This window comes from Hyperolius riggenbachi, chromosome 2, assembly GCF_040937935.1.
Source record: "Hyperolius riggenbachi isolate aHypRig1 chromosome 2, aHypRig1.pri, whole genome shotgun sequence".
Lineage (NCBI taxonomy): Eukaryota > Metazoa > Chordata > Amphibia > Anura > Hyperoliidae > Hyperolius > Hyperolius riggenbachi.
Genome location: NC_090647.1, coordinates 111,546,306 through 111,607,253, shown reverse-complemented (window position 1 = coordinate 111,607,253; position 60,948 = coordinate 111,546,306). Strand labels below are relative to the sequence as shown.

The 60,948-nt window shown below is 45.6% G+C and overlaps 1 protein-coding gene across 2 annotated transcripts; it reads left to right on the top strand.

Annotated features, from left to right (window-relative positions):
- Positions 1-2,752: 2,752 nt before the first annotated feature.
- LOC137545699 (doublesex- and mab-3-related transcription factor 1-like) lies at positions 2,753-37,966 on the top strand. Of its 2 annotated transcripts, none has more exons than XM_068267228.1 (5): positions 2,753-3,016; positions 17,284-17,467; positions 26,299-26,585; positions 29,720-29,878; positions 34,652-37,966. In XM_068267228.1, exons 1-5 carry the CDS (start codon positions 2,795-2,797, stop codon positions 34,775-34,777), a joined length of 978 nt encoding a protein of 325 aa, XP_068123329.1. In that variant the 5' UTR covers positions 2,753-2,794; the 3' UTR covers positions 34,778-37,966. The 2 variants fall into 2 exon arrangements, with proteins under 2 accessions (XP_068123329.1, XP_068123328.1); XM_068267227.1 differs by having other exon boundaries at positions 29,720-29,885.
- Positions 37,967-60,948: the final 22,982 nt, after the last annotated feature.

The window sequence follows — 60,948 nt, the reverse complement described above, 5'->3', positions numbered from 1 at the left end:
AATCTTCAGTGGCATTATTTATCATCAATTATTATCATGCAATGTTATCCTCTTTATTGCATCGTGTATGGATTTGATTGCAGACAGAGAGTTTTATGGGTTGCTTTCAATTGATTTTAATGATGAATAATCATGAAGTGTATTTACATAAATATATTGTTCCAATAAAGTTGTATTTTGATACTTACCTTTAATTACACTCCTGAGTGGTGCTGTTTTTGCTGGGTTTCTTTTCTCTAAGTACTATGTTGTATGCTTTCCTGTACCTGGTAATGTCTGCGTCTAGAGGTACCGCACTGCAGCAGTGAGTTACCATAAACCAACATTTACAGTGCAGTGCTAATTTACTTCGTACTGTGAATGTCGCATAGCTATAACATTGCATTGCAGTAAACAGCATTATATTATTTTATAATGCGGGACCATAACATCTCACTGTGAACCTAGCTTTACTTTAATAAGGGATGGATAAATTATCCTAGTTTTATGCAGCAGAAAGCATGAGTAGTCACATACATGCAAAAAGGGCGCTTGGATATTTGGGCGCAGGGTGAAGCCAAAAAATGTCTCACTTGGCTATTACAAATGTACCAGCTGCATTAATTACCCCTCCAGGCCGCCACAGACTATTGGGTAAGATGCAATTTGTCTGCCAGCCATTGCTATCAGCCGAATTGCACAGTTTTTTCTGAAATTTAGGCTCAGTCTTTTGTCGGCACCCAAATTACCCTCTGAGCGTCACTATAGCCGCAATTCACATTATAGCGTATGGCTGCACCCAGCACCAGGTCGCCCATGAGGCGGCGTGAGGCAGGTTCCTCAGGCGGCAAAAGTGGGTGGGCGGCGCCCGTTTGGCCATGGGTGGAGGGGGCCCACGGAGCTGGAGGGGGTAGCAGGGCACAGCGGTGGGGAGGGGGGTCAGACCCCCTCCCTCACTTGGGTCCCCCGGTCTGTGCTCCCCTTCCAGCTGTTAGCACAGTGTACAATAAGACAGCGGGCGGGGTAGCGATGACTCACCTCCTTCAGTGTGCGTTCCACCGTACAGTGGACGGCATTGCAGGAAGTGACGAGCGGTGGAACGTCAAGGAGGTGAGTCATCGCTCCCCCCCCTGCTGCATGACACTGCGCTAATAGCTGGAGGGGGAGCTCAGACCCAGGAGACCCAGGTGAGGGAGGGGGGGCCCGATTCCCCCCAAGGTGCCCGCTGCCCCCCTTTCTGCCTGTTACCCCCTCCAGGCTAATTGCTAGGGCAATTATACTACCCATGGGGGGGGGGGGCGGCAGGGATGAGCAGAAACTACGCCAGTGCCAATTTACACATCGTAGTTCGCATCTACGCATCGTACTTCGTAGGTGAAGTTTCAAAACTATGCTTATGAATTTATGCGTAGCGAAGTACTGTTACGCGTAGCTTACGCCCACTATGTGTATTGCGTAGTGAACTACGAATGCGTTACTCGTGGCTAATTTTCCGCGTGCGATTGTATGCTTACATATTTACGCATTGGAAAAGGGAATGTATGCATAGAAGAGTTCCCCATATAAGCATTTAAAAAGGATTTAATGTGTAAAATTTTCTGCATACAGGCATAAGCATCCGCATACACTACGCTTCGCTCTACGCGTAATTGCGTATTTTAACGTGTATTCTACGGAATGCATACGAAGCGAATATTTGATTTAAAGACAAACATAGACAAAGACAAACACTTATATAGCGCTTTTCTCCTGGCGGACTCAAAGCGCCAGATCAGCAGCCACTAGGACACGCTCTATAGGCAGTAGCAGTGTTAGGGAGACTTGCCTAAGGTCTCCTGCTGAATAGGTGCTGGCTTACTGAACAGGCAGAGCTAAGATTCGAACCCGGGTCTCCCATGTCAGAGGCAGAGCCCTTAACCATTACACCATCCAGCCACTAGAAGTCGTAGTAGTGTGGCGAAGCGTAATTGCGTAAAACTACGCGTAGTTCCAGCATAGCGAAGTTGGCTGACTACGACCATTCCTGGGGGGCGGCATCTTGACAAGTTTGCCTCAGGCGGCAAAAAGTCTATAACCGGCCCTGGCTGCCCCCAAATGTCCAGCGCCCTTTTTGCCTGTCTTGTGAGTAGTCTGCTATGTTGCACTCCTAAGGAACCATTATGTTGTATGTCAGCCGTGACCATTATTATGCATTTATATAGTGCTGACACCATCCATAGTACTTTATACACTATGTAGACATTTTACTGACTGTCCCTCAGAGAAGCTTACAATCAAATCCCTACCACAGCCAAAATCTAATGTCCATACTTAGGGGGTAGCAGTTACTGTACCAGCATGTGTTCGGGATGTGTGAGGAAACCACAGTCATGGTGAAAAGGCCTCACACTAACACGAGAAATACACATTCTTCTAAACTTCTAAGCCCAAGGGGGTGTGTGGCTAGAAATATATAGGATGCACTAGAGCTAGACTGTGGACACAGGCGGATGAATACTTTGGAAAGATTTTTAAAGGTATTAATATTTTTTAAAACACACAATGAAGTGAAAAAAGCAGTAATTACCGGTAATAGTCATTATTGCTTTTAGCACTGCCTTACAGTATAAGCCTTGTTTGTTTCTAATAATGCATTATGCATGCGTGTGCCTAGATGCATTCCAGCAAGTATCTGATTGTAGGATGGACATTATCTGCAGATGTGTCCTCCTCTGACTCCCCCATAAACACAGAGTCTAATAAGTTGCAAATTGTCTGAACTGGGGTACGTGTCACCTCAGCCTGCAAATCTGAAAGGAGCTTCACTCATTGTAAGATGCCAAACAGTGAAGAGGCATTCTGCAAGTCTCGCAGCTCAGCGCTTGTGTCCTCCGGGGCTCAAACCAAAAGGACCCCACGGCTCCCCAAGTGTGCTCGCTGTAGGAACCATGGCAAATCATCTCCTCTGAAGGGCCACAAACGTTTCTGTATATGGAAGGACTGCTTTTGCCAGAAGTGTAAGCTTATTGCCGAAAGACAGCGAGTCATGGCAGCCCAGGTAAACACAGCATTATATTGCCAGATATAGGTGACCATACACTAAACAATGTGTTTAAGGCATTCTCTCGTATTTTAGTAATATGGCTTATTATTGAGGCAATCACTTTTATTCACTATGGATGAGATAAGATTGGACAAGGCTTTACAATCAGTACTGTATGGTATGTGGCCAGCTTAACTAGTTCGCGTTCCACGCTTTTACCCCTGAAGGTTCCTGAGATTTTTGAAGGTTCCTGAGATTTTTTACACTTTAGCTGTGTTGTTTTGATACAGCAGTAACTTTTTAATTACTTATACCATCTTATTGATGTACCTTTAGTTTTTTTTCCAGTACAATGTAGGCTTTCTTTGGGTAACATTTTATTTTATAGTCATTTTATTGGGAAAAATTAGGTGTAAATGCAGAAAATGCATTCATTTTTCACCCGTTCTCATTTTCACATGACACGCCCCACAGGTATAATGAATTCTTTGGCCCTTCTGGTTAAAATGATACCCCATATACCATATTGTATTACTAGCTGAGCATGTGGCGGACCGTTATACCCAGCCTTCTCTTCTGTAGCAATTGGATGCGTTCGCTAGAGCGGCAGTTCGGGGGCCATGGGGCCTCAGACTTTCGCCTTATCAATAGCATCTGTTCGCTACAGGTGGCAGGTATAGGTATTGCAGGGGTTAACAAAGGGTTAATAGGCTAGGCTGGGTTTAAAACTTAACTGGGAATTAAAAAAAGAAAAAAATATATTTTATTGGGACAATGTCACTTTTTTTTACTTTTAAAACCTTTATTTTGCCTAACTGTGTTGAATAATTGGTATTATTATTGATTTATATTGTTGCTATTTGCTAGCAACAATCATTCACAGGTGCGCGGGAGCAATGGACAATCCGGTGATCTTATTTGTTTTTATACTATAGTCTTGCTTTATCTGTAGCTAGGCTTTGTTTGCTATAGGCTGGAATGTTAAACTCAGTGACATCTTTATCTTAAGGGCTGGTTCAGACGGACGTCTGCGTAGCGTCGCGTCTGGGGGCGTTGCGGCGGCTGCGCGGTCAAGCTTTCAGTAGCCTTCGGTCGCGTCATGATGCGGTTGCGGTTTTTTTTTCCCGTAGGGGAACATTAGCCGTCGCGGTTGGCCGCTCCCTGGAAGCTACATGTTGCTTCCAGGGGCAGCCCGAACGCTCTCGAAAATCGGGACCCGAACGCCGCGTTCGGGTAAAAGCGCGCAAAAGCTTGGTGTAAACGCTCCCATTCACTTGAATAGGAGCGTTTACCGCCACGGTCCGAACGCTTGCGGTAAACGCTCCGCAAGCGTCCGTCTGAACCAGCCCTAAAGGGGAACTGAAGTAAGAGATATATGGAGGCTGCCATATTTATTTCCTTTTAAACAATACCAGTTGCCTGGCAGCTCTGCTGGTCTATTTCTCTGCAGTAGTATCTGAATAACACCAGAAACATGCATGCAGCTAGTCTCGTCAGATCTGACTTTAAAGTCTGAAACACCTGATCTGCTGCATGCTTGTTCAGGGGCTATGGCTAATAGCATTAGAGGCAGAGGATCAGCAGGGCTGCCAGGCAACTGGTATTGCTTAAAAGGAAATAAACATGGCAGCCTCCATATACCTCTTACTTCAGTTCCCCTTTAAGGTGGCCACATACCAATACCATACAATAAAATGATCTAATTTTACGGCAATTCGATAAAAACGATCGTTTGTACAGAAAAATTTAAAATGTTTTTCTTATCATCCGTTCGAGAATTCGAATCAAATTTCCAATCTGACCGAATTTCCCATTTTTAATCGATAAAAGATCAGGAGTGTTGGATTCTTCTGATCAATTTACATGAAGATTGAATGGTGTAGGGTAGATTGACCATTTCTTCATCTACAGAGCCAAGCAATTTTTTCTGAGTTTTTAATCATTTTTTTTAAGAATTAGGGGAACAATTAAACATATGTGGGTGATACATTGGTCAGATTTGTGAAATGTTACAATCAGTCAGAAAAAAATGAATGCAATTCTTAAACTGAAAAGACATTTAAGATGTATGGTGTGTGTCCACCTTAACGTTGACTGGTTGATGCATATAGCTATGTAATATTAATTTGTGCACAGACAATACAATACAATAACATCTGTAAAGCACCACTCTCCCATAGGACAGTGGCAATGCTACACAAGCTACATACCTAGGTAACAGTGTAATAGGTCACCAAACCTAGTAAAAAATAAATAAAGTGTAAAATGTGCTGAATCCTAGCTACATCCAGAATAGATGAGGGATGGTTTCAGTGGTGTAGCGTAGGAGCATTGGCCCCCTTAAGCTCTCTATACATAACAACTGATATGGAGCACCAAAACCTGCCAGGGACAGCTGCAGTGTCAGAGAGGTGTAGGCTGGGGAGGAGAACAGTCTATTAATGGCTACAAATAATCAAAGCAGAAATAGAGATGCTCATTAGCATGTTAGCACCAATAAAGATCTAACAAACCAGTTGAAGGAGGGCCCCTACTGGGCCCCTCTGTCCTGGGGCAGTCGTTCCCTCAGCATCCCCTATTGCTATGTCAGTGGATGGTTTGAAGTGCACTTAAGGACCAGGCACATTTCTAATGATCGGTGCTGCGTGGGCTCTACAGCCCGCAGCACCGATCAGGATTACACCGGGGTGATCAGACTTCCCCCCTTTTTTCCCCACTAGGGGGATGTCCTGCTGCAGGGGTCTGATCGCCGCCGGCCATTAGTGAGTAGCGGGGGGGGGGGGGGGGCTCCTCAAAGCCCCCCTTCGCAGCGATTTCCGCCCTCTCCCCGCTTACCTCCCTCTCCCTCTTGGTGTGTAATGTGCAGGACGGCAGTCCGTCCTGCGCATCCTAGGATAGGCTTTGGCCTATCATATGCCGGTGATCCCCGGCCAATCAGAGGCCGGGGATCGGCGATCTACGTCACGGCACTGCTGCGCAGCAGCGCCGTATGATGTAAACAGCGGGGATTTCTTCCCCGCGTGTTTACATTTTGCCAGCGAGCCGCGATCGGCGGCTCTCCGGCTGTTCACGGAGACACCCTCCGTGAACTGACATGGAAAGGCCGAGCGGCCGTTTCCATGGTAACCCACTTAAGACCTGCTGACGCCTATGGGCGTTAGCTGGTCCTTAAGTGGTTAATTCTAGCTTCATGCAGATAAGGGTTGGTTTGAAGTATTGAATTCTCGCTACATCTGGATAAGGGATAGTAGTCGCAGGTGCCTTATTTCACTGCAGTGGCGGCTCCAGGAATTTTTTTTAGGGGGTGCTATGCAGGTGCTGGACCAATTTCCGGGGGAGCTGACGACCTGCGGCGCGCTAAGCGCGCCGCGGCAAAAAATGGGTGTGGCTACAACCTGCGGCGCGCGAAGCGCGCCGCGGCGAAAAGATGGGCGTGGTCATGACCGGATGAGGGCGGGGCTAACTGTAATTTAAAGTGAACCCAGGGTGAGAGTTATATGGTGGCTGCCATATTTATTTCCTTTTAAACAATACTAGTTGCCTGGCAGCCCTGCTGATCTATTTGGCTGTAGTAGTGAACTGAATTACACCAGAAACAAGCCATGCAGCTAATCTTGTCAGTTCTGACAATATTGTCAGAAACCCCTGACCTGCTGCATGCTTGTTCAGGGTCTATGGTTGAAAGAATAAGAGGCAGAGGACCAGCACGGCAGCCAGGCAACTGGTATTGCTTAAAGGGAGATAAATATGGCAGCCTCAATATTATTCTCACCTCGGGTTCCCTTTAAAAGTGCAACGCAAAGACAGAGGGCCCAAGTTTTGGTGACCCTTTTCCCAGAAAATTCACATAATTGTGCAGGTTTTCTCAAGAAAATACACGTAATGTGAGCAGATTTTAACAAAAAACACGTTCAATGACCCCAATATGCACAATCGTTATCAGATATGGCTCCAAAATGCACAATCGGTAGCAGATATGACCCCAATATGCACAATCGGTAGCAGATATGACCCCAATATGCACAATCGGTAGCAGATATGACCCCAATATGCACAATCGGTAGCAGATATGACCCCAATATGCACAATCGGTAGCAGATATGACCCCAATATGCACAATCGGTAGCAGATATGACCCCAATATGCACAATCGGTAGCAGATATGACCCCAATATGCACAATCGGTAGCAGATATGACCCCAATATGCACAATCCGTAGCAGATATGACCCCAATATGCACAATCGGTAGCAGATATGACCCCAATATGCACAATCGGTAGCAGAAATGACCCCAATATGCACAATCGGTAGCAGAAATGACCCCAATATGCACAATCGGTAGCAGAAATGACCCCAATATGCACAATCGGTAGCAGAAATGACCCCAATATGCACAATCGGTAGCAGAAATGACCCCAATATGCACAATCGGTAGCAGAAATGACCCCAATATGCACAATCGGTAGCAGATATGACCCCAATATGCACAATCAGCATCAACTGAAAAAAAAAAAGAAAAACCCATTTACTCACCTACAGCCAGAAGACCTTCTTTCCCGACCTCCTGTCCCGAGTCCCGACCTCATTGTGGCGCGCAGCGCCCGCGCGCCCACGATCCTCTTCCTTCCCGACGTCACGACGAGACTTCCTGCCTGCATGCAGAGAGCAGGGCTACGGGAAAATGGCCGCCCGAAGCCATGCACTGCAGACTCGAAGTCTGCAGAACAGGGCTCCGGGCGGCCATCTTACCGTAGCCCTGCCTGCTGCTCCGTGCTGCCGCTGTGTGAACTGACTTGGCGTCTTTTAGACGCCTGAAGTCAGTTCACTCCAGGGGGTGCTTTGGGGGTGCTTGGACAATTCTAGGGGGTGCTCGAGCACCCCCTTGCACCCCCCTGGCGCCGCCCCTGTTTCACTGGTCCTTTTCCAAGTAGCATATATATTATTATTTAGTATTTACCAGTAGCGTAGCTAAGGAGCTGTGGGCCCCGATGCAAGTTTTACATTGGGGCCCCCCCAAGCACTCTATACATAACAATTGATATGATGCACCAAAACCTGCCAATGGCAATTACAGTGTCAGAGGTGCAAGAAGGGGATGGGGAACAGCTTGTTAATTATTGCCACTATTGAGGCTACTTACACACCAGGACGTTGCATTTAGGGGACGTTATAGGGCACATAACGTGCCCCTAACACAACGCCTGGTGGTGTTGGAGCAGGACGCTACCAAGAGCCGCATTACAAGCAGCTCTTGGTGCGCCTGCTCTGTCGGAGGCACTGCAGAGACCACGTGAGCGGAGCTCTCCGCATCACATGGTCCCGCCAGCCAATCCGCGGCCGCTCCAGGATGTAAACACTGCAAGTGCAGTGAATAATAAGTAGCCATGTGCCTGGCTACGTAGTGGCCTCTCCCCGTCTCCTCTCCGCCCATAAAATAAAATAAAAAAAACTTTACTGAGCATGTGCAAACCGTCTATGCATGCAGTACGTTACGTAGACGTGCTGCGTTACAATGTAATGCAATGTGGGCACTGTGAACAGCCCATTGATTTTTCATTGCTGTGTGTTGGGGTGTGTTACAAGTTGCTCTAACGTGCGCCTGTAACGTCTCACTGTGAAAGCAGCCTTAAAGTATCTATAGAAGTGATTATTATGAGTACAGGACAAATAGAAAGCTAATACTGCAGTTGAGGGAAGGCTCCTCGGGGCCCTCGGGCCCAAGGGCCCCGATGCCGTTGCAACCTCTGCACCCCCTATTGCTACGCCCCTGGTATTTACTGTATACAGCACCAACATCTTCAGCAGCGCTGTACAGAGTATATTGTCTGTTCCTCATAGGGGCTCACAATCTCATCCAGAAAAGGATTAAGATGAAATGGTGCCCTAGGCAAGATAGCAGTTTTTGCCCACCGCTGATGGTCACCTGGCTTTTTTAGTAATATTTGGTGGGGTTAGCATTCACCAGTTAAACTCTCTCCAGGCCCTAGGCAACTGTCTAGGTTTGACAGGTGGATGATAAAGCTCTGATCTAATCCCTACCATAGTCATATGTCTATGTACAGTATCGGGTAGTGTATGTATCGTAGTCTAGGGCCAATTTAGGGGAAACTCAATTACAGTAACTTATCTGTATGTTTTTGGGATGAGGAAGGCAATCGGAATGTCAGGAGGAAACCCACGCAGAGACAGGGATAACATACAAACACAATACCGATAGTGCCCTGGCTGGGATTCGGAGACCCAGTGCTATAAGACGAGAGTGCAAACATATGCACAAAATCAGCTTCAATTTTCCAACAACTCAGAATGATTAGCATCTCACTGACCATCCTGAATTTTGATGAAGCCAGGTGCTGCACGTGATTGGTCCATTTCTAAGTTCCATAAAATTGCAAACCTTTGTGCGGCTTGAATACTTGAACCTATATTGCACAATGGAGCTCACCACCACTGGCAGCCCATCAGTTATAATACAGCCTATGCAAGTATCTCAAGCTTAGTACCCACAATACGATTTTTGTGTCGGCTATTTCCGTGCCAAACTATCGTTTTCCTGATTTCGCAACCGTAGGTACATTTTTTAGCAGTAACACGATCGTGCTTAGCGGTGCGCAAAGATTGTGAGCAGCATGTGGGATCACTGAACGGGCAATCGTTCAGATCATCATAGACTTATGCAGTAATTAGCATGATCGCGGAAACAATCGTTTCATTTTTCGGCTGCAAACTATCTACAAGATTAGGCCAGATGGATCCAGAAATGATCCTTCATCTGCAAAGATCCCCCAATCCATCTGGCTGCAGGTACTTATCTTCAGTAAAGATGAGTTGCCTAGATCAGTAATCCTACTGCTAGGTACAGACTATACAATTTTCTGGCAGATTGAGGGCTGGTGCACACCAAGGGCGCTTCTGAGCGCTGTTGAAAACGCTAGAGCTTTGAAAAGCGCTTGGCTAATGTATTTGAATGGCATGGATCACATCAGAGCGATGTGATTTTCTCCCAAACGCAAGTCCTGCAGCATTTCTGTGCTTTTCTGAGGCAATTCTGCCTCAATGTTAAGTATAGGAAAGTGGAAAATTCAGAGCAATTTTCCAAGCATTTTTTAGAAAAGCTGTACACTTCCAGCTCTACTGTACAAAAAATAAAAAATTGCTACACCAAAATGCTCCAAAAAAGGAAAAACTAGAAAATCGCTAGGCATATGCCTAAAATCGCATTGAAAAATAGCTTTAAAAAACGCTTAGCGTTTGCGATTACGCCAGCGGTTTTAGGTGTGCACTGGCCCTTACTGTCAGATCGATTATTTCCAACACATCCGATCTGATTTTCAATTAATTTTCCGCTCACTTCTATGGAAAATCAATCGGACATCAGATTGGAAATCAGATCGGACATGTTGGAAATAATCGATCTGACAGTAATGTCAGAACATTTTATGGTGTGTACCCAGGATAAGAACAATGTCAGGGATGCGGTGCCATGCATTTTCTGCAATGTGGCCTCAAGGCCTTTTTAGCAATACCAGTTGCCTGGTTGTCCTGTTGATCCTCTGCCTCTAATACTTCTAACCATAGACCCTGAACAAGCATACAGCAGATCAGGTGTTTCTGACATTATTGTCAGATCTGACTAGATTAGCCGCATGCTTGTTTCTGGTGTTATTCAGACACTACTGCAGCCAAATAGATCAGCAGGGCAGCCAGGCAACTGGTATTGTTTAAAAGGAAATAAATATGGCAGCCTCCATATTCTTCACACTTTAGCTGTCCTTTAAAATGTATTTTACAGGAACAGAGCAAACAGGGAGGAAATGATTTACCAGGTTTGGTGAACAGTGGTGAACACTGTAGAAAAAAACAGAAAATCCAGTTAGCTAATTGTGACCAAGAACCACTAGGAAAGTATAAGGGGCCAAAAGAGACTGAAAAGCCCTCTTAGTAGAATATATAATACATAATTTTGCCTTCTTAAAACAGAATGTATTTCATCATTAAGTGAGCAAGAAAAATCTCCCATGATGCATCAATGCTGCTTATGTAAATCATCTCTTTATGCCCCAGAAAGCCAGGCACACATCCAGAACCGCTGGTGTATAGTGAGCCTTTAGTGTATATACTTTGCAGCACCATACCAATCCATCATGCATACAGCTGTTTCTTGGAATTGAATGTTCCTCATCAGTGAATGGCATGGATTAATGTGGCTCTATAAGAAAGGGCTTGGTCCAGTACTACAGAATACCCAGATACAGTGGGATGCGAAAGTTTGGGCAACCTTGTTAATCATCATGATTTTCCTGTATAAATTGTTGGTTGTTACAATAAAAAATGTCAGTTATATATATCATATAGGAGACACCTTTTGAACTAATTATTGGAACTCAAATTGGCTTGGTAAGCTCAGTGACTCCTGACCTACATACAAAAGTGAATCCAATTATGAGAAAAAGTATTTAAGGGGGATTAATTGTAAGATTCCCTCCTCTTTCAATTTTCTCTGAAGAGAAGCAACATGGGGGTCTCAAAACAACTCTTAAATGACCTGAAGACAAAGATTGTTCACCATCATGTTTTAGGGGAAAGATGCAGAACGCTGTCTCAAAAATTTCAGTTGTCTGTTCCCACAGTTAGGAACATATTGAGGAAGACCACAGGCTCCGTTCCAGTTAAGGCTCGAAGTGGCAGACCAAGAAAAATCTCAGATAAACAGAAGTGACGAATGGTGAGAACAATCAGAGTCAACCCACAGACCAGCACCAAAGACCTACAACATCATCTTGCTGCAGATGGAGTCATTGTGCATCGTTCAACCATTTGCTGCTGTATGTGAGAGTGGTGCAGAGGAAGCCTTTTCTCTTCCCACAGAACAAACAGAGCCGCTTGAGGTATGCTAAAGCACATATGGACAAGCCAGCTTCATTTTGGAATAAGGTGCTGTGGACTGATGAAACTAAAATTTAGTTATTTGGGCATAACAAGGGGCGTTATGCATGGAGGAAAAACAACACAGCATTCCAAGAAATACACCTGCTATGGTGCTACCTACAGTAAAATGTGGCGGTGGTTCCATCATGCTGTGGGCTGTGTGGCCAGTGCAGGGACTGGGAATCTTGTCAAAGTTGAGGGACACATGGATTCTACTCAGTATCAGCAGATTCTGGAGACCGATGTCCAGGAATCCGTGACAAAGCTGAAGCTGCGCTGGGACTGGATCTTTCAACAAGACAACGACCCTAAACACTGCTCAAAATCCACTAAGGCATTCATGTAGAGGAACAAGTACAACATTCTGGAATGGCCATCTCAGTCTCCAGACCTGAATACAGTTGAAAATCTGTGGTGTGAGTTAAAGAGAGCTGTCTATGCTCGGAAACCATAAAACCTGAATAAACTACAGATGTTTTGTAAATAGGAATGGTCCAAAATACCTTCAACCAGAATCCAGACTCTCATTGAAACCTACAGGAAGCATTTAGAGGCTGTAATTTCTGCAAAAGGAGGATCTGCTAAATATTGATTTCATTTCCTTTTTGTGGTGCCCAAATGTTAGCACCTTCCTAATTTTATTTAAACAATTGTTGCACACTTTCTGTAAATCCAATAAACTTAATTTCACTTCTCAAATATCACTGTGTGTGTCTCCTATATGATATATTTAACTGACATTTTTCATCGTAACAACCAACGATTTATACAGGAAAATCATGACGATTAACAAGGTTGCCTAAACTTTCACATCCCACTGTAGCTCATAGTGACCCAGAATCACTAGGTAAGTACAAGGGGCTTAAAAAGGGACTTCATTGAATATAATGTAATGAGTAAAATTGCTTATTATTTAAAAAGTTATATTATACATTATTTAGTCAGTGCTTGAACATGGTAAAATCTCTCCTCAACCTAATTTACGTTCTGAAATTTGTCACAGATGGTGACAACTTTACTGCTGGCAGGTGCATCACTACGAAATGTTTATTTATTATTCCGAACTGGATAGAAACAACACCTGGGGCCATACGCAATTCTCTTTTTCACCTAGGAGATAATTTTTCATCTTCAATTTTAAATAGCTTTCCAGCACTTTCAACTAAAAAAAGTACCAAAAAGTAGGTGAAAAAGGTACTATCAAAATTATTTTGAGCATTTTCTTGCTTTCTGGTGGCTTAAAAGGCATTTTATTGACACATTTTACCTAGGAGAAAAATCAGGAGAAAACGTGAATTGCATATGGGCCCTGGTCTCCCAGAATGTGGCGGAGAAGAAGTTCTACATTATTCTGCCTAGGCTAAACATCACTGGGAGGGAGGGGTTACATCACTGGGAGGGAGGGGTTACATCACTTGGAGGGAGGGGTTAGATCACTGGGAGGGAGGGGTTACATCACTGGGAGGGAGGGGTTACAAATCTGAATTTTTAGTTTTAGGCCTAGGACCCACTAGCAGCGCTTTTGTAAGTGTTTGTGATTTGAAAAGCTCTTACTAATGTAATGCTATGGGTGACTTTTAAAAAAATCACATAGCTCAAGTAGGATCTAACCCACACCCACATTCAAATCTCAAGAGCTTATAAAAGCGCTCCTAGTGGGTTCCAGGCCTTACACAAATTTGAGAGGAAAATATTCAGTAAGTTTGGTGGTGAAATACTAAGGCACAGTTCACAATTATTGCTTAAAACTGAGAATTTTCTGCAAGCATTTTTTTTATGTATTTAAATCCTTGTTCAAATGCAAATATTTCTCTTTTTTTGGGGGGGGAGGGGATATATTTTCATGAACATGCTTCCTGCCATGTACAAGTGTGGCCATACTGTGCCTGCGTGAGTACAGCTGGCAGTACGGCTGTGCTTGCGCACAGCGAGGTGCAGGGCCACAAACTTTCATAGAGTAGTGGTGGTGATCAGGGCAGCCATCAGGGGGGGGGGGGGGGAGGACAACTGATACTAGAGTGAGGGGCCCAGGGCCTCCAGGGGGCCCAGACCACTCCCCTCCAACACGCTGGCATTAAAAAGGACCCACAAGGCGAGAAGGTCATAAAGAAATAAATACCTTTTAATGTTAATGATGCTGCTGGGAGGTGGTCTGTGCTTTAATTTAGGCTGTAGCTGCCTCTGAATGGCCGTTAAACACTCTGTTCCAGGCCCCAACCCCTTCCAGGTCAGGATGGCTGACTTGGATACAGTATTTCCCCATCGCACCCCGCTGCTGCGCAGTTTGCTATACACACGACCAGGAGCGCTCTGCACAGGCGCATTATGTAGTTGTGACATCATAACTACGTAGTGCACCTGGACAGAGTGCTCCCTCCCAGCTGCGTGAATGCATACAGAGATATGCTTCGCCAAGCAGTGGCTGCGCAGGAAAGCCGCTACCACCCCAACCTGGAAGTAAGTTTGGGAGTCGCTACTGAGTAACGGAGGGGGACAGAGGAGAAGGGGGGAGCAGAGGGCATGAGGAGAGCCCACTAGACATGCCTGCTCCTGCCGTTATCATTTTATTTTCCACTAAGGTATCCTTAATCCTATGAAAGCTCTTACGGACAGGCACAGGGGTGGGGTGGCTAGTGGACAAACACAGCAGTCAGTGGGTGGGCCTGGGAAGGGGGGGGGGAGGGGGGCAGGCCTGATGATGTGTGAGGAGCCCCAAAATTTCTGATGGCGGCCCTGGTGGTGATCTTGACGAGAACGTGGGAAACCTCTGGATGTTTTTTAAAGAAAACCTGAACTGAAAATTAAACGTCAAAATAAGCATTATGCAGGAGAACAGAGGCGCCAAAAGGATAAAAGGAAGCTAAATGAGCTTAAAAACCAAATTCTTGGTAAATAGAGGAGGTAGTGGTTGACTTACCTCCTCCAAGTAGACACACAACGACTGTAGTAAACACAGTCAATATATTTTATTTATGAACTCCAAATATGCAACGCGTTTCACAGGTTTGATCCCGCTTCATCAGGCAATAACAACGGAGCAATAGCATATGTGGTCAGTAGAAGAGCCAGGCACCTCTACTGGAGTTCATAAATAAAATCACTGATTTTATTTATGAACTCCAAATATGCAACGCGTTTCGCAGGTTTGATCCCGCTTCATCAGGCAATAACAACGGAGCAATAGCATATGTGGTCAGTAGAAGAGCCAGGCACCTCTACTAGGTGCCTGGCTCTTCTACTGACCACATATGCTATTGCTCCGTTGTTATTGCCTGATGAAGCGGGATCAAACCTGCGAAACGCGTTGCATATTTGGAGTTCATAAATAAAATATATTGACTGTGTTTACTACAGTCGTTGTGTGTCTACTTGGAGGAGGTAAGTCCACCACTACCTCCTCTACTTACCAAGAATTTGGTTTTTAAGCTCATTTAGCTTCCTTTTATCCTTTTGGCGCCTCTGTTCTCCTGCATAATATTGAGTCCACCCTGGGTGGAGGGTTGAACCCCTTTTTCTCATCTACAGTGAGCGACTTCTTATTCCTGAGTGGGGTTAGGAAAATCTCCCCACCTGCCTTTACAGTGGTTGCCTAATGGTAACCCTGGTTTGTGAGTATTAATATTTACTCTATCTAGTAACCATTTACCAGTACATATTACACTATTGGGGCTCTTGGTGTTCCTTGTTTTTGTCAAAATAAGCATACACAATTCATACTTACCTTCCATGTAGTATACTCCTCAGTGTCTTTCTCCTGTCCTGCGCCCTGTTTGTTCACTGTGATCAAGGGAATTTTCCGTCCTCCATTTTGAAAATGGCCATTACCCACAACAGCTTTCTGGTCAGCACACAGTTAAACTGTAACATCGCCCACTTGAGCCATACGGAAACATGGACATTACCTGGTACATCAGTTTTCCTCTCAGCTATAACTGACAGCAACTGATATTTTACTGACAGCAACTGATATATTTCAGATCTGACAAAATATTGTCAGAACTGGAAGGGATTATTGTCAGAAGAAAATGGTGAGCTTCTGAGAGTAACTGATGGCAAGGTAACTATGTAATGTTCATTTGAAGTTACCTCATGTGTTTATTTTAAATATTTTTACTCAGTACAGGTTCTCTTTAAAAACTGGCTATCTACAGTGAAACCTGTATGCCAAATCTCTGAAAAGACTAATTTTGTGCACTTGCTATCTTCATAGACGATTCCTAAAACTGTTGATTTTTATCACAATCACTGATTTTCCAAAGGTACCACTTTGACCACTAAAGTACCGAATGCAAGGTGACTGCAGCAGCCACTAGAGCTGCATTGGTTTGCACTGGTTTTCCCATATGCTTACTGCTGCTCCAGTCCCCTTTCTGCTGACCACAGTCCCAAAGCAGGCAGTGGGGCATGTGCTCACCTCTTTCTCCAGATTTAGGGCACTTTCACAATGGGGCATTGCGGTGTGTCAAATTGAATGGGGAAAAACACATTGGCTATCATTCATAAAGCATTTCTGCATGCGGAAATGCTTAAAACAGCTGACTTTACCGACCACTCGGCAAAGTCAGCATTCATAAAGCCTTTTTCCGCATGGAAAAATGACACTACCGAGCAGAGTGATAAATCACCGCCTTGCGCGGTGATTATCGGTACAAATGTAGCAAAACGTTCATTCATGAAGATCACCGCAAAGCGGTGTGAGGTCGGGAAGTACCGCTCACTCTGATGTGGCGATACCAATGTAAGGGAATGGAGACACACAGACCTCCCGGGCAGCTGCAGCAGAGCGGAACACGGAGAAATGTATCAACTCGGCAGCTTCCGTGTCTCCGCAAGCCTACCGCCCGCCTAGTTCGGGGAATCTCCGCACTGCTTCCGCACATGGATACATCTTTATGAATGCCCACCCAGAAGTCTAAAAATCAGCCAGCGGTGTTTTCCCGCACTGATTCTGTTTACCGACAGCCTGTTCATGAATGATAGCCATTACCTGCGTCTCAATGCGGTCCGCCGGAAGTCCTCGATCTGACGCGGCTCCAAAACTATGTTTGTATTTCTCTACTGATTACCTCATTTTTTTCTTCCTTTGGACGTGTAATTTTCAGGTAATGCGGGGTGCACCACTATAGCCGTAATTAAAATGCCGCCCAAATCATGGTGCTGAGATAGCCTGATTCAGGAAATGGGGGTATGTTGTGTGAGCAATCGCCACCCTACTACGGCCACTACATTCAGGCATATCTTTGTTGAACTGCACCCCACTGATTCATGAATAGAACCACTTTGTTAACTGGACTGCTATACTGTATGTGCAGACAATCTTATACATTGTTCTTTTACATTGTTGTGGTTCTAGGTGGCTTTACGCAGGCAGCAGGCTCAAGAAGAGGAGCTGGGATTAAGCCACGTTACTCCTCCTCTCAGTACAGCGGACCTGATAGTAAAGAGAGAACACAGCAATAACTCCTGCCTGCTGCTGGAGAACAACGGTGCCCAGACCACGAGTGCCACCACTGCTGTCACCACGCTCAGCTTTACAGGTAAGCACACATTTTCAGCATTGAAGTGATTTATGATGTTTTCTGCCAAACCACAGTTTATGCAAAGACTAAAAAATTGCTCTGCTGAATTCATCCTAGTTGGTATGGGGACAGAAACAGCAGCCATTGAAAATACTAGCCAGTGCCACTTGCCTGCAGCGGTGTACCTAATCGTGGGGCCAACCAGTTAAACTGTCATGGGGCTTCCTTCTTGCATTACTTACTATGCCCCCATGATTACAAATGTAGCCACCTCAACCACCCTCTCCCACTGTAGAAATACTAACTCAATACAACTGAAGGAGGCACACCACAGGCTTGATCTTTCGTTCAGTTTAATGCTATGTCAGCACACACTACATGTTTTGGGCTCCGACCCTTCACACACTCCTGAGCCCAAAACATGTAGTGTGTGCTGACATAGCATTAAACTGAACGAACATTCAAGCCAGTGGTGTGCCTCCTTCAGTTGTATTGCCTTAGGCCCGGTTCACATTAGCCCCCAAAACCGGTCCATTCCCGGATCGAACGGGGGAACAGATCGAAACGGATGCAAATGGATCCAATGTTCACCTATAGATTTGTTCACATCCGTCCGTTCGAACAATCCGCTGAATGGACCGTAAGTTTCCTCCTGTAGCAATTTTCCAGACCGCTGAGCCCAGCGGAACAGAAACGGAAGTTGAAGCGCTGCATTGGAGGCAATGAGAAAACGGAATGTTTCTTCACACTAGTGAAGAAACGGATCGTTCCACACAGCAATATCCACTTTGGTGATGGTGGTCGGGGGGGGGGGGATGTGAGGAAACGGAATGGAAGCAGCTGAACGGCAACGGAGTGAAACCGGATCAGATCGACCGGTAATCAGATCCATTTTCACGTATCCATTTGCCACTTAATTACAAGTGTGAACCGGCCTTATAACTCTCTGTGGTGCAGAAGTGGTGTACCTGCTTGGAGGAGTGCACCGGCAAAAGCTCTCCTAAGAGGGATAGAACAAGCAGGAGCTCTCAACCGTTGTTGGACAGTATGGAAATATTAAGAGAATGCACAATTTTCCACCCCTTCACAACAAGTGTAGCCATTATTCCCCATACTCCCCATAACAAATGTGGACACAGTTACTTTACCCCATCAGTCCCTACATAAATATTGGGGATCAGCACAACTTTCCTCTTTTTTTCTATTAAGATGTGTGACTACCCCCCCCCCCCCCCCGAAAAAAAAATGAAGTCAGCTCCTCCCTCTCCCCTTTAAAGGACAACTGTAGTGGAAGTTAAATGGAGACTGACATATTTATTTCCTTTTAAAGCGGATCCGAATTGAAAAACTAACTATAACAAGTAACATGTCTATATATCTTATCTAACGTTTAAATAGTTTACATAGCTAATCTAGCTGCAAACAGCTTCAATCGTTTATGATTATTTATTCCTGTGATACAATAAGGGCAGCCATGTTCTGTTTGTCACAGGCTGAGGGCTGGAGATGCTATCAGATTGCCTGAGTGTAATGTGACAAATTCAATCCCCTCTCCTCCTCCCTCCTCCCCTCTGCCTCTGAAATATCTGGCTTATAACCTCCTCCTCCTCCTGCCCAGATTGAGCTCCCATAAGCCCTTGCTACAGTGCCAAGGCACTCTAAAAAGCTGTGGGCGAGGCTTGTTTAGTTTATAGGGAAATAGAGTATTAAAACAAAACCAAAAAAGTATTTGGCTTGAGGAATGTCCTATAAACTATATGAAAGGAACACAATTATGCAATGAGTAAAAGTTTATCTCGGATCCACTTCTAGCAATACCAGTTGCCTGGCTATCCTGCTGATCTTCTTCCTCTAAGGGCGCGTTTCCACTATCGCAAAATCACATGCATTTCCCACATGCGAATTCGCATAGGCAATACAAGTGGATGGGGCTGTTTCCACTTGTCAGGATTTCTTTGCGGTTTTGTGTTCAGGAAAAATCTGCACGGCAGAGCCATCAGAATTCGCTCGCCGCACACCGCTAGGTGATTCGCATACAATGTATTTAATAGGAAATTCGCATGCAGTTTCGGTTTGCGAATTTTACTGCAAATTTGCATACGATTTCACATAAAACCAATGAAAAAACACACAGGCACTGACATGGTTAAATTCGCATACATACAAACATATGCGAAATCGTATGCGAATTTGCGGTAAAATTTGCATACAAACGCTAACGAATTCACATCCCCATGCAAATTAGTTACCGCGGTTTCCGCAACGATTCCGCACTGCACAAGTGGAAACGGACCCTAATACTTTTAGCCACAGACCCTGAACAAGCATTGGCATATCAGGTGTTTCTAATGTTATTGTCAGATCTGACAAGATTATCTGTGTGCTTGTTTCTGGTGTGATTCAGACAGTACTGCAGCCAAATAGACCAGCAGACTGCCAGGCAACTGGTATTGTTTAAGAGGAAATACATTTGGAGCCTCTACATACTGTACCTCTCACTACAGTTGTCCATTAAAAGAATGTTGTCAACAGCACATAGGAGGGGCCAACTTCTTCCCTCCCTCTAGGACCCCCTCCTGTGCTCAACAGGTAGTCTCCTCTCCTCCTCCTCCTCCTCCTCCCCCCACAATTAGGAAGTGCAGAGTTGGTGCTATAACCTTATCTCTTCCAGGGATGTTTCCATTGTCCATTCCTGTCTGCTATAGCTGCCAGCACATGTGCTGTGCTTATGTGTATGGGGGAGGGTGGGAGAGGAGGAGGAGAGACAATTATCAGAACACAGGAGCTGGGCCATTGGAGACGGAAGAAGGCGGGCCAACCGCCCTGCCGAAAGCAGGCTGTGACATCACTGGAAGGGTGGGGCAACACTCAATATACAGCAATATATAGATATAGGAAGTGCTTCTGATGCTGAAACCAGAATAATTCATCTAAAATTAGGTATCCTGAATAATTTACTGCATTCTACTATATGTCACTAGAGTGCCTCTTTAAAGAACAACAGAAGTGAGAAGAATATGGAGGCTGCCATATTTATTGCCCTTTAACCCCTAGCCGACCACTCCATGCCTATTGGTGTGAACGTGGCAGCAGCTACCCCAATTGGTGTGAAGTCCTGGGGCGGAGATTGCGCCAATGCATGCGTATCCCCGCTTAAATGACAGAGCGGAGTCTTCCAGCGGTGATCGCCGATAGGAGACTGTTAGACGGTGAAACCGCCATCTATTTATATTGTACAGAGCTGCGAACTATGGCAGCGCTGTACAGGGGACAGCCATGTCACTCGGCTGTCCCCTCTGGAGGCACAAGAGCGATCGGGTGTCATAGGCTGTTGCCTATGACAGCCGATCACTGTCATTGGCTGGTGGGGGGCAGGAAAAATAATAAAAAATATAGTGATATTTAATTAAAAAATAAATAAAAAATAAACAAAGCCCTGCAGCAGCGATCAGAGCCCACCAACAGATATCTCTGTTGGTGGGCAGAAAAGGGGGGGGGGAAATCACTTGTGTGTTGAGTTGTACGGCCCTGCAGCGAGGCCTTAAAAACTGCAGTGGCCGAATTTGTGAAAAATAGCCAGGTCACTATTGGGGTGTAGGCCTATGGTTCTGAAGTGGTTAAAGAGGAACTTTAACCAAGGATTGAACTTCATCCCAATCAGTAGCTGATACCCCTTTCCCATGAGAAACCCCTCCCACAGTGTGATGTCAGGACCTAGGTCCTGACTCTTAACCTTGTTGCATTGTGGAAAATAACAGCTGTTTCTAACTGCCAAGCAACCAGTATCTCTCTCATAGCATATGTATAACTATAAAAAAAGCAACCTTTTAACCTATCGCAATGTTAGTGGGTGTGGTTATAAATAATGGCAGTTGGTGCTGTCTAGTTTTTTTTCTTGTCTACTAGTAGTAAAGATGATAATGTGGTGGCTGAATGTGGATCAAACAAAATTAACAAATTACATGGCGAATATCAACAAATTTCTTGATCTCTATTCAATTTTTTAACTTCTCACTTTGCAAAGTATTGCTTTATTTTTCCCCTTTCCTCTTTAAAATACAAAGTAATTGTTGTTTTAGTAATTATTTTTTTATTACAAGATTCATTGTAAAATAACTCATTTGATAAAATAAGGAAAAATACTTGAAATGAATAAGGCTTTTTGAATCGAGCCCATGATCATTTGATGATAATCTGTCAACCAAAGACATACAAACCAATCGCCTGCGTCACCATGAATTCAACTCACAGAGAATATTTGTAAATGTATAATCTCCTGAGAAACAGAAAGAAAACAACTGAGGTGCTTCTTGTTGCGTTTTTGTCGTTGTTGTTGTTTTTGTTGTTTGTTTTACATTTTGTTGTGATTTTGACGTACAGCATATGGTATGTTTGAGTTTCACATACCCGATGCCACACAAGCAATTTTTCACAGCTGTCATTAATGTTCTGTGGGAGAAACACATTGTTCCAATGTTTCTGATTATGAGGTTAGGGAGTGAGTCAGCCAAGGCTGCTGTTTGACCTTACAGTCCGGCTAATGAGCGGTGGCTTTGTTGCCGTGTGATTTCAGCGATCAGGGGGGTGACCGCTGCCTTCTGATGAAAATTATCTCACAAGAGATAGCCCTCATCTTCCTAATGTGTAACAGGTCAGGCTGAGCAGACAATAACCCAGTGTAAACGATGAACGCCAAAGTCTATTTTTATAGCATGATGCACATTTTATCCTCAAGGAGATAAGCAGCTGTTTATTGCTTTTTTCCTGGTTCACTTTAATATACAGTACTGCCCATAATTATTCATACCACTGGCAATTTTGACTTAAAGTAACTTTTATTCACTTTTACGCTCTCACTATCCTCCTGGCCAGCACAGGTGTCACTTTTGGCTCCAGGCAACGTCCTCTGAGATTTTCAACAGTGTGGAACATCTTGTATTTTTTAATAATACTTTGCATTGTAGCCACTGGAACTTGAAAACCTTACTTTGTCTTAGCCATGACTGTCCACAAACCAACTTCAGAGAGCTGCTGTTTTTCACCTGTTGAGTTGATGAAAACACCTGTTCCCAATTAATCAGGGTAATTAGGAAGCTTTAGAACAGCTCAGACTATTTGGAATGGTGTAGAACTTTGGATTTTCCCACAGACTGTGACAGTTTGTGAAGGGTATGAATAAGTTTGGACTAGTAAAGTGCTGCATGCTGTGCGTTCTACGCAGCTAAGCCGCGTTAGACTGTTTGCACATGCTCAGTAATGTTGGGGAGGAGGGGAGAGCGGCCGGGCACATGGCTAATTAATATTCACTGCACGGTGTGACGTGCAGTGTTTACATCCTGGAGCGGCCGCTCTGTGCGGCGATTGGCCGGGCGGGACCACGTGATGCCGCATGCATCCAAGAGTACGCATCACGGACGCCAGAGTGAGCTGCACAACGCGGCTCACTCTGACGTCCACATCAGAGAGCACCAGGCGTTGCGTTAGGGGCACGTTATGTGCCCTATAACGTCCCCTAAACGCAACGTCCCACTGTGAACCTAGCCTCAGGAAAATATATAAGCAGGGGCATAACTATAAATCATGGGGTCCTCCAGCAAAACTTTGATGGGGCCCCTTAATGGTTACAATCCTTCCCTTGTCTCTTCTTGGTGACCCTCACAGCCTGGAGGCCCATCTTACAAGGCTCATACAACAAGCATGGCCATCAGGATCTTCACACTCATAACATGTGCAGCCCCAAAGACACCGGATCTGGAGTTTTAGAGAAAAGGAAGATTAGTAGTTGGGGCCCCCCACAGTCCCAGGGGCTGCTCCCCCTAGTTAAGTCCCTGGATATATGATCACCTGTCATTAGAAAGGTATGGAAGCAGCTGTTAGGCTCCTTTCCCGCTTCATCCGTTGTGGTGCGCATCCATAGAGGTAGGATTGCACTGCAGCATCGTGATAAGTCACCTCGCACTGTGTGCTATGACTTGTACAGCGCAGCATACAGTCCATAGACTTTTGCTTGCTCCGTACCCCGTACCGCATGCGCCGCCCGGTAATGCACTGCAGATAATGCACCACACTGCAAACTGAGCGGTGTGAAAGGCCCCATTGAAATATAATGGCATCACGTGTTGATGCAGTGCTGCATATTATGTTAGTGTTCTAGGAATAAAGCTAATACTGCTGTTATCCAAAACTCAGGCAACCGGCAAAGGGAAGTCTCAACTAACCGCCATGCCTGAGGGATAATGGGGACTTTGCTTTTTGCAGGTTTTGATGCTTTTTAAAGGATACCCGAAGTGACATGTGACATAATGAGATAGACATGTGTATGTACAGTGCCTAACACACAAATAACTATGGTATGTTCCTTTTTTTCTTTCTCTGTCTGAAAGAGTTAAATATCAGATATGTAAATGGCTGACTCAGTCCTGATTCAGACAGGAAGTGACTACAGTGTGGCCCTCACTGATAAGAATTTCCCCTTTTTACCTCTCTCTTGCTCTCAGAAGCCATTTTCTGCTAGGAAAGTGTTTTATAGTTGGAATTTCTTATCAGTGAGGGTCACACTGTAGTCACTTCCTGTCTGAGTCAGGACTGAGTCAGCCATTTGCATATCTGATATTTAACTCTTTCAGACAGAGAAAGAAAAAAAGGAACACAGCATAGTTATTTGTGTGCTATGTACTGTACATACACATGTCTATCTCATCATGTCACATGTCACTTCGGGTATCCTTTAAATACGTACCAAGCCTCCACCGATGTCTAGCTGCTTTTCTGAATCACCTCGTGGGTCCCTAGCGGTTTACGACGTCCATGTACGGGGGAAGCCGGACAGCCGCAAGGAGCTCACATGGTGATTCAGAAAGGCTGCTAGACATCACTGGAGGCTTGGTAAGTATTGGGGGGGGGGAGGGGGAGGTTTATTTTAGGCCAGATACTGAAGAAATCGGCAAGCACATGTAAGGTGTCAGATACTAGGGACTGTGCTTTAATAATAAGAGCCCTTAGATATGCTTTGGGTGCCTCCTACCTGCTAGAGTCCCACCCTGAAGTGAGGAAACTACTGTATATTGATAGGTTTTTTTTCAAATTATTTGATCAGGCAGAAAAATCCCCCCCCCTCCCCCCACTAGCTGGAAGGGGTCTTGCAGTTATCCTGCACTCATATGCTGCGCCCCTCCCCTCCCCCCCACTGTGTCTCTGCTCCCCCTCCCTCAGCAACATTGTGAGTGGCAATCGGAGGAATGACCTGTGTCCCCGGCTACGGTGGCTGTGGTGAAACAGAGCGGAGAGAGCAGCAGCATCATGTGCAGTGCCATCAATAACCTTGCCTCTCTGTCCCGCCCGCTGTGTCTCAAATTTATGGCACCATCTAGTGGCGACTTGAGATACAGCGAGTGCGACAGAGATGCTAAACAGGGATCCCCGGCATTGCACGGGATGCTGCTGCTCTCTGAATTGCTCCACTGTAGCCACCAAAAACACAGGACACACCAAGGAATCCTTGTGGAAGCATCACTTCAGCTGCACAACGGGCATCCAGCACACAGAGGTACATGGCAGTGGTGAGTACCTCTCATAGGGACCTGATGGGTAACAATACACTTCCTTACCTAGTGTCATCTAGTGCATTTTGCATTTCATCCTTTTATTTTGCACTCATTTGCTTTTCTTCCCTATATTTGAACACTGACCAATGCCTTCTTCTTATCACACCTTTGATAGGTTGCTTTACATTTTTGTTTAACTCATTGCATGCTGCATTGTGCTGATGATAGTGCACAGGGAGCAGGCAAGACACAGCTATCTATAATATTAATGCCAGCCTACTAATTATGAAACAATGTTTGCGTCCGAATCCAAATATATATGCGAGTGTGTCTTTGCACTGCTCCCTGTATTTTTGACAAATTGGTTTTGATCTTTTGCACTGCTTTATTTATTAGTTTTAGCACAATTGAGCTAAAATGTATGCACTCAAGCACCATTGTTTTCTTCTATTATGAATTAAATTATTAATTTGGCAACAGCAGGTTTATTTTTCAGACATAGTCACTTTTGTCATGATATTGTACTTTTGATATATGGGGAGGGGGGTTTCCTAACACTGTGGGGCACATCTGCCAACAGGGAGGAGGGCACATCTGGCTATTTATACTGGGGAGGGGGCTATACTAGGAAAGGGGCTTATACACAAGTCAATCACTTTTTCCTGGTACCTCGGCTTATATGCAGGTCAGCTTACACACGAGTATATACAGTAATACCGTATTCCCACAATATAGCTATGGAAGAACAGTCTTAACAGTCTGACATCTAGTGGTTGAAGTACAAACTGCACTGTATGCCAAGTATAAATGTATGAACCATATAATAGGCAATGGTTCAAAGTGATACTTAAGTCAAAATAAACCAATTAGATAAATAACTGTATCTGTCCTCCTACTTCAAATTGACTAGATATCCCACAATTTTATGTTATGTTTAAAAACTTAAAAAAGTAGAATTATTGTTTTGTCTCAGCTCAATGAAACTTCCCCCCTCCCAAGGTAAGTATCTACATATTTTATTTTTAAAAATGACAGTCCTTTAAAGGGAATCTGAAATTAAAATAAACCTATGATATAATGAATTGTATGTGTAGTACAGCTAAGAAAGAGAACATTAGTAGCAGAGACATAATGTTGTAAAAAAAAAAAACTATAACTGCAAATAAAAATATGAGACTCTTTTCTTTGCTACTAATGCTCTATTCATTATCAGTACTACACATACAATTCATTATATCATAAAGGTTTTTTTTCGCTTTCGTGTCACTTTAATGTTACACTGACATAATGTATTTTCTTTTGCAGAAAGCAAAATGTTTCCTCAGGATGTTCCATCTATTGCCAGCAGGGGGCACATGGACAGCACACCTGACTTTGTCCTGGACCCAGATTATTACAACCTCTATCAACATTCATTTTATCCTTATTACAACAATCTGTACAATTACTCCCCCTACCAGATGACCATTAATAGTGGTGATCCAGCTGCTGCCAGTGAGCTGGGTGCCGTAAGTGGATCACCAATAAAGAACAGTCTAAGGAGCATCTCTTCAGCTGCCTATGTTTCTGGACAAACAGGAAACCAGTGGCAGGTATAGGAAAACTATATCCATTAGGTTTAATTAACATTTTATACAGTCTCAGGAAGTCAATATTCAAGCCAAGTACGGAATACAATTTGTCAAGGTATCCATAGACACAAAATCTTACTGATTTTAAAATGTCTGGGATTGTAAAAGGTTATTTTGATTTGCATTCAGACCAAACTCATGGGCAGAGCTAATTAAGGGGACACTTAAGCAAGGATTAAAAAAAATCAGTTTTACTTACCTTAGGCTTCTACAAGCCCCCTCCAGCCGTCCCGTGCCCTCGCAGTCACTCACGGAGCCTCCGGTCCCCATCCGCCAGCAAGTTTCAGTTTCTCTGATAGGCCTGGCCACGCGTATTTTTCTCGGCGTTCAATAGCGTCTTGCGCCTGTGCAGGATGCTATTGAGGACGGATACGCGTGGCCAGGCCTGCGCAGGCGCAGAAAGCCCGCCTGCTCCCTGTCAGGGCCTGTCAGCAAAGGAAAAACTAGCTGGCAGTGGGGGAGCAGAAGCTCCATGAGTGACTGCAAGGGCACGGGACGGCAAGAAAAACTGATTTTTTATTCCTGATTTAAAGAGACACTGAAGTCTCTTAAAAATCCTCTTTTTATTACAAAATTGTGTTTAACATTTTTACCCTACCTAAACCGCCGCTGTAATCTCACTAAATCCCCCCTAATTACCCCCCCCCCCCCCTCTCCCCCGCAAAATCCATAACTATCTTGTTCGTGGATTTTGCTGCTATAGGAGGCAGAGCTATGAGCCGCAGCTCTGCCTCCTTACGCGTCAATCAGCCGCGTATCTCTTCCCCTCCCCCGCCCCTCTCAGTGAAGGAAGTCTGAGAGGGGTGGCTGAGAGGCAGAGCTGCGACTCATAGCTCTGCCTCTCACAGAAGCACTGCCCGGTTTGCCCCCCGGGGAGCTTGGGGGGATTTAGTGCGATTACAGCGGCGGTTTAGGTAGGGTAATACTGTTAAACACGATTTCGTAATGAAAAGAGGATTTATAAGAAACTTCAGAGTCTCTTTAAGTGTCCCTTTAAGCAGAACAGATTTTCCTGGATGGACTTTACATAACCCAGGCTAAGGTCACTGCTGGGACTGTCTGCATTGCACATAGAAATGCTTACTCAACCAGTGCAAGCAGCAAAGCTTATTACATGTCGATTCTGCAGAAATGTTTTCCACAGACTTGGACTTATGGTTACCACTGTATGTCTTTGTAGGTTGCTTTGCTTCACGCTGCAAAGTGGCATTAGCGGTGTGGCGTGCCTGCCGCACAACACTGCCAAAAACAGGTCTTTAGGAAATACCGCGTTACTATGCGGTATTCCCCGTCTGGCTCTTATCCAAACAGGAAGTGACACTCACTTGCGGTCACTTCCTGTTTCAGAAATACAAAATTGTACAGAAGTGTATTGTAAAAATACGCTTCCGCACATGCGCTCCGCAATGTCACTGCGCCGCTGACGCCAACATTTTTTAAATCCCTGCGTCACCATAGACTTACACTACTTCCGGTCCACCGCACGTCAATGCAGATACGTGCTCTAACGTGTTTTGGAAGCACTTCGAATTGAGGACTTCCAGCGCAGACTTTCATTGCCCTGCTGTAGCAGTGGGGTAAATTGCCACAAAGCACCACGCCAGTGTGAAATGGCCCTGACTCCTTTTAAACTATGGAAAAACATTTTAAAAAAGTATAAATATTAACTATAAATCCACTTTAACCAGTTGAGGACCACAGGCTTACACCCCCTAGTGACCAGGCCATTTTTTACAATTCAGGCCACTGCAGCTTTAACAGTGCATGGCAATACATGCATGGCAATACAATTTAGCACACAAATGAATCTTGCCCCCTTTTCTTGCCACCAACAGAGCTTTCTGTTGATGGCCTCTGATTGCTGTTGTGATCTGCATTTTTTTTAATAACCGTAATTTTATTGATTTTTTTTCAATAAAAAAAATATTTTCTCTTTATTTTATCCCTTCCCCCGACAGCCAATCCCTGCGATCGCCTCTCATAGGCATCAGCCTATGAGAGACAATCGTTTGTGAGCCTCTCCTGGGGACAGCTCAGTGACAGAGCTGTCCCCCGTACAGCGCTGCACTAGATCACAGCACTATACAAACACGTTCAGCGTTTTCTTTTTCTCAGCCTGGTTGTTTCAGTAAGTCAGCGGGGATGCGCGATTCCCGCTAATCTCCGCCCCCAGGACTTCTCGCCAATCGGCGTTAGGTGGCCCTGGGGGAGCCGATCAGCGTTAGGCGGTCGGGAAGGAGTTAAAGTGTACCTGTAGTGAAAAAAGTGTCCCAAAACAGGTGTTTATCTAGGTAGAGGGAAGCCGCTGGATAATCCAGAGGCTTTCCTGCCTCCCTCCTCCTCGCCATTGCAGCGCTGGGACTCAACGAAGCCTCAGCCGCACTGCGAGGTTACAGACAGCTTGCGCCTTCACAGTAGCATGGAGCTGAACAGGCTTTTTCCACCGGACACGAGCGGCGGCTTTGTGCTACTGCGCATGGGCAAGCCGTCCTGTGCCTGTGTAGTGCGGCCGCGCTCATTAACGTGAATTTGGGGAGGGGTGATCCAAAGGCTTCCCTCTTCTGAGGTAAGTATGTGACTTTTTCTTAGTCTGAAGCTTAATTAAAAAACACAAAACCACAGATACTCACCTAAGGAGAGGGAAGGCTCTGGGTGCTATAGAGCCTTCCCGCTCCTCTCACGGTCTGCTCGTTCCAGCGCTGGCTCCCTGTTCAAATCCCTTGCTGTGGGAGGCTTCAGAAGTCTTCAGGAGCCCCGAGTGCTGCCAAATATGGGTGGCTCTGTACTGCCCATGCACGAGTGAGCGTGTTCACGCATGTGTAGTACGGAACGGCCCTTCTTTAGGAGCACTTGGGGTTCCCGAAAACTTCCAAAGCCTCCCGCAGTGGCAGAAAGCAGTCTCTGATCACTGCTAGTGGGGGACACAGCGCTAAAGCAAAGGGACCAAAAAAGGAACAGGAAGGCTCTATAGGACCCTTCGATGAGTATCTGTTTGTCTGTTTTTCTATTTCTCTTCAGACTCATTTTAAGGTTTGCTATAAGTTGTTTTTAGGACCCATCTGACAAAGTTTGACAAGTGTTTTCTACCTGTGCAGGTGAAAAATGGTGAAAACCGTTTGGCAGGACATGGCACAAGCACTCAGTTCAGGATGCACTCCTACTACCCTTCATACTTAGGGCAAAGCGTGGCCACTCCTACTTGTGTCCAACCCATCTTCACCTTTGAGGAGAATCCAAATTTTACAGATACAAAGGCAAGTGGTAAGTCTTAATTAATTCTGTGAGTGTTGTATACAATGCATGACGTAGGGTCCGGTGCAGTATACTGATATTCTAGGGCGCAAATAGTTGATTAAGCATGCCATTTTCTTGAAGAGCATGTTTATAAAACAAGTAAAATGAACCACTGAAGCGTGGACACCACCCTGGGACATTGCAGCAGTGCCAAACAGTGATGATCACCGGATAAAAATAGGTTTTATTCAGATTTCATCCAGGTAATTAAAGGATACCCGAACTGACATGTGACATGATGATATTTAACTCTTTCAGGCAGAGAAAGAAAAAAAGGAACACAGCATAGTTTTTTGTGTGCTAGGCACTGTGCATACCCATGTCTATCTAATCATGTCACATGTCAGTTCAGGTATCCTTTAAAGCACCTGTGCGGGTTACCTATCAGACGTCTTCTTTGATCCATCCCACAGCGCCTCCCACGATGTGTTCCAAGCGCATCACGTGACTACAAACACTTCCTCCTTCAACCCCGAAGGAGGAAGTGTTTGTAATCACGTGACTGCGGCTTGGAACGCATCGTGGGAGGCGCCGAGGGACGGATCAAAGAAGACATCTGATTGGTAACATTTCCCCCGAATCTGTTTTTTGAGCATCCCTGGTGCCAAAGATAAAAGAAACACATGGTGAAAATAAACTGCGCAGTACGTCCTGAGGGAGTCCCTGGGCGGGGCAAAACGCGTTGACGTAGGCCTGCGTCACGCGCTGTTGGTGTGCTTCGCCGCCCCCCTCTGCCCTCCCGCCGGATCGGAGCACGGTGCCCTGTGCAATGACGCACATTACCGATGTTGGACTGTCATTATGATGCAAACCATAAGGCCCCGAGTCCTGTGTATGTACACAGTTGAGTACTCCCGCAGTTGGAAGAAATAAGGACTCTGTGGTCATTTGGGCCTGGACGGCAGTCTATGATGTCGGCATATGTCGGACTGATGGAGGAGGCGGTAACTATATAAAATGAACTATGTTATATCAGCTTACACAACCTCGCAATCCATATACAATGGGTTTGGCTAAAGGATGGGATCTTGTCACTGTTTGCAGGGGAACTGTTACGCACATAGTACTCAGTATGGTTAAACAACAAGCACTATAAAGAAGTTTCGTGGATGCAAGACAGACAGTGATTATATATTATGGAGACTAAGTGCACTGGGTCTTTCAGCAACTGTGCAAGAGAGACTATCTGAAAATCTTCCTTACTTGAGAAAAAATATGGCTCCTTAATGTTGGAACTTTGGGTCCCTTTGATCGTGGCCTGCAGGAACTTTTGCGCATAGTCAATAATAATTTTTTCATTTTTTCTATTTTGTATTTTTGATTTGCCATCCACATCAATCTGACTGCCGTACTGGGGTGACAGCCCCTTAGGTCTATATCTACAATAAGGAGTGTGTAGTGGTTGGGGCATGGTGCTGTGATTGCGGGGGGACATAGGTGGGCGGGGAGTGCATTTTTAAGTGGCTGGTGACCGCTGTTACCGGGTGCGCATGGGTTAAGGTGTGAGCATGGAGAAGTGGGTGGCATAATAGGTGCCCTTATGGTTATTTATATAGGTCCATGCCCACTTTCCCCCATGCGCAGCTTTGGTACAGTAATACATTTTGTATTAATTATCACTTTTTATCGCGCACTGTCGTGATAGGTATTAAGCTGAGACAAGTTAGGGCAATTATACGTTCTATGTGATTTATGTGCATATAATTATATGTAACTGTTACAATTGATTGATTGGCTTTTTACAATCATATGAAGGATTACCAATTTTGAAAATTAAAAACAGGTGGTTGAACAGTATATACTGGTAGTGTGTTTCTTTCTGTGATTCTGCTGACTACCAGCCTGCATAGCAGGACAGTGGGTTGAGTGAAATCTTATTTTAAAAATGTGATTTAATTCGCCAGTCAGGGCCTCCAGAGGTTTCCCGAGCCATTTTGCATACTTTCCTTCTTTTGCGCTTCCAAATTTTTTACAGGTGCCACCACCTCGTTCTAGACCTCATTGCTAGAGTGGTTGTGACTGCCATGAGAGAGATACATACACTAGAAGTACAGCCAGACAGTGTTAAAGCCATAGACCATGTTTATTTTCTAAAGGAATACTGTAGGGGGTCGGGGGAAAATGAGTTGAACTTACCCAGGGCTTCTAATGGTCCCCCGCAGACATCCTGTGCCCGCGCAGTCACTTACCGATGCTCCAGCCCCGCCTCCGGTTCACTTCTGGAATTTCAGACTTTATAGTCTGAAAACCACTGCGCCTGCATTGCCGTGTCCTTGCCCCCACTGATGTCACCAGGAACGTACTGCGCAGGCACAGACCATACTGGGCCTGCGCATTATGCTCCTGGTGACATCAGCGGGAGAGAGGACATGGCAACGCAGGCGCAGTGGTTTTCAGACTATAAACTCTGAAGTTCCAGAAGTGAACCGGAGGCGGGGCCGGAGCATCGGTAAGTGGCTGCTCGGGCACAGGATGTCTGCGGGGGACCATTAGAAGCCCCGGGTAAATTCAACTCATTTTCCCCTACAGTATTCCTTTAAAGAGACACTGAAGCGAAAAAAAAATTATGATATTATGATTTATATGTGTAGTACAGATAAGAAATAAAACATTAAGATCAGATACATCAGTCTAATTGTTTCCAGTACAGGAAGAGTTAAGAAACTCTGGTTGTTATCTCTATGTAAAAAAGCCATTAAGCTCTACGACTTTCAAAGTTGTGTAGAGGGCTGTCTTCTGACTTTTATTATCTCAAGTGTTAGTGAACTATTTCCTTTTTCTCTGCCAGAGGAGAGGTCATTAGTTCACAGACTGCTCTGAAAGAATCATTTTCAATGCTGAGTGTTGTGTAATCTGCAAATATTAGAGAATGATGCAATGTTAGAAAAAACACTATATACCTGAAAATAAAAATATGAGAATATTTTCTTTGCTGCTAATGTTCTAGTAATTATTCATAGTACACAACCAATTCATTATATCATATATTTTTTCTCGCTTCAGTGTCTCTTTAAGTATGTATAGAATGTATCATGAAATACAAGACACAATGATTTCCCTTTTGATCATAAAGAACTTTTGGTCTATTCTTTGTTTTATTACTTGACTGGCTGGGTTGGAACATCTGACTCTCTGTGTCATTCATATGCAGCTTGGTTAGACTAAACAGCAGTGTGTGAACCCCTGTCCTCATCACATCATCAATCATTGAGGTAGTAAGGATAGAGGATGGAGCTGTGAGGGGAGAAAAGCCAGTCTTTCGCTGTGAAAACAGAACTGACTCCACCCTCTTCCTCTGTACTACTGTTGACAGATTAACTCTTTATGGTCAGCATTGTAGATTTTCATAATCAATTTCTGTCTAATTCCTCTCAGCTCAGTGTGTAATAAAGCATTTACCATTTCCTGACTCTCTCTAGTGCACTTCTAACAATGTTAGATAAATAAAAAAGGCAGCAAGAAATGGCTTCTTTTTGCAGGTAGGGTAATGGCCCACAAGATTTTTATACATACACTGGGAGAGTGTGGGGTTAGATGCTTTAATACACACTGTAAAAGGAGGATCTGTATCTGCCGCACAGGGAGGAGGTAGGTATAATCAGAGAGGAGGTGGGTATAATCATGGAGGAGGTAGGTATGATCAGGGATGAGATGGGTATCATCAGGGATGAGGTGGGTATAATTATGGAGGAGGTAGGTATCGTCAGGGAGGAGGTAGGTATGATCAGGGAGGAGGTGGGTATAATCATGGAGGAGGTAGGTATGATCGAGGATGAGATGGGTATCATCAGGGAGGAGGTAGGTATGATCAGGGAGGAGGTGGGTATAATCATGGAGGAGGTAGGTATGATCAGGGATGAGATGGGTATCATCAGGGATGAGGTGGGTATAATCATGGAGGAGGTAGGTATCGTCAGGGAGGAGGTAGGTATCGTCAGGGAAGAGGTAGGTATCATCAGGGAGGAGGTAGGTATGGTCAGGGAGGAGGTAGGTATGATCAGGGAGGAGGTAGGTATGATCAGGGAGGGGTAGGTATGATCAGGGAGGAGTGGGTATAATCAGGGAGGAGTGGGTATAATCAGGGAGGAGTGGGTATAATCAGGGAGGAGTGGGTATAATCAGGGAGGAGGTAGGTATGATCAGGGAGGAGGTAGGTATGATCAGGGAGGGGTAGGTATGATCAGGGAGGAGTGGGTATAATCAGGGAGGAGTGGGTATAATCAGGGAGGAGTGGGTATAATCAGGGAGGAGTGGGTATGATCAGGGAGGAGTGGGTATGATCAGGGAGGAGTGGGTATGATCAAGGAGGAGGTAGGTATGATCAGGGAGGAGGTAGGTATGATCAGGGAGGAGGTAGGTATGATCAGGGAGGAGTGGTTATGATCAGGGAGGAGGTAGGTATGATCAGGGAGGAGTGGTTATGATCAGGGAGGAGGTAGGTATGATCAGGGAGGAGTGGTTATGATCAGGGAGGAGGTAGGTATGATCAGGGAGGAGTGGTTATGACCAGGGAGGAGGTAGGTATGATCAGGGAGGAGGTAGGTATGAACTGAGAGAAGGTAGATATGATCAGGTGATCATATCTACCTTCTACTACGGAGCTAGTAGAACAAGGTAGGAGCTAGCAGCTAGGTATTTTATATATGTTTATTGTAAAAGGTATAGATGTCCAATATACTAAACTTTATTCATTGCTAGTGACTGATCTGTGTCTTTATCTTGTGCTTGTACAGAGTATACAACACCAAGCAGCCTGGAATCTGGGTTGGCCTCTTTGTCCAGCAGCCCTCCAATCAGCAATGAGGACACCAAAGGTGTGGAGTGTGAAGCTCCTGCTGAGGCCTCCAACTACACAATAACCACCATTACTGGTGATAGAGAGTAAGAAGACGTGATGCAGCAACCTACTGAGACAAGCAACAGTTAAATGGCTACTAGTTCAAATGAGACAGCTATAGGCTTACATGCACACCTTTCAGTACTTCGGAGCCAATATCTGACTTGCTTTTCATGTACCTCTTTGTTTTTTGATAAACCTTTTCATGGCTCAGTTTTTCCGTTCACAAAAATAATTTTTTGTATATAATATAACATGCACTGCTTAAATGACAACTATCATGAAAATTGTAACATTTAAAATCTCACATAAAAAAAAAAATTCTCACAAACATATAACATGTATATCTGTCCCAGAGTAAAATGCAATATAAATCAGTTTTCCTATGTTGCTGTCAGTTTACAGTAAAAAATGAGGTTCAAAAAATCCCAAAACAAAACAAAAACCTGCTGGAACATTTTACAACTAATTGGGTTAATTAGTTCATAAAAAAGGGTATCCAAATGAAGCTGAGTCTCTGAAGTAATAATGGGGAGACAAATTAGTGCAACAATTAAAAAACTATGTTCCTCAATGTAAGCGTGCAATACATTTGGGGATTTGATCATACACAGTACAAAATATAATTAAAAGGCTTAGCGTTACAGATTGCCTAAGCTCATAATGAACTCCTAGGAGTGTGAAAGGGGCTAAAAAGGACAAAAAAAAAAACCCTCTTACTATAAATGCTATGCAAAACAGAAATTTGCCTTAATTGTTTTTTTTCATGATATGTTTTATTGAATGTTCATAAATTGCAACATGAAAAAGAATGTTAACAATATAAAGAGCCCATACATATGAAAGGGATATTTGAAAACATACAATAGCACCTTCAAATATATTTTTTTACACTGAGTAAAGTTCCAACACTCAAATACAGCCGTAACCTATCGGTTGTACACAAAATACCCATAAGGCAATTCATCAACCAAGGAGACAGCGCCTGACTTATTGAGCAGCGACTTATGCTGGTTAAGTCTATAAAAGATGGCTTCAGAAAACATGGTGAGATCCGATAATACATATTTTAATGAATCAATAGGATTGGTCAACAGTAATGCAACATCATCAGCGAACATGCTGATAACGCGATGTGTATTTCTGATTTGTAGTCCTTTTATATTTGGGTTGGATGTTATTTTTTGAGCAATCGTTTCCATTAATAAAACAAAAATAATAGGGGAAAGGGGACACACCTGACGAGTGCCGTTGGAAATACTGAATGATTTAGATATGAACCCTGCAGCGTGGACGTTTGCTGTGGGGGTGGAATAGAGGGCAATGATAGCAGTAATAATATGACCACAAAATCCAAACTTAATAAGTGTTTGTCTTAAAAATTGCCAGTGAACTCTGTCGAATGACTTTTTGGCGTCCAAAGTTAAGAGTACCAAAGGCATTCAACAGAGCTCTGCATATCTGATCAAACCTAGCATTCGCCTCGTGCCATCATTTGCCTGACGTCCCCTCGTGAAGCACACTTGGTCATAAAATAGAAGGTGTTATTAACATTAAAGAGAATCTGTATTGTTAAAATCACACAAAAGTAAACATACCAGTGCGTTACGGGACATCTCCTATTACCCTCTGTCACAATTTCGCCGCTCCTCGCCGCATTAAAAGTGGTTAAAAACAGTTTTAAAAAGTTTGTTTATAAACAAACAAAATGGCCACCAAAACAGGAAGTAGGTTTATGTACAGTATGTCCACACATAGAAAATACATCCATACACAAGCAGGCTGTATACAGCCTTCCTTTTGAATCTCAAGAGATCATTTGTGTGTTTCTTTCCCCCTGCAGCTATCTTCCACTGAAGTGTCAGGCTGTTTCTTCCTGCAGAGTGCAGACAGCTCTGCCTGTATGTAATTCCTCAGTATGTGAAAGCCCAGCCAGCTCAGAGGAGGATTTATCCAGCTTGTAAAAGATAATAGAGCAGAGAGAAGCTGCACTAATCTAAATAACACACAGCAGTGTGCATAGAGGGGCCTGGAAGGGGGAGTTCATAGCAGAACCACAACACTGAAGAACTTGGCAGCCTTCCAGACACAGGCTGACAAGTCTGACAAGAGAGAGATAAGTTGATTTATTACAGAGATGGTGATAGTAGAACGTGCTGCAGTAAGCCAGAACACATTAGAATAGCTTTTGGAACTTGTAGGATGATAAAAAACAGGATGCAATTTTTGTTACGGAGTCTCTTTAAGCAATTTGCCAGTCGTTTTGTGTATAATTTAATGTCTGAATTAAGCAGCGATATGGGCCTAAAGTTGGCTGGGGAGGTTAAATCTTTATCAGGTTTCGGAAGTAATGATTGCATCTAAGTGTTCACTGGGTATTGGGTTCCCCTCCAAACAGTAGTAAAAGATTCTGTACTAAGGAGTCTGCAAAAGTGAGTAAGAATTCATTACTAAACCCATCAGGTCCAGGGGCTTTATTACGATTGAGTTGTTTTATAGTTTTCAATATTTCTGCAGCTGTAAAGGGACTGTTTAAAGATTATAATTGGGAGGCCAAAACTTTAGGTAAGTTCATGGAATTCAAAAATGCATTTATTGATTCTTCCGAAGGCTGAATTGTCGATGGGTCATTTTTAATGTTATACAGTTGAGCATAATATTCACTGAAGAGGTCAGCAATCTCTTTAGGGTTGGTTATCTGGCATTTAGATGTCGGATTGACTAAAATTTTTGTTTTAAACGGCTCAAAGAATCCTGAAAATTCTCCGTCTGCAAGGAACAAAGCCAGTAATGGATGGCTGTAAAATTTGGGTGCAGACAGAAAATGCACAACGTTTCAGCCTGTGGGTCTTTTTCAAGTGCTGCTGTTCTTTGTAATATTTGGGTGCCCAGGAGGCACTGAATTAAAAGTAGACATCATTCTGTAGTAGAAATCACTGCATGGGCTCAGGATCACTTCTGAAAACCATTGTCTGGATGGTTCTGATCTACTTCTGAAACATGCCTGAAGAAGAAATTTAAGTTTCGAAAGCTTACAGAGAAATCTTGTATAATTAGTCATTAAAGGTATCACCTCAACAACTTTCGTTGTCATGTCTTCGGATTGAACATATTTTGTCAGTACATTCAGAAACTTATCTGTACCTTAAAGTGTACCTGTGTACATACACTAAAAGGTTGTATTAAAATAAAACTGTATACATTATTTGCAGATGCATCTCTTTGAGCTTTGAATTCAACTTCTTATCTCACTCCAATTTTTTCTTACAGTTATATTTGTTAAAGTAAACCTGTAACATGGTAAAAGCAAAAGTTAGATACTTTACTCAGTAGAAGGAAGCCTCTGGATCATCCAAAGGCTTCCCACATCCCCCTCCCAACCACCGATCCAGCACTAGGACCCTCTGGAAGTTTGCGCCCACGCTCCATCCCATGAATGAGCTCAGCTGCTCCGTGCAGGATGCCTTGCGCTTGCGGGGCTTCCTGTGTCGTCACAGTATGGTCACTCTTATTCTGGACGGGAGCGCAGCAAGGGCACTCTTCAACAAGCCCTCATCTAAGAGGTTTGAGGGTTCCCAGTGCTGGGGCTGGAGCGGCGAGATAGAAGGGGACAGGGCAGCCTTGCAATTATCCAGAGGCTTTCCTTTACTATTTATTTATTGTATTTATAAAGCGCCAACATATTACACAATGCTGGACATTAGTTTAGGTTACAGACAATATTTAGAGGTGACATACAGCAATATGACAATACAGGAATACAAGAAAACCAGATCACACAGCACAGTATGAGCAGGGCCGGTTTAAGCAACAATGGGGCCCCAGGGCAAAATAAACCTGGGGGGCCCCCCAACAGATACCCCGGAGCAAAAATTGGTATTACGGGACCTTTTTTGCAGCTGGTATAGTCAGGGTTTGAAGCCCCAATCGGTCGGAGCTCCACATTCTGGCTACCCCAGCCTGCATGGGGGACAAGGGGTTAAAAAGTTTCAGGAGGGGGGACATAAAAAAAAAATTGGGAAAATAGGAAAAAAAGTGCCAGGGATCTTCATACAGCCATATTGCGGCTGTATAGCGATCCCTGGCCAAAGCGCTGCGGCTGCGTATGGACCCCCTGGAAACCCCATCAGGAAATGTATTGCTCTTTCTTTTGATACATGTAAAATTACACTACCGTTAGGTACTAAAAGTGACATTTACCGCATTTAAAAGTATACTTTTTTCCTTTGAAACTTTAAAATCGATTTTTTCAAAAACTATAAGGTCTTTTTGAAAAATAGGTTTTTTCCTCTTATTCCCAATGATCTCCTTAACATATCCTGCAAATTTTGGGTTTCTAGCATTTAAGGTGGATTTGCTATTAACCATTAAAGTCGGCAGGTTTTTAAATGTGTATTTTATTTCCTTTGAAACTTTAAAATCGATTTTCTCAGGAACTATAAGGTCGATTTAAAAAAAAAAATTTTCCTCTTGTAGCCACTGGGGGCCCCTACAAGCTCTGGGGCCCTGGGGCAGCTGCCTCCTTTGCCTTAATGGTAGCGCCGGCCCTGAGTATGAGTACAAGGTAATGCTTAGTCACTGGAGGGGAGCATGGAGATTAGGCAAGTTGAGTTCACTCAAATGCATAGCATGGGTGCACAGTAATGGAGGTGCATGATCAGGTACGACACAAAAGGAGGAGGACTCTGTCCGAAGGCTTACAATCTAGAGGGAGAACTACAATCACAGTATTGCAGTGCTAATCAAATAATAAGTCTGTCAGGTGATGCGCTCTATAATAAGTTACCAGCCACTTGCCACAAAAATATACGCAGGATAGTAGTGCTCTGTCCATATATATATACAGGTCCACGTTCTTCCAGAACAAGTTATCCTTATATTATGAGTCACCTCAGAAAAAAACATAAACATATAATAGTGCAGACTGTCCCTAGTTATGCATTACACCACTGTGTTAGCACATAGACAGGCTTACAAACGGTGTTCAGGGTAATGGGGCGAGGACCACCACCTTTACTTCAGCATTCACTCCCCTCCAGTATGCAATATTACCCTGCTCACCGTCGTGTACTGTCCACATAGGCTAGCAAGTGATAACTTCACTGGATATAGGGTAGCTTCTGCTTTAACCGTTCAAAAGGGTATCCCGTCTTACTCCCACTTGTAATCACAACTTCAAAATAAGAAGCAGATCGCTTCCAATGTGTAAAAACTTTCAATTTAATAACAACATTAAAAGTAATGCGCGTATATGTAAAATTCCTTTAAAAGCATCTCACAATCCATATACCGATCCCCCAATCTACGGCTTCTCTCACCCTCAGTCGTCTGTCACAGCGCCCTCCTCGCTAGTCTGTTAGGCTAGGTGCACAGTAATGGAGGTGCATGATCAGGTAGGACACAAAAGGAACAGGACGCTGCCCAAAGGCTTACAATCTACAGGAAGAGGTAGGGACGCGAAAGGTTGGGGACCAGAGTTCAGCTGCGGGTTTAGAGCACTTGTGAGGGGTGAAAAGGTGAGTTTTGAGGGCCTTCTTAAAGATGTTGAAGGAGGGAGCTGCCCTAATGGGTGGAGGTAGAGAGTTCCATAGTGTTAGAGCAGCTCTTGAGAGGTCCTGGAGGTGTGCATGGAACTGGGAGATACGGGGGGCGGTCAGGTGAAGTTCATTGGAGGAGCAGAGTGAGTGGCTAGGTGTGTACCTCTGAGTAAGATCGGCTATGTAGGTTGGACAGGTTTTGTGGACAGATTTGTAGGTCAGACACAGTATCTTGCATCTGATTCTGGACTGGATAGGAAGCCAGTGGAGGGATTCACAGAGGGGAGCCGCCATGGTGGAGCGATGGGAGGAGCGGATAATTCTGGCTGCCGCATTCATGATGGACTGCAGCGGGGCAATTTGGGTCATAGGGAGACCAGACAGAAGGGCATTGCAGTAGTCAAGGTGGGAAATTATGACGGCATGGATGAGGAGTTTGGTGGTGGCAAAGATCAGGAAAGGGCGGATCTTGCAGATATTACGAAGGTGGAAGTTGCAGGACTTTGTGAGGTTTTGGATGTAGGGAGTGAAGGAGAGTGCGGAGTCCAGGATGACACCCAGACAGCGGGCTTGAGAGGTAGGGCAAAAGGTAGTGTGGTTAACAGTGACATGCACATCTTGGAGGTTCAGGGATGGCCTGGGTCAGAAGATCATAAATTCTGTTTTGTCTAGATTTAGTTTCAGGAACCTAGCGGACATCCAGGAGGAGATGGCTGATAGGCAGGAGGAGACCTTGTCCATGGTAGTGGTGGATATGTCAGGGGTGTGGAGGTAGATCTGGGTGTCATCTGCATACAGATGATAATTAAAACCCATGGAAGAGATAACCTTGCCAATGGAGGATGTGTATAGAGAGAACAGTAGGGGGCCAAGGACCGAGCCTTTGGGGGAGGACTCCCACCGAGAGGTGGTTGGGGGTGGATGAGGACTCATTGAAGGAGGTCGTGAAGGAGCGGTTGGAAAAGTAGGATGAAAGCCAGGTCAAAGCGAGGTCGTGAATGCCCATGGACTGGAGGAGTAGGGAATAATCTACTGTGCCAAAAGCTGCTGAAAGGTCAAGGAGGAGGAGAATGGAGTATTACCTTCAACTTTAGCTAAGGCAAGGTCATTGACCACTTTGGTGAGAGCTATTTCGGTTGAGTGGGAAGGCCGAAATCCAGATTGCAGTGGATCTAGCAGTGAGTTGCCATTGAGGTACTGGGTCAGGCGTTTGTGAACCAGACGCTCAAGGAGTTTTGAGGCAAAGAGGAGGAGGGTGGATAGGGTGGTAGTTGGAGGGTAGTGAGGGGTCGAGGGAGGGTTTCTTGAGCAGGGGTAGTACAGTGGCCTGCTTGAAGTCTGAGGGTAAGGTGCCTGTGGATAGGGAGAGGTTAAACAGGGTAGTGAGGACTTGGGCCAAATCCACGAAGTGAGGCTGGAGTAAATGAGAAGGGATGGGGTCAAGGGGGGAGGTAGTGGTATGGGAAGTTTGCAGTAGGTGGTTGACTTCCTCAATGGTAGTAGGAATGAAGGAGGTGAGGGGAGGATAGGGTGGATGAGGAGCTGGATGGGAGGGGGTGGGAGGTGAAGATTGAATATTTCCTGATGGATGGCGACAATTTTTGAATTCCAGGGTGAATTCTTGGTAAATTTTTGGTAAGTTATAAAGCACTTTGTAATAAATGGCACCTAGGAATTAAATGGCACAAAGTGACCAAGGCCACCAAGTGACTTTCTTGCAGCGCTTAAATAGGCATGATAGCTGCCATGGTTGAATTACTGGTTACTGAGGTAAGTTTCCATTTTGGGTACTTTTTTCATTTCAGGTTCACTTTAAAGCCAACTTCCAGCAAAAACTGAGCTTTGTTCACATTATGCTTTGTTGTCACGATCACGAGTTGCTCTCCTGTCAGCACCATGACCAAACTGATACTGGCCATATTTATATTGCAGTTAAAGCCTAAAGAAACCTAGAGTTAAACAGGTGATTTCTGAAAGCACTCACATTAATTATTGTATGTGATGATTTGCTCAGCTGCCTGTGCAGGCAGGCAGCCCTTTGACCATTGTGTAGGTTTGCATGCTGCAGGACTCTGGAAAGAAGAACTTCTGTCAGTTTTGCAGCTTGTGCTTGCAGAGGAATTTGCATACGTTGTCATGCAAATTGCCTGGCCACATTCATTGGAGGCGTGTACTATAAGTACAATGTCTTTCCCACAATGCTTCGCTGGTCATTTTGTTTCCATGGTCTGTTCCTGATAGACACTGCTGGAGTGTCAGCCATTGCTATCTAGTATAGTTAATTCCTGGGGGTTGCTTTAGGCTCCCCTTCTAGCCCAGTCAGGTTGTATTATCTGTATTGCCTGTTCTGTCTTGTCTTGCCTGTTGCCATTGTCCTGCCCCAATGGTGGTCGACAGGAAATGGTTCTGATCTCTGTTCTTGGAGTATAGCTGGTGCAGCGGTTGCTACCAGCTATCTCTTCTGTTCTGTCTCCTGGGATCGCGCTAGCTACTTTTCGCTAGCGCTGGGGATCCTTCTGTTCTGTCTCCTGGGATCGCGCTAGCTACTTTTCGCTAGCGCTGGGGATCCTTCTGTTCTGCTACTCTGTACCTGGATCACGCTAGCCACTTTTCGCTAGTGCTGTGGATCCTATCTCTCGTTTGTCCCTGTTTTCGTGTGTCTGTCTTGTCCGCTACGCTTGCTGCAGGCTCGGTGAGGTAACCGTTAACCACTTCCCGACCGCCTAACGCACAGGGGCGGCCGGGAAGTGGAGCCCTGAAGGACCGGCTCACCCACAGAGGCGGCGGTCCTTCTAAGGGCATGGGCGGAGCGATCGCGTCATCCGTGACGCGATCCTCCGCCGGCGCCTGTCACCGCTCGCCCGCCGCAACATCCCGCCGGCTATACGGAAGCGCCGGCGGGATGTTAACCCCGCGATCGCCGCATACAAAGTGTATAATACACTTTGTAATGTTTACAAAGTGTATTATACAGGCTGCCTCCTGCCCTGGTGGTCCCAGTGTCCGAGGGACCACCAGGGCAGGCTGCAGCCACCCTAGTCTGCACCCAAGCACACTGATTTCTCCCCCCCCTGCCCCAGATCGCCCACAGCACCCATCAGACCCCCCCCTGCCCACCCCCCAGACCCCTGTTTGCACCCAATCACCCCCCTAATCACCCATCAATCACTCCCTGTCACTATCTGTCAACGCTATTTTTTTTTTATCCCCCCCCTGCTCCCTGCCCCCTCCTGATCACCCCCCACCCCTCAGATTCTCCCCAGACCCCCCCCCCCCCCAGACCACCCCCCCCCCCCCTGTTTACTGTATGCATCTATCCCCCTGATCACCTGTCAATCACCTGTCAATCACCTGTCAATCACCCGTCAATCACCCCCTGTCACTGCCACCCATCAATCAGCCCCTAACCTGCCCCTTGCAGGCAATCAGATCACCCCCCCACACCAATAGATCGCCCGCAGATCCGACATCAGATCACCTCCCAAATCCATTGTTTACATCTATTTTCTCCTCTAAACACCCACTAATTACCCATCAATCACCCATCAATCACCCCCAATCACCACCTGTCACTTTTACCTATCAGATCAGACCCTAATCTGCCCCTTGCGGGCACCCAATCACCCGCCCACACGCTCAGATTGCCCTCTGACCCCCCCTTATCAATTCACCAGTGCATTAATTACATCTGTTCTTCCCTGTAATAACCCACTGATCACCTGTCAATCACCTGCCAATCACCTATCACCCATCAATCACCCCCTGTCACCCCCTGTCACTGCCACCCATCAATCAGCCCCTAACCTGCCCCTTGCGGGCAATCTGATCACCCACCCACACCATTAGATCGCCCGCAAACCCGCCGTCAGATTACCTCCCAAATGTATCGTTTACATCTGTTATCTTCTCTAAACACCCACTAATTACCCATCAATCACCCATCAATCACCCCCTATCACCACCTGTCACTGTTACCTATCAGATCAGACCCTAATCTGCCCCTTGCGGGCACCCAATCACCCGCCCACACGCTCAGATTGCCCTCAGACCCCCCCCCCTTATCAATTCGCCAGTGCATTAATTACATCTGTCCTTCCCTGTAATAACCCACTGATCACCTGTCAATCACCTGCCAATCACCTATCACCCATCAATCACCCCCTGTCACTGCCACCCAACAATCAGCCCCTAACCTGCCCCTTGCGGGCAATCTGATCACCCACCCACACCAATAGATCGCCCGCAGATCCGACATCAGATCACCACCCAAGCGCAGCGTTTACTTCTATTCTCTCCTCTAAACACCCACTAATTACCCATCAATCACCCCCTATCACCACCTGTCACTGTTACCCATCAGATCAGACCCTAATCTGCCCCTTGCGGGCACCCAATCACCCGCCTACACGCTCAGATTGCCCTCAGACCCCCCCTTATCAATTCGCCAGTGCAATATTTACATCTGTCCTTCCCTGTAATAACCCACTGATCACCTGTCAATCACCTGCCAATCACCTATCACCCATCAATCACCCCCTGTCACTGCCACCCACCAATCAGCCCCTAACCTGCCCCTTGCGGGCAAACTGATCACCCACCCACACCAATAGATCGCCCGCAGATCCGACATCAGATCACTACCCAAGCGCAGTGTTTCCATCTATTCTCTCCTCTAAACACCCACTAATTACCCATCAATCACCCATCAATCACCCCCTATCACCACCTGTCACTGTTACCCATCAGATCAGACCCTAATCTGCCCCTTGCGGGCACCCAATCGCCCGCCTACACGCTCAGATTGCCCTCAGACCCCCCCTTATCAATTCGCCAGTGCAATATTTACATCTGTTCTCCCCTGTAATAACCCACTGATTACCTGTCAATCACCTATCAATCACCCATCAATCACCTGCTGTCACTGCCACCCATCAATCACCCCCTGTCACTGCCACCCATCAATCACCCGCTGTCACTGCCACCCATCAATCAGCCCCTAACCTGCCCCTTGCGGGCAAACTGATCACCCACCCACACCAATAGATCGCCCGCAGATCCGACATCAGATCACCACCCAAGCGCAGTGTTTCCATCTATTCTCTACCCTAAACACCCACTAATTACCCATCAATCACCCCCTGTCACTGCTACCTATCAGATTAGACCCCTATCTGCCCCTAGGGCACTCAATCACCCGCCCACACCCTCAGAATGCCCTCAGACCCCAGCCCTGATCACCTCGCCAGTGCATTGCTTGCATCTATTCCCCCCTCTAATCACACCTTGAGACACCCATCAATCACCTCCTGTCACCCCCTAGCACACCTACCCATCAGATCAGGCCCCAATTTGCCCCGTGTGGGCTCCTGATCACTCGGCCAAACCCTCAGATCCCCCTCAGACCCCCTTCCGATCACCTCCCCAGTGCATTGATTGCATCTATTTTCCCCTCTAACCACCCCCTGAGACACCCATCAATCACCTCCTGTCACCCCCCTAGCACTCCTATCCATCAGATCAGGCCCAATACAACTTGTCATCTAAAAGGCCACCCTGCTTATGACCGGTTCCACAAAATTCGCCCCCTCATAGACCACCTGTCATCAAAATTTGCAGATGCTTATACCCCTGAACAGTCATTTTGAGACATTTGGTTTCCAGACTACTCACGGTTTTGGGCCTGTAAAATGCCAGGGCGGTATAGGAACCCCACAAGTGACCCCATTTTAGAAAAAAAGACACCCCAAGGTATTCTGTTAGGTGTATGACGAGTTCATAGAAGATTTTATTTTTTGTCAAAAGTTAGCGGAAATTAATTTTTATTGGTTTTTTTTCACAAAGTGTCATTTTTCACTAACTTGTGACAAAAAATAAAATCTTCTATGAACTCGCCATACACCTAACGGAATACCTTGGGGTGTCTTCTTTCTAAAATGGGGTCACTTGTGGGGTTCCTATACTGCCCTGGCATTTTAGGGGCCCTAAACCGCGAGGAGTAGTCTAGAAAACAAATGCTTCAAAATGACCTGTGAATAGGACGTTGGGCCCCTTAGCGCACCTAGGCTGCAAAAAAGTGTCACACATGTGGTACCGCCGTACTCAGGAAAAGTAGTATAATGTGTTTTTGGGTGTATTTTTACACATACCCATGCTGGGTGGGAGAAATTTCTATGTAAATGGACAATTGTGTGTAAAAAAATCAAACAATTGTCATTTACAGAGATATTTCTCCCACTTAGCATGGGTATGTGTAAAAATACACCCCAAAACGCATTATACTACTTCTCCTGAGTACGGCGGTACCACATGTGTGGCACTTTTTTACACCCTAAGTACGCTAAGGGGCCCAAAGTCCAATGAGTACTTTTAGGATTTCACAGGTCATTTTGCGACATTTGGTTTCAAGACTACACCTCACGGTTTAGGGCCCCTAAAATGCCAGGGCAGTATAGGAACCCCACAAATGACCCCATTCTAGAAAGAAGACACCCAAAGGTATTCCGTACGGAGTATGGTGAGTTCATAGAAGATTTTATTTTTTGTCACAAGTTAGCAGAAAATGACACTTTGTGAAAAAAAACTATTAAAATCAATTTCCGCTAACTTGTGACAAAAAAATAAAAACTTCTATGAACTCACCATACTCCTAACGGAATACCTTGGGGTGTCTTCTTTCTAAAATGGGGTCATTAGTGGGGTTCCTATACTGCCCTGGCATTTTAGGGGCCCTAAACCGTGAGGAGTAGTCTTGAAACAAAAATGACCTGTGAAATCCTAAAGGTACTCATTGGACTTTGGGCCCCTTAGTGCAGTTAGGGTGCAAAAAAGTGCCACACATGTGGTATCGCCGTACTCAGGAGAAGTAGTATAATGTGTTTTGGGGTGTATTTTTACACATACCCATGCTGGGTGGGAGAAATACCTCTGTAAATGACAATCTTTTGATTTTTTTACACACTACTTCTCCTGAGTACGGCGATACCACATGTGTGGCACTTTTTTGCACCCTAACTGCGCTAAAGGGCCCAAAGTCCAATGAGTACCTTTAGGATTTCACAGGTCATTTTGAGAAATTTCGTTTCAAGACTACTCCTCACGGTTTAGGGCCCCTAAAATGCCAGGGCAGTATAGGAACCCCACAAATGACCCCATTTTAGAAAGAAGACACCCCAAGGTATTCCGTTAGTAGTATGGCGAGTTCATAGAAGATTTTATTTTTCTTCTTTCTAAAATGGGGTCATTTGTGGGGTTCCTATACTGCCCTGGCATTTTAGGGGCCCTAAACCGTGAGGAGTAGTCTTGAAACGAAATTTCTCAAAATGACCTGTGAAATCCTAAAGGTACTCATTGGACTTTGGGCCCTTTAGCGCAGTTACGGTGCAAAAAAGTGCCACACATGTGGTATCGCCGTACTCAGGAGAAGTAGTATAATGTGTTTTGTGGTGTATTTTTACACATACCCATGCTGAGTGGGAGAAAGATCTCTGTAAATGGACAATTGTGTGTAAAAAAAATTAACAAATTGTCATTTACAGAGATATTTCTCCCACCCAGCATGGGTATGTGTAAAAATACACCCCAAAACACATTATACTACTTCTCCTGAGTACGGGAATACCACATGTGTGGCACTTTTTTGCAGCCTAACTGCGCTAAGGGGTCCAAAGTCCAATGAGCACCTTTGGGCTTTACAGGGGTGCTTACAATTTAGCACCCCCCAAAATGTCAGGACAGTAAACACACCCCACAAATGACCCCATTTTGGAAAGTAGACCCTTCAAGGTATTCAGAGAGGGGCATGGTGAGTCCGTGGCAGATTTCATTTTTTTTTGTCGCAAGTTAGAAGAAATGGAAACTTTATTTTTTTTTTTCTCACAAAGTGTCATTTTCCGCTTACTTGTGACAAAAAATAATATCTTCTATGAACTCACTATGCCTCTCAGTGAATACTTTGGGATGTCTTGTTTCCAAAATGGGGTCATTTGGGGGGTATTTATACTATCCTGGAATTCTAGCCCCTCATGAAACATGACAGGGGGTCAGAAAAGTCAGAGATGCTTGAAAATGGGAAAATTCACTTTTTGCACCATAGTTTGTAAACGCTATAACTTTTACCCAAACCAATAAATATACACTGAATGGGTTTTTTTTAATCAAAAACATGTTTGTCCACATTTTTCGCGCTGCATGTATACAGAAATTTTACTTTATTTGAAAAATGTCAGCACAGAAAGTTAAAAAAATCATTTTTTTGCCAAAATTCATGTCTTTTTTGATGAATATAATAAAAAGTAAAAATCGCAGGAGCAATAAAATAGCACCAAAAGAAAGCTTTATTAGTGACAAGAAAAGGAGCCAAAATTCATTTAGGTGGTAGGTTGTATGAGCAATAAACCGTGAAAGCTGCAGTGGTCTGAATGGAAAAAAAGTGGCCGGTCCTTAAGGGGTAGAAAGCCCTAGGTCCTCAAGTGGTTAAGCAAGCGCTCGCGTCCTCTGTTTCATGTTTGTCTGTTAATGGCTAGTTAGGCGTGCTTGTCTCTATTGTGCTTATCACGTGGAGATCGCGCATAACCGCGTGCACTGTTGCGAATGAGTGCGGTGTTCGCGGTTAGCTAGCGTTTGTTATTTTCCGTATCTCCTTATTGTATTTGCTGTGCCTTTGCTACCCTCGTATTCTATTCTGATCTGCCTTGTGTCACGTCTGGCGATCGCACCTCTCGCGATCGCGTTCCTATTTCGTATCTGCTGTTGTGTGTGCGCGGTCGCGGGGTGGCGACTGGATTGGCGCAAGCACATACAACCTATCCCTTTGCTCAATCTCATTCGCAATCGCCTCTCTTGCGATTGCGTTCTGCGCTTCGTACAATTCCTGTCTGGCACTTGTGGAGGTACAGAGGATTGGTTCCTCTGCACTCCCCAGCGCCATCTGCCGACAGGAATTTCCCTCTACAGGTGCGTAGCACCTTTTGCTGGGTGCCTGCAAATATATGCTTGTGGAGGATTTCCGCCGTGTCAGCGCACGCGTTGTGCGCTGATCACGGAGAAAGTTCCACAATCGTTACAGAATGACCAGCCCAACCCAAAACCCCAGTGTAGACGGAATTTCCGATTTGTACGATTTTGTCGAATATGGCTCTTGTACCTTTAAGAGATTTAAAAAACTTGAACCTGAATCAGCAGACGAATTTTTGTCTGAGTGTACGAAACTGTTAGCGAACCCTGAATTCCAATGCACCCCAGTGTCTACCTGGGCCCCCCAAATGGTCTACATTCTGTTGGGGGGCGAAATGTCAATGTGGGGTTATGATGTGTTAGATCATACCACCCTGAGTCAAAGACCCCTGGAATTCTTGGCCTTTTTAATCCACAATTGGCTGAGATTACCTCAATTACCATACCCCCTTAATGAGTTGTTGTCAGCAGCTCAATCAGCTGTTCCATCTACTCTTTCATCCATAAAGCAGCCATCCAAAGCCTCTAAGTCTAAACGTAAAAGATCTAGGAAGGCTTCCCAGCGGAAAGATCCGTTGCCCATGGCAACCACAGATAGAGAGGTTATTTCTGTCAAGTCTGAAATGGGCAAAACCATGCAGTATGATAATGATGTTTATAATGCATCTGCTGATCAGTTTCCAGGTTTTTTGCCCCAATCCAAAGCTTATGTGGATCCTGCTATAGGTAGGATCGCACACTACATTAAAGCAGTTAAAAAATCTGTTCTTGTTCCTGAACTCCACCCCTATGGAGATTATCTGGATACTGGCCTGTTTGAACCCCCATTTGCTTCCTGGGATGTTGGGGCCTTGCTGGAGGAATTCGATTTTGATTGGAAAGCCTTTTGCGATTTTTACATCGCAAAAAGCGAAGATGTCTTGAATGCTTGTCTTGATTCTATGTACCTTCTGATTGATTCCGATGAATGTGACAAGGATGATGTGGATCTGGTGATCTATGTATGGCAAACGATTTTGGATGAGTTGCACACACACCAACCAATTGATTCCAATAAAGAGACATCGTTGTCGGATGATTGTTCCTGCCTTTCTGGGGTAAAGCATGAGAGTCTTGACTTTGTGCAATCTGAAATGAATGAGTATGCCGCTGTGGTTGATTCCTGTGCGAATCCTGAAGGATTCTCTCCTGACAGTGTGCAGTTTGAATCTGTGCGATCGGATGCCTGTTTCTCGGATGTTCCTGCAGATTGTGATTGGCATGAGTCTGCCGGTTTCCTCAAGGATGTGTGGGATCCTTTGTCATTTAGAAACAGATCTTTGAGATCTTCCATCTGTGACCCTGCTATGGGGAAAGTTTCTCGACTGTGCAGCGTCAAAAGTAAAATTAATATGTCTAATAAAGTTTTTCCTGATGTTGTCGCTATTTCTACTGCAAATGCGCCTTTGTCTCAGCCTGTTCACACCTGTGAGGGCCTGTGGCCTGATGACAGTTGCTCCAGTGTTTCTGTCCTAAACGCTTTGCAGTCTGCTCCGCAGATCGCGGAGATTTGCGCTAGGGAAGCGTCAGTTTCACAACCTAAAGCGATCCTGGATTCGCAAATTTTGCGCTCTGTCTCCTCGGATTCGACATCGTTAGCCGAGTTTAAGAGTGAGACAGCACTTTGGTTTTGCGAATCTGACTCTGAAGCGTCTTTGCTGGGTCCAGAGAGGGTTTCTCTGAGCCTGCCCTGTACCATGAATAACAAAATGATGTCCAATCACACTGACATTTGGGAGTCCCTTTCTTGCTTTGAAGAAAGTTCTGACTCTCCACCCTGTACTCTGGATGAGTCAATATTGTCTTGTACAATATCTCCTGCCCTGCCCCTAGAGGCTCGTCTAGGTATTGCTGCTATTTTTACCTGTCTTTGGCCTGAAACACACCAGAGGAGTTTTTCTGAGCGTTTTGAGTTTTTAAATCTGCTGCTAAGGTTATCCTATGTGTCTGTGCACACTGGAGCAATGAGGTTTTGTAAAAAACCCCATAGCATTACATTGGGAAGAGGTTTTGAAACCTCTAAAAGCTCTTCCCAATGTAATGCTATGGGGTTTTTTACAAAACCTCATTGCTCCAGTGTGCACAGACACATAGGATAACATTAGCAGCAGATTTAAAAACTCAAAACGCTCAGAAAAACTCCTCTGGTGTGTTTCAGGCCTTTCTGCAGTTTTGGAGTTGCAAGCTAGTTTGACTGCTACGCAGAATTCTGGGTGCAGCAAGATTAAAGTTAGGGAGTCAGTGTGTGGTTCAGTGAATATTCCTGTATGTTCCACTCATGATGATGAAATTCAGTCTCAGTTTATGGTGGAACCTTCCCTGGGACATCTGCCCTGTTCTCAAAATAAAGTTCCAGTTTTGCCCTGTAACATGGATAGTACAGAATCCTTTTTAGAAAACTTGAAAAATGATGTTCCTGAGGTCTTGTTTGATGTTCTGGAGGTCTCCGAGTTCCTCCCAAAGGGTGCAGAACTTGTAGGAGATGTCTCTTGCCCCCCAAGTCCTTCTGAGGTGTTACCCTCTTCCGTAGGCATTGCTGCCTTGCTGGCTACCTTTTCAGCTCTGATGGAGCTTCACTCATATGTAGTCAATGATGATATTATTGTCACAGAAATTTCTGAATTTGTATCCGAGTCTTCTTTTGAAAGTCCAGTGCCTGTGACCTCCACTCATGATGATTCTCTGTCCGGTACGGGTTTTGGTCTTGTCGTGCTGGACTCTGAGGTTGGCAGTTCCCCGACATGTCCTGAGGTTTCTCCTGTGCTGGTGTACCCCAGTGTGCTCTGTGACCCAGAAAGCCCAAGTGTGCCTCGGTTACCAGCGTACTCAGATGCTTCCTCGGTGGAGACATGCTCTGATATGGCCTGCCTGCTTGCATGCCCAGAAGTGGTCCCTGAAAGTCTTGATCTTGATGGGTGTCCTCGTAATTCTGAATCCGGAATTGTCATTGGTTCCATGGGGGTTCTTGGTAATTCTCCATGTGAGCCTGGTGATTGTTCTGCCCTCTTGGGATCTCTGTGGAGCTTCAAAAGGTTCTGGGAGATTCCGGGAGAAATTTTGCTTGGTACACTGGATAAGATCAACGGTGGCTTTTGTGTTGCAAGGGACACTTCGAACAGGTATTGTGGCAGGTTTGGTATTTTCGGACGCTCCTTGGAAGGTGGTGGGTATTGTCTTGAGGGTGTCGATGGCTTCTTCTCTGGCGTTCACAGTCCTGATGGGTGTTATACTGAGACTGGTAGTACTGATGGGCATGTTTCGGTGGCTTCTGTTTCCGATGAGGTCGGTTTCGGGTGGACTGACTCTGGAATTGGACCTTGTCGGGCTGCCCCGACCTTCATGAGTCTTCAGTTTGAGTCTGTTGCTAATAGCAGTTTTAAAGGTCGTCTGGAATTCGACCCTGGAGGGGGGGGTACTGTGATGATTTGCTCAGCTGCCTGTGCAGGCAGGCAGCCCTTTGACCATTGTGTAGGTTTGCATGCTGCAGGACTCTGGAAAGAAGAGCTACTGTCAGTTTTGCAGCTTGTGCTTGCAGAGGAATTTGCATACGTTGTCATGCAAATTGCCTGGCCACATTCATTGGAGGCGTGTACTATAAGTACTATGTCTTTCCCACAATGCTTCGCTGGTCATTTCGTTTCCATGGTCTGTTCCTGATGGACACTGCTGGAGTGTCAGCCATTGCTATCTAGTATAGTTAATTCCTGGGGGTTGCTTTAGGCTCCCCTTCTAGCCCAGTCAGGTTGTATTATCTGTATTGCCTGTTCTGTCTTGTCTTGCCTGTTGCCATTGTCCTGCCCCAATGGTGGTCGACAGGAAATGGTTCTGATCTCTGTTCTTGGAGTATAGCTGGTGCAGCGGTTGCTACCAGCTATCTCTTCTGTTCTGTCTCCTGGGATCGCGCTAGCTACTTTTCGCTAGCGCTGGGGATCCTTCTGTTCTGTCTCCTGGGATCGCGCTAGCTACTTTTCGCTAACGCTGGGGATCCTTCTGTTCTGCTACTCTGTACCTGGATCACGCTAGCCACTTTTCGCTAGTGCTGTGGATCCTATCTCTCGTTTGTCCCTGTTTTCGTGTGTCTGTCTTGTCCGCTACGCTTGCTGCAGGCTCGGTGAGGTAACCGTTAAGCAAGCGCTCGCGTCCTCTGTTTCATGTTTGTCTGTTAATGGTTAGTTAGGCGTGCTTGTCTCTATTGTGCTTATCACGTGGAGATCGCGCATAACCGCGTGCACTGTTGCGAATGAGTGCGGTGTTCGCGGTTAGCTAGCGTTTGTTATTTTCCGTATCTCCTTATTGTATTTGCTGTGCCTTTGCTACCCTCGTATTCTATTCTGATCTGCCTTGTGTCACGTCTGGCGATCGCACCTCTCGCGATCGCAGTCCTATTTCGTATCTGCTGTTGTGTGTGCGCGGTCGCGGGGTGGCGACTGGATTGGCGCACACACATACAACCTATCCCTTTGCTCAATCTCATTCGCAATCGCCTCTCTTGCGATTGCGTTCTGCGCTTTGTACAATTCCTGTCCGGCACTTGTGGAGGTACAGAGGATTGGTTCCTCTGCACTCCCCAGCACCATCTGCCGACAGGAATTTCCCTCTACAGGTGCGTAGCACCTTTTGCTGGGTGCCTGCAAATATACGCTTGTGGAGGATTTCCGCCGTGTCAGCGCACGCGTTGTGCGCTGATCACGGAGAAAGTTCCACAATCGTTACACTGTAATATATGAAAATTATCTTTGGACTTGACTTTGAAAAACCTAAAATCTATCTATAGCCTTATTTCCTGTAAGTGTGCAACTATCCAAAAAGGCCTAAGAACTCTTGATACCTGTTATGTCCTCTTAGCAGAGCTGAGGTCTTAAAATTTCTCATACCTACTTCCTCTGAACTGGAATACCTCCTACCTCCTCATGGAGTCACAATTTCTATTGTAATGCAATGATTCTGGGAGATGTAGTCACATATGTTCAATTCTTTCTACTTTGTGTCCAGAATGGATAAAAAAAAATTCCAGGAAACATTTTGGCCATGAAAATTGTATCCATGTCAGCACTTACACTGCTTATACCAATTGATCACCCTTTTTGCTATTATAATTTGCCTTGTTCAATTTTGGGTTGAGTTGGGATTTAATTTACACTCTAAAGGTAGCCATACATCTAGCAATTTTGATTCAATAGACAAAGCAATTGACTTTATTAAGCGATCAACTTCAGTATGGTTGATCGAAGGTCAATTGAGTGATATCCTATGCCAGTGTTTCTCAACACCTTATTGGTATGTACCTGTAATGAATAGCGGAGAAGCTGCCGCAGGGGCAAGCGGCATGGCGGCTATCTCCGCGTTCCAGCTGGCGGCTTCTGCCGCGCAGCAACATGATGCTGGTTCGCCTGGTCCTTCTAGTGCACACAGATGGAGAGCTACGCGCGCGTGCGCCAGGCGACAGGACCTTTATGCTAGTAGAAGGGGAGTCAGCTGATCATGCCAATCAGCTGACTCCAGCTATGCTCCGGATTGGCTGAGTGACTGGGGTGGCACTGTGGAGTGCTTTTGATATATATATAGGACTTGCCTGTCAGTTGCAAGCTGTCTGCTGTAGCGAACATTTACGTGTGAGCGCTCAGACCTGAGTCAGATCCTACAGTGTGTTAGAACTAGTGTTGGGCGAACAGTGTTCGCCACTGTTCGGGTTCTGCAGAACATCACCCTGTTCGGGTGATGTTCGAGTTCGGCCGAACACCTGGTGGTGTTCGGCCAAACTGTTCGGGTTCGCCCGAACTGCTAAATGCCCGGCCGAACAGGGCCCCTGTTCGGCCGAATACGGCCCCCCTATGGGGTCGCAGGCATAAGGGGGGAGCATGCCCCGATCGCGGGGGGGGGGGGTCGGAAATTCCCCCCACCCCCTCCGCTGGCGCTCCCCCCTCTGCCCGCTTCCCCATACAAAAGTTTGACGAAAGTAAAATAGTACCGGTGGTGGTGGCTGGCTGCTGCAGTGGCTGGCTGGCACTATGAAGTGACTGAGGAGGAGGAGGAGGAGTAGGACGCGTTGAGGGAGGCCGGGCAGCGGGCGGTTCAGCAGTAGTACCCTTGTGGTACTTCCGCCCTTTCTCTGACCTCACGTCCTCTGCGTGATGACGCATACGAGGGTACGCGTGACGCGTACCCTCGTATGCAGAGGACGTGAGGTCAGAGAAAGGGCGGAAGTACCACAAGGGTACTACCGCTGAGCCGCCCGCTGCCTGGCCTCCCTCAACGCGTCCTACTCCGACTCCTCCTCCTCAGTCACTTCATAGTGCCAGCCAGCCACTGCAGCAGTCAGCCACCACCACCGGTACTATTTTACTTTCGTCAAACTTTTGTATGGGGAAGCGGGCAGAGGGGGGAGCGCTAGCGGAGGGGATGGGGGGAATTTCCGCCCCCCCCGCGATCGGGGCATGCTCCCCCCTTATGCCTGCGACCCCATAGGGCCCCCAAAAGCGGGATGTTCGGGGAGTTCGGGGTTCGGCCCGAACATGCCGAACATCGCGGCCATGTTCGGCGAACGTTCCCGAACCCGAACATCCAGGTTTTCGCCCAACACTAGTTAGAACCAGCCGGAGCTGGGAATTCACACTGAGTCAGATTCCATTGATAGCTTTAAAGTACTATTGCTTTATTACTGTTTATGTGTTAGACTAGTTCCCAGGTGTTGAGACCAAGGACCTCACACCTAAGACTAGGAGACTGCTGCATTGCTACTGTTCATCTGTTAGACTAGTTCCCAGGTGTTGAGACCAAGGACCTCACACCTAAGACTAGGAGATTGCTACATTGCTACTGTTCATCTGTTAGACTAGTTCCAAGGTGTTGAGACCAAGGACCTCACACCTAAGACTAGGATTGATATTTATACTGTTACCTGTTATGATCTTTGGCTTTCCTGACTATTCTCCTGCTCTCTGATTCGGTACTTCCGCCCATCTGATTATCTGTTGCCGACATTGCCTGTACCTGGATACCGAATCAGTCTTCCGCCTCTGTACCTTGTCTGTCCATGTGTTGCCGACCTGGCTTGTCTGACCTTTCTGGCTGTCACCTAGCCCTTGGGTGATCAGCCTTACTGTACTATCTGTGACACTTGCTCTTCAAGTGTTTCCTAGCTGAAAGCTCAGGCCTATGGTCACCTGCTCCTCAGGAGACCATCTTGCAGCACAGTCAGTGGGTCTCTACCTCTCTAAGGTCCACTGGCTGCAGTACAGTCTGATTCCCTGCTCCTCAGGGAATCGCTAGCTGCAGCCCAATCATTATCAATATTACTCCAGTCAGTGATCCCTGCTCCTCACGTATCCACTGGCTGCAGTACAGTCTGATTTCCTGCTCTTCAGGAAATCCTCGGCTGCAGGTCTATCTGAATCACTCATTCTATTACATATCATCCTTGCAGTCCAGCCAGTGATCCCTGCTCCTCAGGGGTGCACTGGCTGCAGTACGATCTGAATTCCCTGCTCCTCAGGGAATTCTTGGCTGCAGTAGTGTCTGTATCTCCCGCTTCTCGGGAGATAACCTCTTCGATTACTGTTGCACCAAACACTATACCACATTGGGTGTCCTGTGTCTAGCTATACTAGTATTATTGGTGATTCTGCAGATCACCACATAATCAGGTATAGCATCTGTATTATTGGTGATACTGCAGATCACCAATAATCAGAAAAATCTGTGTTGCTGACACCAATCGTTACAGAACAGCAGACCAAAACAATATGGACGCACTACACAGCCGAGTTGACGGTTTAGCCACTTCGGTGGATAATCTCATCAGGGTGCTTGATGGCCAACAGACTCAAATCACAGCTTTGTCTGGGTCAATACAGGTTCTTCAAACGGCTGTGAATACAGTGCGATCCCCTCCAGTTACAGACCTTCGCATGTCTGTACCTGCAAAGTTTTCTGGACATAGATCTGACTTTCAGAATTTCAGAAATCGAGTGCTATCATATTTTGAGTTGAGGCCTACCCTATCGGGAACTGAGTCTCAAAGAGTTACGTTTATAAAGACCATTTTGTCAGGGGATTCACAGACATAGGCATATAGTCTTCATGCAGGGCATGAGGCTTTGTCATCAGTTCAGGAATTTTTTAAAGCCATGGCCATTATATATGATGATCCGGGTATTGCTTCCACCGCTGAAGCTAAAGACCCTGTGTCAGGGTCGAGATCCGGTAGAGGTTTATGCAGCAGAATTCAGGAAGTGGGCTGTATCAGCTAGGTGGGTAACATATGCACTGTTAGACTGTTTTTTTGTCAGGTTTATCTGATGCAGTTTCTGACTTAATGTTGGGACATCCTGAGCCCAAGTCCATTGATGAGGCAATTGCTTTAGCTGTATGGGTAGATTGCCGCTTACGCTATCAAAAACAGTCCCGGGGTAGAAATGCTGTAAGATATGTCTCCTACGCCTCCTCTCCAACCTCGTCACCTCCGCCATAGCCGATGCAAATTGGACACTCTAGATTGACGCAGGTGGAAAATAATCGCAGGAAATCAGAAAGACTCTGTTTATACTGTGCTGAGGAGGGTCACAGGGTTCAGAATTGTCCTAAGAAGTCGGGAAATGCTGCCGCCTAGGTGTAGTAAGAGGTAATATCCTAGGCGAGCAGTCTTTACCTCTAAACAATAATCGTCTGCTCCTTCCCTGCTCTATCACGTGGGAAGGTCAGACTGTTCCCACAGAAGCCTTTGTAGACTCCGGCTCTGCAGCCAACTTCATAGATTATGATTTTGCAAATAAATTGGGAATTCCCTTACTTCCGTTAGACCGACAGATTCTGGTTACTGCAGTCGATGACTCTCCATTACAGAGTAGACAACCTCTTTCCCAGACCCCCTTGTTGGTGTGTAATGTAGGGGTGTTACATAAAAAGAGTTTACAGTTCCTGGTCCTGCAGATGACAACCTCTACCATTATTCTTGGTATGCCTTGGTTGCAACTTCACTCCCCTCAGATTGACTGGGCTTCAGGTCAGCTAAAGAGCTGGTCGGCCCATTGTCATCATAATTGTTTGGAGAGAGTTGCTGTTTGCGCTACCAAGATTCAGGTTAAAGGGGTGCCAGTACAGTATGCGGAATTCGCTGATGTGTTCTGTCCCAAATCTGCAGATAAACTCCCGCCTCACCGTAGCTTCGATTGTCCCATCGATTTAAGATCTGGTTGTATGCCTCCTAGGGGTCACCTTTATAATCTGTCAGGACCTGAGAAAGTGGCAATGCAGGAGTACATCAAAGAGAATTTAGCCAAAGGCTTCATCCGCCCTTCTCGCTCACCAGCTGGGGCAGGATTCTTTTTCGTACAAAAGAAAGATGGAGGCCTCCGACCCTGCATTGACTACCGAGGTTTAAATAAGATTACAGTAAAAAATTGCTACCCATTGCCTCTGATTGACGATTTGTTCGCTCAGGTGACCAATGCCAGTATTTTCTCCAAATTGGATTTACGGGGTGCATACAACCTGGTACGGATTAGAGATGGTGACGAATGGAAGACGGCATTCAACACGCCCGACGGGCACTACGAGTATCTGGTTATGCCCTTTGGGTTGTGTAATGCCCCTGCCGTCTTCCAGGAGTTGATCAATGAGGTTTTCAGAGAAGTACTGGGGAAATTCGTGCTAGTGTATCTAGACGACATACTGATTTTTTCTCCTAATTTGATGGAACATCGTAAACACGTCAAGTTCGTTTTAAAGGAATTAAGACATAACTCATTGTATGCCAAATTAGAAAAATGCCTCTTCGAGGTCACTTCCGTTACTTTTTTGGGATATATTATTTCTACATCTGGTCTCTCCATGGATCCAGAGAAAGTCTCTGCTGTTTTGGAGTGGCCACAACCTGTGGGTTTGAAGGCACTCCAAAGGTTTTTGGGCTTTGCCAATTACTACAGGAGATTCATCAAGGGTTTCTCCTCGGTAGTGTCACCCCTCACCAGTCTTACCAAGAAAGGGGCTGACACGTACCACTGGTCAGCAGAGGCACATTCTGCCTTCTCCACATTGAAAAAACTGTTCTGTTCTGCTCCCATTTTGAGACATGTGGATGTCACCTTCCCCTTCATAGTAGAGGTCGATGCCTCAGAGGTCGGGGTTGAGGCTGTACTGTCTCAACGCTCTGCTTTGCAGGGCAAACTTCACCCCTGTGCTTACTTTTCCCGTAGGTTCTCTCCTGCTGAGAAGAACTACGATATTGGCAATCGAGAGCTCTTGGCCATTAAATTAGCCTTTTCGAAGAATGGCGACATTGGCTAGAAGGGGCAGAGCATACTATCACAGTCTATACAGATCATAAGAACTTAGAGTACATAGAAGGGGCCAAAAGACTTAGCCCTCGACAGGCCTGTTGGTCTTTGTTCTTTTCAAGATTCAGATTTGACATAACGTATACACCAGGGAGTAAGAACGTCAAAGCTGACGCCCTATCTAGGTGTTTCGAGCCCGAGACAGTGCAACCCTCAACCCCAGAAACCATCCTACCTCAGAAAGTAGTCTTGACAGCTACTGAGACCTGGAAGGATTGGACGGCTACTCTGGCCCCTTATCAACAGGATGTTCTAGATGGGAAGCCTGAGGGAGTTATGTTTGTACCACTGCCTTTCCGCCTGCAACTCTTACAATTATTCCATTCCCATAAAAATGCGGGGCATCCTGGGGCTTCCAGAACTCAAGATTTACTGGCCAGATGTGCTTGGTGGCCTACACTAGCAACAGATTGTAAGGAGTTTGTAAGAGAGTGCTCAGTTTGTGCCAGAAGTAAGCCCTCTCGCCAGGCACCAGTGGGTACACTACAACCCCTACCAGTGCCAAGTGAACCTTGGACTCATCTGTCGATGGACTTTGTGGGAGAACTCCCCAAGTCTGAGGGCAAGACGGTCATTTGGGTGGTAGTAGATAGGTTCAGTAAGATGGCTCATTTTGTCCCTCTGAAAGGACTCCCCTCGGCCCAGGAGTTGGCTGATCTCTTCATCCAGCACATTTTCCGGCTGCATGGCATTCCGGAGAATGTAGTGTCAGATCGTGGAGTCTAGTTCGTGTCAAAATTTTGGAGGGCCTTTTGCCATCAGCTGGAGATGGACCTTTCATTTTCATCAGGCTACCACCCACAGACCAATGGACAGACCGAGAGAATTAACCAGTCCCTTGAGCAGTTTCTCAGATGTTATGTGGCAGATGCACAATCTGATTGGGTAAAGTTTTTGCCGTTTGCAGAATTTGCACATAACAATCTGAAGAGTTTCTCTTCAGAATTCTCCCCGTTTCAGGTAGTCTCGGGAAGATCTCCCAAGTTTGCTCCATTACCTGTGACATCTACCCCATTTCCGGCCCTGGAGGATTGGCAAAGTGCATTGAGGGAGATTTGGGGAATGGTTAAGAGGAATCTGGGGAAAGCCTTCCAGGCTCAGAAGAAAAAGGCGGATAAAAGACGGTCTGTAGAGTGAAAGTTTTTCCCAGGGGACATGGTATAGGTATCCACTCGGCATTTAGCTTTAAAACAACCATCACCTAAACTGGGACCCAGATTTGTAGGACCATACCCGGTGTCCAGAAGGATTAATGACGTCACTTATGCGATTGATCTCCCAGCCAGCATGAAAGGTGTGAGATCATTCCATGTGTCTCTGTTGAAGCCTGC

What these genes read in the sequence shown, in the direction of transcription:
- LOC137545699 (XM_068267227.1), top strand. Translation starts at nt 2,795, where the DNA reads ATGCCAAACAGTGAAGAGGCATTCTGCAAGTCTCGCAGCTCAGCGCTT. An exon ending in AGCGAGTCATGGCAGCCCAG is followed by an intron (nt 3,017 to 17,283) that starts GTAAACACAGCA and finishes TTGTGGTTCTAG; the next exon opens with GTGGCTTTACGCAGGCAGCA. An exon ending in TACAGATACAAAGGCAAGTG is followed by an intron (nt 29,886 to 34,651) that starts GTAAGTCTTAAT and finishes GTGCTTGTACAG; the next exon opens with AGTATACAACACCAAGCAGC.